We start from the raw sequence: 69671 nt of genomic DNA on the forward strand, positions 1-69671 counted from the left end.
CTGGCATGTGGGAATTAGTCTTTTGACTAATTCCCGGCCCCACGACTTCACTTTTGCGTCCCCGCTCCTCCACCTGCATCGGGAAACAAATTAGCTTAGGTTTAGGCATTAAACTGCAGCTATAAATAGAACATTGTAATTGTATTTTTAGATATCCTTGAATTTTGTAAAGAAACCCTAGCCTCCATTTTTGAAGAATCTTCTCCTTCCTTCCGATTGTCATTGATAAACAACCAACCTCTGTGTTCCCCGAAGATTGTTCAAGGCTCCATCCTTTAAGTCCTAGGAAGACGTCTGCATTGGTCGACAGGTTCCCTGAAATGGATTTCTTCTCTTTTATATTTTGTTTGTCTCTGATCCATTCTATGAATCCTAGGCTAATTGTATCATCGTGACATACACATTCTTCATCTTTAATATTAATTCAAGTTCTTATTTTGTTCAATTGGTTGCTTTATTTAATCTTTGTCTTACACTTCGCCTTTCTGGTTTAACTCATTCATAAATCCAAACAATTACTTGGCACATATTGCGAGCTGAATCTGACCTAATCAGAGCCTATAAGATTGACGGCCTTATAGAAGAATAAGCCCAAATTTTTGAGCCTTAGAGCTAGTTTCGGCCTTACAAGGGAATCACGCGTTAGGAATCATAGAAGGATAAGTAGGGTTAATCGTCTTAGGCACAAGTGACTCGGATTAGGTTAATAATTGGTTGATGAAATAGGTTTGAATTTGGTATTATCATATCACCACGATTCATCTCAGGTTATTTACATTATTTAAGGATCACATAGGAGTAGCTTTAACCTAATTAGGAGTAGTTTAACTTAACCAAACTCAATCTCAAACCCCTCATAGCCTAGATAACATTAGACATCGAGTAGTTCGGTGCTTGTGGAGTAAATCCTGTGGATTCGATACTTGGACTTGGTCAGATTATTACTTGGTAGCGACGGGGTACACTTATCCCTTAGTGAATCTCATTGGGCGTTGGCTCCGAGGCGCATCAAGTTTTTAGCGCCGTTGCCGGGGATTTATTTTCTTGCAATATCGAACCAAATGTCGAATTTGTTAGTTTAGGCATTCATTTTTGTTTATAGCTGTTCATATTTTTCTTATTTTTCTAATTTCTTTTACTTTGAAAATTCTATTACATTGTAAAATCTGTATCATTGTAAAATTCTTCACATTTTTATACGTTTTAATTTTCATTTTACAACACTATCATGGATAACAGAGCTTTTAAACCGCCCATGGCTGATTTAAACAAGAAAATGGACTTCCTTGTGGCTTCTCTTAGCCGTAATAACCCAACAAGGATACCATTTTGTGCACGATGTGGCCAAAACCACCACGATAAGGTTTGCCATATCAACCATTTTGTACCTAGAGGTGAGAATGTAAGATTTTTAGGAAACCACCAGAGGTATAATTCTAAACCCGAAACTTACAACTATTATGATGATTGGGGAAGCACTCAATATCCATCAGGGCCATACAAGGCACCCACGGATGATCTCTCTTACTTCCAGCCTAATATAAATTTTCATGACAGGCAAACAAGGTATTCTAACAAAGTGATAGCCCTCTTAGGGGACATAACAATCCGGCTTGTAGCTAATGAGGCGGCTTGCAAGGCTCTGAGCAAGCAAATCGCCACAATCAGGCAGGAGGAAAGAGAGTACAAGAGGCGATCACCTCACAAGAGGAAACGGCTCAAGCCATTGTCTTGAGAATTTGTAAGGAAGTTGACACACACATACCACCCCAATCACAAGCTCGATCGTCGCCTCAGGTAAGTAAGGAACCGGAAGTGGTAAGCAACCTTGGTCATGTGTCTGAAAACTCATCTCTTGAGATAGCTGTAGAAAAATAGGTTAGAGCTTATGTACCTAAATTGTCGTTTTCACAAAAACTGAAAAAGGCTAACCTAGACAAGAAATTTGCTAGATTCTCAGAGATCCTCAGTATACTAGAAATTAACATCCCATTAATGGAGGCACTAGAGGAAATGCCTAACTATGCAAAATTTCTTAAAGACATGTTGTCTAAGAAAAAGAAGTTTGGGAAAAATGAAATAGTGGCCCTAACAGAACAATGCTCGGCCATAATCACTCATAAATTACCCCCCCCCCAAACTTAAAGATCATGGGAGCTTCACCGTCCCTTGTAGGATAGGTACCATGCACATAGATATGACATTATGCGATTTAGGAGAAAGTATTAACCTTATGCCTCTATTTATTTTCAGAAAATTGGGACTTGGAGAGCCTAAACCAACAAACATGACATTGCAGTTAGCAGACAGGTCGATTGCTGGGCCTAGAGGCATAGTTGAAGATGTGTTGGCGAAGGTGGACAAATTGATCTTCCCAGTCGACTTTGTGGTCCTCGACATGGAAAAAGATAACTTCGTCCCTATCCTCCTCGAGAGACAATTCCTTGCAACCGGTAGGACACTCATATACGTCCATGGAGGTAAATTAGTCCTAAGGGTGCAAGACGAATAGGTAACGTTAAATGTTTATGATTCTATGAAGTATCCTCAAGAACTCATAGTTTGCTTTATGCAATATAGACATATCCACATTTCTCGACTAGATGGCCTGTGGGAATTAGTCTTTTGACTAATTCCCGACCCTATGACTTCATGTTTGCATCCCCACTCTTCCACCTGCATCGGGAAACAAATCAGATTAGGTTTAGGCATCAAACTGCAGTCATAAATAGAACATTGTAATTGTATTTTTAGATATCATTGAATTTTGTAAAGAAACCCTAGCCTCCATCATTGAAAAATCTTCTCCTTCCTTCCATCTTCCATTGAAGAACATCCAACCTCCGTGTTCCCCGAAGATTGTTCAAGGCTCTATCCTTCAAGTCCTAGGAAGACGTCCGCATTGGTCGACAGGTTCCCTAAAAGGGATTTTTTCTCTTTTATATTCTATTTTCCTCTGATCCATTCTATGAATACTAGGCTAATTGTATCATCGTGACAAACACATTTTTCATCTTTAATATTAATTCAAGTTCTTATTTTGTTCAATCGATTGCTTATTTAATCTTTGTCGTACGCTTCGCCTTTCTAGTTTAACTCATTCATAAATCCAAATAATTACTTAGCACATATTGCAAGCTGAAGCTGACTTAGTCAGAGCCTATAAGATTGACGACCTTATATAAGATTAAGCCCAAATTTCTGAGTCTTAGAGCTAGTTTCGGCGTTACAAGGGAACCACGCGCTAGGAACCATAGAATTATAAGTAGGGTTAATCGCCTTAGGTACAAGTGACTCGGATTAGGTTAACAATTGGTTGATAAAATAGGTTTGAATTTGGTATTATTGTATCACCACGCTTCATGTTGGTGCGATTTCCGCAAGTGCACGGCTTTCGCTTGTAGTAATAAAAGATATCAAACCCACATGGAACGCTTATTATAAAAAACTTATTTATTTTGATTAAATTCGTTTTCTCTAGGTTTAATTAGAAAATCGTTTATTGGTTTGAACGGAGTAAATGGTTATGATTCAGAATCCAATTCTGTCAACAGTTTGGATTACAATTACAGAAATTATGTTAAAAAACAAGTAGAATTCAAGACTTGCATACACAAAGCAAGAAAGCAACTGATAATAGGAAGGATTGAAAATAAAATTATCGGGGTCATTATAATCAATTTCGACAGCACGGGGAACAAATTTAGCAAAAGCATGGAAATTGGAGTCGGAATTTTCTTGCAGATAAGAGGCTGAATTAGCCGGTGAGGATGAGAAGGGGTTGATCGGTGCTAAGATGATCGGAAGGGAGGAAGTCAAAGTATTAAGTCATCTACTATTGGATTAACGAATTTTGCCCCAAAATAGGGCTTTAAATAAAAATTTTCCTGATTGGAGGCTCGGTTAAACATTTTTCTCACTGTGGAGCTTGTTTAACCGAGCTCGAAACCGGAAGATAAACTTCCGGTTTCAAATTGTAAAGAAACCTGAAGTTTATCTTCCGGTTTCTAACTTTTAATTTTTTTTTATTTTTTCTTAATAATTAAAAATAGAAACCGGAAGCTCCTCTTCCGGTTTCAATTTAATATATATATATATATTTTTTATAAACCTTTAAATGTCCACTGCCGCTTTTCAAAAAAATGTAATGAAAATTTTCAAAAAAGTCCCCTTTCTTTTTTAAACTTTTAATTTAACTTCAATTTTTAACTATTTATCTTTAAATTCATTAATTAAATATTTTCTTGTCAAATTAGTTAGTAGTAAATATCTAATTCGGTTAAAAATGTTTATTTTTTTTAAATGTGAGTTTGAAATTATATTTTTGACAGTTTAAATTACGGTTTTTACAGTTCTTTTATAATTCCAAATATCACCGAAAAATTACTATTCGAAGCGAAAGTTAAACAATTTCAAATTGTAATTTAAACTGTTCGATGTGACAGTTAAATTTGGCCAACATTTAACTGTCACTTCGAACAGTTTAAATTACAGTTTGAAATGGTTTAACTGTCACTTCGAACCGTAACTTTTTGGTGATGTTTGAAATTATAAAATTAACCGTAACATTATGGTTTAAAGTGACAATTTAAATTACAGTTTCTTTATAATTACAGTTTGAAATATGATTTTTGCACTTTAAACATTTAGCTGTCACTTTGAACATTTAACTGTCACTTCGAACAGTGACAGTTTAACTTACAATTTGAAATTGTTTAACTTTCACTTCGAATAGTAATTTTTCGGTGATATTTGGAATTATAAAATAACTGTAAAAACCGTAATTTAAACTGTCAAAAATATAATTTCAAACTCACATTTAAAAAAAATAAACATTTTTAACCGAATTAGATATTTACTACTAACTAATTTGACAAGAAAATATTTAATTAATGAATTTAAAAATAAATAGTTAAAGATTGAAGTTAAATTAAAAGTTTAAAAAAGAAAGGGTACTTTTTTGAAATTTTTCATTACATTTTTTTGAAAAGCGGTGGACCATTTACAGGTTTATAATATAAATTGAAACCGGAAGAGGAACTTCCGGTTTCTATTTTTAATTATTAAAAAAAATAAAAAATAAATAAAAAAGTTAAACCGGAAGATAAACTTCCGGTTTCTTTACAATTTGAAACCGGAAGTTTATCTTCCGGTTTCGAACCCGGTTAAACAAGCCCCACAGTGGGCAAAATGTTTAACCGGGCCCTTAATGAGAATAAATTCTCATTTAAAGTCCTATTTTAGGGTAAAATCTTGGATTAACCATGGTAGAACACGGTTATTAAATAAAAAAAAAAATTAATTGATTGAAAAGGAAGGATGATAGACTTTATATGTAATGAAAAAAGGGCAAAATAGCTGAGAAGGAAGATTATAATTGGAATGAGGGAGAGTGGTGGAAGATGAGATAGTGGGAGAAAAAGAGGGTGGCCAAAAAAAATTAATAAGATGAGCTGATGGATTAAAATCCAAGATTAGGTTCTAAGGAGTTGTGTTTTGGCTTAATTAATTAGGGTTATATAATATATGAATATATATTCTAGAAATCTGAATTGACACTAACTTTTGATCCTAGAGATACAAGATATAGTTTCTGCCATGGAATTTTTCCAGAAAGCCATGCAGAACAAAAAACCCCAAAAGAAGAAAGTTTCTAATGAAAACTGATAATACTATGATTTTTCATAATAGTATCTGGAAATTCTATACGTAGGAAAACCAAAAACAACAAAGATAGAAAGCGAAAAAAGAAGAAGAATCGGAAAATACGTTAAATGAAAACTTGCAAAAGAAACCTAGAAATTCGAAGAACCCATTCGATTCTGAAATTCATGTGAGTTGAATAGAAAAAAATTTGCTAAAATCTACATCACCAATATTCAAAAATCAACTTACTAACTAAAGAATGTTATGACCATGGTTAAATTGGATGAAGATCATACTTATAGAAGAAATCCAGACATTCGAATAACACTTGATTATGAAATTCATGTGAGTTGAATAAAAAAAAAGGTGTCCCAAAATCTCAATTCATTTGTTGTTATCCCGCTATAAAAATGAAGAACAACTTTATTTTTTGTTTTGATTTTCCATTCAAAGTATAAGGAGTGTATGAAAATAACTGAAAATATCGGTGGGTTTTTCTTTAATTTTAATTTATGAATAATTATTATATACTAAATAATAATTTACCCCTATTTTATAGGTCGTGTGTTTTTATGTTAAAAGTTGTGTAAAATTTTTATGTTTTTTATACCTTTTTATGGTTTTTTATTGCTCTTTGTAGTTGTCTTTGTCCCTTTGTGGATTTTGTAAGGTTTTATTTCTCATGGTTTTCTGATTGTATTTGGATTTTTTTCATCTAATGAATATAGAAGCATTTTATCAAAAAAAAAAAAAAGTAGTGTAAGATTTTTATAATTTGACAAAAGTGGAAATTTGTTAATTAGCATGGGTTGTGTAATAAAGCATTCTATCTTGCAGCAATGTTCACATGGACTTTAATTATTAAGTAAATTTGGTCATTCACCATTAGATATAAACTTATTAAATCTAAACCTTAAGATGCTTTGAATTTACACCTTATGATTCTAATAAGCTTAGATCTAACGATGAAGTCAAATTCTACATAGTCATTAAGATGCATGTGATCAAAACCGTCTATCTTGACTTTATATACCTTACCAAGTAACAAAATGAGATTACTTCATCGGATTGTGCTGTCACTGGTAGAAATACTTTGATATATAGTTTGGTGGTCCATGTCTAACATCAAAGCGCCCATGGCCTAATGGATAAGGCGCTTGACTTCTAATCAAGCGATTGTGGGTTCGAGTCCCACTGGGCGTGATCCTTTTTCATCTTCGTGCCTTTTCAATTTATTCTCAAGCAAACCCAATTTGTCTTTTCCTATTTATTTATCATTTTAAAAAAAAAATATATTGAATATAAACCCAAACCCAAATCAGGTACCATAAATTTTATTTATTATTTTCAAAGGCACTATTAACTTTAGAAATAATTCAACAGTGACTTCAAAAAAAATGTTACAAGAAAATCTGTGGGTTTTTTAATAAAAAACCTTATCCTATTTAAAAGCACATAATTTTTTTTTTTTTTTTTTGAAACAAGCACATAAAAAATTATTAAATGTGTTATGTAATGGTTACTTAATAAAAAAAACCTTATCATATTAATAACCTTTTCCAAATTGTATGTCTTACAACAAAATCAAACAGGTATTTTATATTCTAAAAATGTATTGGTATGGATTACTTAGTAAAATAATACTACTATAATTGCTTCAAAAAAGAGAGTAAAATATACTATAATTAAAATATACTTACACAATTTGTTATTTTAATCCTTTTACTTGAGTTGGGATACCTTTGACCCATATCCTTTGAATAATTGATCATTTTGACCCCTCTACTTCATTTTGGCATATTTAACATTTAGCAATATAAATAACATTTGACCATATCCTTTCACTAACATAATTTTGACCACGCACTGTGACATTGTCAAACATTGCTGATGAATAGAGCTATAATCAAGTTAAGCCAAGTTTTGGTCTGTTCAGACTCAGCTTGTCGGAAAATTGATGAGTTTGAACTCAAGCTCGATCTAAACATTCTGTTTGTGAGCTACTCACGAGTTGTTCACGAGCTTGTTGACGAGCTCACGAGCAACTTGTTAATTCAGCTCATGAACTTTGGTTGCAAAAACTCATTAATTTTGTTCATTAATTTAATTGATTTGAAATTTCTTTAACACCAAATTGTATAGTTTTGAAACCTATAAAACTAAAATTTACACAAAACTATATCGTTTTATATTTTCTCTTTTATAGAAATATTATTATTAAAAAAATAATCGAATCAAGATTGTTCGTAAGCATGTTCATGAACAGGGGCATAGATAGGGGTTCGGATCCCTCCGGCCACTAAAACCACCTTAACCCCGTCTAGTTTCGGGGGCCCTGTCGCAAAAAAAATAATAATTTGTCGGGGTGTTGATTTAGGGGCTTTCTACGTTAATATCATAATTAAATTTAAAATTACAACTAAATCAGATTATTAAACTTAATTCTAAATAATCATAGTATATAATATATAAAGTACGCTTTTACCCTTGATTTAAAAATGCTAAACTCAAATTTATAAATCCTAAACCTTGGATAATATATTATAGATCATCAATTCATAAATTCTAATTCTTAAAATAAATTAAAAACATTGATTTTATTTTTTCAAAAAAAAACATTGATTTTATTACTTTGATATAATTTAAAATTATGGCTTAATATAATTGTAAATAATTTTTTAAAAGTGAATTTTTATGTAAATTTCTCTTGAATTAGCCTTCCCAAGATGACCCATTAAATGTTAGAATTGTCTAAAATTCAAAATTTCAATATGTTGGACCTATTAGGTACTCCCTGATTCGGACTATACAAATTCTCATGACAAAGTTTGATTACATTTATATTAACCATATCTACAGGGAGAAGAATAGATGTGCCGACTTTCTTGCGTCGAATGCTTTTGATTCTCCTATTGATTGTACCACTCTCCACCTTGCTCCCCTTGAGCTGTCGAAGCTGCTGCAAGATGACGCTATGGGAGCCAGCCTCCCCCGTTTAATCGCTACCTGATGTAGCCTTTTATTTTTCCTGTCTGCTGTGTTGTGTTTTTTCAATTCCTTTGTAACAAAAAAAAAATCCAAATTTCTATTTTTTTTTTGGTCTATTAGGCATCTTTAAATCCAAATTGCTAATTTTTTTGGACCTGTTAGGTGTCTCTAAATCCAGATTTCTAATTTTTATTTTACCCTATTAAGCCCTCCTTAAATCCAAATCATTAATTTTTTTTGCCTGGTATGCCCTCTCAAATAAAAAAAATTAATTTTTTTTACCTATTCGGCCCTCCCTAAATCCAATTTTTGTTTTGCATGTTAGGACTATTAAATGAAATCTAGCTTAATTTTGAGAAATTATACATTAATACTTGAAAATTGGTTCTTGACCATTCAAATTATAACACGTATATATACAAAAAATTGGTACTTTCGAGCCGAGCTTTTCCAAGCTCAAGTTCGACTTATAAATCGAGCTAAATATGATCGAACTTTTATCGAGTCGAACACTGAGCCACTCTCATTTAGAGCCCTACTTATGCAACTTTTGAATAAAATTTAGATTTTGGGAAAAGTTATACATAGGTCAAATATGACAAAGTTGAAGTACATGGGCTAAAATAGGAAATTATATAAATTACACAAGGCAATTTTTAATTTTTGTCTGCACATAATTTCTCAGTTGCTAACAGATGCAGGCATCTCGTTTTTAAGGAGATCTGAGCATTTTACAGTTAATAAAATTTTAAATCTAGAGATAGGATTGTAAATGAGTCGAGTGGCTTTTGAGCAATTCAAAGTTCGGCTTAATTTAAAAACGAGTCAAGGTTGAATACAACTTACCTTACTTGATTGCCTTCCCCGGCTCAGAGTGAAGGTTCAGTCCAGCAAGAAGTTCAATTATTCCATAACATAATGGGTCAGGGTTGTGCGCGGTCTCGCATGGACTCTGGCCTGCGTTCCCTGTGGACACTCGTAGTGGGTCATCCTTTTCATTCATTCCTCCTTAGCCGGAGGCCACTCTTGGTAAGCTATATCTCCTTCCCGCCCAATTGACAATCGAAGGTCGAGGTCTCGGTCCCGCTGGAAGGAAGCTTGAGGAGCGCTTGACTTATTATATTAACAGATGGGAACCCCGGAGCTAAAGAGCTTCTTTTATAGAACAATGTAGCTTACCACTAACAGGACCCCAAGCCTATATATTATGGGGAATCAAAGCTCGACCTGCCCGACTTTCCTGAATGTCCATGACCATCCCTTCTCCTTACCGGGTTTGGTTTTTTCATGATGCCATTGGAAGTCCACAGTTACTACTGTTGAGTGTCAACCGGACTATAACCAAGCTATCCCACTAAGATGAATCGTGGCTAAAAGAAAGTCTTGCACGAAGAAGCAGCTTCAACCGCTACTCCAACTGCATGATGCAGTTGGAGTAGCGGTTGAAGTTGCTTCTTCGTGCGATACTTTCTTTTCCCACAAAACGAAGATCATTCGCTAAGCGAATGAAGTGAGTCAACCTCTTTTTGGCTTTGGACAAACACTTTTTTTCTCTAGTCGAGCTTTCTACAAAAAAAAAACGTCTGAATGAAAGATGTCAGATTCTCAATTTCTGACGTTAGAAAGTAGAAGGAATAAGAAGATAAAGAAAGATGAAAAGAGAGAGAAGAAGAAGAATTTAGGACGAAGGAATGTTTTCATTCATATTCAGCATACCTCATAATTCAGTGCTTATCTCTTTATAAAGAGAAAAGGACAAAAACAGTTATGGACAGTTGTGGGAACTTTACAGCTTGCATAACAAACCTGCTACTCGTAACAAATTGATTCTAGCAGTAGTACCCAGTACTAGCTTTTAGGGAACAATAAAGCAATGACAAAATAATAAAATACAAAATTAATAAAGGAACCTGGAAAATAACACTTTAGTCCTTGAGCTTATTTTTACGTTTGTATGTGACAATACCCCCTCCTTTACTGCATTATTGTCCTCAAGAATGAAAAAATTTAGGGAACTGAGCAGCGATAGTAGCCTCATTCTCCCAAGTAGCATCAATCGTAGGTAAGCCTTGCCACTGGATCAAGAGTTGTGGCACAGTGTTGTCTGCAATAACAGCATGGCGAGTGTTGACAACCTTAAATGGGTGGATGACAATTTCTCCGGAAACTGTTGGGGGTAGGGTAATTAATGGCGTAACAGATGTAGGAGGTTTCTTTTTTAGCAAGGAAATGTGGAAAACATCATGTATTCTTCATGTAGAAGGCAACTGTAGTTTGTAAGCTATTTTGTCGATGCGTTCCTTGATTTGGAAGGGACTGTTGAAACACCTTTCCACATGATTTTGATTTGACAAAATGATTTAAGTTAATCCATAATTAAGAGACAATTAAATTTAAGTGCTTTGATTTAATTGTACTAATATGTTTGTTCAATATTGAGTATAAGTATAAATGCAAACAGAAATAAAGAATAAGACAAGACGAAGTCAGCATGAGAACACAGCACAAGCTGAGTGAAGTATAACTCAGTATAATAGAAGAAGAGTCATCTTCAGAACAAACGCTTGAAGATGGAGCTAACCAAAGAAACTGAGTGGAACGCAACTCAGTATCAAAGAAGAGAAGTCTTCCTCTAAACTAATGCTTGCAGACGAAGCTAACCACGGAAGTTGAGTAAGAATATGACTCAGAAACAAAGAACAAAAGCAACGTCAATAAAGTCAAGCTGAGTGTTCGTCAGGATAGCGCGATTGATCCGTTTGCTAGAAGACAAGATCCGACAACTGTCTGCACCAATAACAGAAGCTTTGGAATTATGCACAGAGTCAATTTCGAGATGCATGGGTCAACTGTCTGTTAGCTAAAAGATGAACTGACGCTAGAAGACGAACCTGCCGGAAGAAGACAAGCCTGACGCCTGCTAAATTCAGACGATAGGATTGGCCTGCAAATCTGAAGCTGACCAGAACAATGACACAATAGATCCGTTTGAATCCAACGGATAATTCCAGATTCAAATCATTAGAGCTTCAGACTTCAACTATAAAAGGACAAGTTCATTCTTGGATCCTCAGCTAATTTGCCGAAAAATACAAAGAGAAAAAGAGTATACATACAAAGCACATTCAAACAAGAAAAAGATCTTACACCAAATTTCCATTTCTGTGTAAAAGCTAGATTGATTTTGTAATCATCTAAAGTGTTCTTCATTTAGAAAGAACAAGTTTGTATCAATTGTAAAATTGAGAGAGTGGTGCTGAGTACTTGGTTTTAGTACTCAGCGGTAGAGAAATCTGAGTGTTTGGTTATAGCGCTCAGTAGGAGTTGAATAGACGAATAGAGGAAGGTACTCTTGCATATTCAACTGCCTTGTAAACGGTTTGTGCTCTACCTTTAAAGAGCTCAGTATTGGATTGAGAAAGCCCGGAGGGACTCTGGGGACTGGACGTAGTCGGAGAGGCCGAACCAGGATAAGTCGTGCTTGATTAAATTGCTCAGGATATAAATTGTAAAAGCTGACACTGAGTAATCTTGGTGCTGAGTTGGAAGCTGACCTCAAGTGTTAATTCCCAACTCACACGTAAAACAGTTCTAGTCAGCATCTGACTAAAGCTGTCTTACATCTCTCGGCCGTGCTGACCTAAACTAAGTTAAGTAACTTAAAGAATTGATTAAGTCAACATAATTAAGCGAAAAAGTTACATTAGTTCCTAACCCCCCCCCCCCTTGGAACTAATCACACGGGACCAACAAGTGGTATCAGAGCTTAGTAGCTCACTACTCAAAGATATAACTATCTTGAGCTGATCCCGATAAATGGCTGAGAACAGCACGCGTTTCCTTCCAGGAAATCAAACAACACAGATACTCCCTGAGGGATTATCAATTAGTCGGCCTCCCTTGTTTTTCGGATCAAATTATACATTTTGGAAAAACAGGATGAAAAACTTTATTCAAGCTACAAACATGAGTGCATGGCTTGCAATAGTTCAAGGCCCATATGTGCCTTACAAAACTGTTGATAACGAAAAAGTTGTCAAGAGTGAAACTGAGTGGTCAAAAGATGACCTTAGAAAATTACAAAATAATGCTTCGGCTATCAATATGCTTCACTGTGCGCTAAATGCTGCAGGGTACAATAAGATTTCAGGCTGCGAGTCAGCACAGGAAATATGGAAGAAGCTCGAAGTAACCTATGAAGGCACGAGTAAGGTCAATGAGTCAAAGGTGAACCAACATATGAGATTATACGAGCTGTTCGAGATGAATGACAACGAAGACATCTCGGAAATGAATGCTAGATTCACCAACATCATAAATGAGCTGAAAAGACTCGGCAAGAACTTCACAGAAGAAGATCAAGTGAAGAAGATCTTGAGAAGTCTACCCAAGAGCTGGCAAGCTAAGAAAACAGTTGTGGAAGAAGCTCAGGACTTGACCACGTACAAATACGATGAGCTGATCGGATCTCTGCTGACCCATGAGATATCCATGAAAAACTTCGAAGCAAAAGAAAAGTCAGAAGATAAGAAGCAAAAATCTCTTGTCATGAAAGCTGACTCGACCGAAGCTGACTCATCTGACGATGAGGAAATGGCCATGTTCACGAGAAAAATGAAAAAGCTGTTTAGAAAGAGTGACAATGACAGCAAAAGGCCATTCAGAAAAAGCGACAAATACAGAGCTGAGTCCAGCGACAACAGATACAAAAAGGACAGCTCAAAGCCTGTCACATGCTGCGAATGCCATCAAACTAGGCACATTAAGTCAAGCTGCCCTAACTTAAAGAAAGAAAAGAGGGAAAGCAAAAAGGCAATGGTGGCCACATGGAGTGATAGTGATGAGTCAACCTCATCAGAAGCTGATGCAAATGAGACAGCAAATATATGCTTCATGACCGACGATGTTGCTGACCAAAGTCAATCTGAGCAAGCTGACCTCTCTGATGGTTCTGACCAAGAGGAACATTCCAATGAGGTAACATCTCTACTCTTGCTTAGAAATGAAATGGTTAATGCCCTGAGTGATCTATATACGCTGACCAAAAAGTGTAACAAGAAAATAAAGGCACTCAGCAGGCGATGTGATGAGATCGAGGAGATCAAACTAAGTGATCTCCGACATCTTCTCCAAGACAACACCAGGCAAGATGAAAATCTGAAAATCATGCATGGTTTTGTCTCGGAAGTCCAAACTGAGTCAAAGAAGCTTAGGAAGGACATCACAACTATACAGAACCAGCTGAGTAAATCGGCAAAGAAAGGGTTCTATCCCAATGCTGAGTATCATGGTACTGGTCAGCATAGACAATAAACTCAGCAGAACAGTCAGTGTGCCTGTTGTGGGAAAAGAGGACACACCATTGATGTGTGTTGGTATACTCGGCGGAATGTCCAATATGACTTCTGCGGAAAGAAATGTCATACCACTAAGGTATGTTGGCATGCTCAGCACAATCGTGCTGACCAGAAACAAAATCACTCTCAAAGGGTGACCTATTGTGACTTCTGTGGTATAGCTGGCCACACAATTAATATATGTCGTCACAAATTAAAACATGATGTAGCACCTGTCTATGCTAACCAACGAGGACCCAAAAGAATTGGGTACCTAAAGATGAATGATCCAAAATGCAAGTGAGCCTGAGGTGCATGGAGAAGTCAAAGCTTTGGTATATTGACAAGGCATGCTCGAGGCACATGACTGGTGATGAAACTCAATTCATCACACTTGAGCGTAAACGAGGTGGAAGTGTAAGCTTCGGAGACAATAAAAAGGGTAAGATAGTCGGTTCAGGTACTATCGGAGGTAACCCTACTATTGAGTCAGTCTCCTTAGTCAGGGGTCTCAAATATAACCTATTGAGCGTAGCTCAGCTGTGTGACAGTGGTAGAAAGGTTGTATTTGATGCCACTGAGTGTCGGATACTCGAGGGAAAGACAAACAATTTGATTTTAACTGCCCCTCGTGTTGACAATGTGTACATGTTGAGTTTAGAAAATAACTTTTCAAAAAATATATGCTTAGTGTCAAAGGAAGACAATTCCTGGCTATGGCATAGGAGACTTGGTCATGTAAGCATGGACCTCCTTGCCAAACTAGCAAGAAAGCAATTAGTTGAGGGATTGCCCAAACTTAGATTTGAGAAAGATCAATTATGTAATGCTTGTCAGCAAGGTAAACAAACTAAAAAGTCTTTTCAAAATAAAAATCTTGTCTCAACCAAGCGTCCATTGGAATTACTACATTTGGACCTTTTCGGACCTGTCTAGCCACTCAGCTTGGGCGATAAGAAATTTTCCTTAGTCATTGTAGACGATTTCTCTCGGTATACTTGGATCATCTTGCTTAGTAGCAAGGATGAAACATTTGAGATGTTCTCCACATTAGTCAAAAGGCTTGAAACTGACAAAGACCTAAAAGTAGCTCATATTAGAAGTGATAATGGCGGAGAATTAAAAAACCAACAGTTTGACGAATTCTGTGAAGTCAGTGGCATTGACCATAATTTTTCTGCTCCTAGGACTCCTCAACAAAATGGGGTCATTGAAAGGAAGAACAGAACAATATTTGAAATTGCTAGGACAATGTTGAGCGAAAATAGGCTTCCAAAGTATTTCTGGGGTGAAGTTGTCCACACAGCATGTTATATACTCAATAGGGCTTTAGTTAGACCTATACTCAAGAAAACCCCTTATGAACTTTGGAAAGGACGAAAGCCCAACATTGGCTACTTTCGTGCCTTTGGGTGTAAATGTTTTATACTCAACACAAGAGAAAACCTTGCTAAATTTGATGCTAAAGCTGACGAAGCAATTTTCTAGGGTACTCAACTAACAGTAAAGCATATAGGGTGTATAATAAATGAACTCAGGTTGTAGAAGAGTCTGTACATGTTGAGTTCGACGAAACTGACCCTGCAGGAAAGACAACTCATTCCGCCGAAGATGACCCAAGCTCAGCTTCCGCTGACCAAAATGGAGCCACTGAGCACCACAAGAGCTGATCAAAGGTAAACACGAACCCGAAATTACCTTTGCTGACCAATCTACTCCTGCAGATATTGTAGAAACACATATTCCTGACAACTCAACATTACCTAAAGAAATAAAAATTCCAATAGGACATTCGGAGAAGTCCATTCTTGATGCTGCTGAGAACAACCTGATGACAAGGAATCAACTCAGGAGATATCTTAGCAATGTTGCGTTCGTCTCAGTCTATGAACCAAAGAACTTCACCGATGTTGAGCACGATGAATTCTGGATCAATGCTATGCAAGAAGAGCTTGATCAATTCAAAAGAAATGAGGTATGAGATTTAGTACCAAAACCTAGGAATCAAAAGACCATAGGAACTAAGTGGGTCTTTAGAAACAAATTAGATGAGCAAGGCAATGTAGTCAGAAACAAAGCCCGACTTGTATCCCAAGGCTATAGTCAGTAAGAGGGCATTGACTATGGTGAGACCTTTGCTCCCGTTGCTAGGTTAGAGGCTATACGTATATTGTGTGCATATGCTAGTTTCATGAACTTCAAACTATATCAAATGGATGTCTAAAGTGTTTTTCTTAATGGATTTATAAACGAAGAGGTATATGTTAGTCAGCCTCCGGGGTTTGAAGATCCAAAATTTCCAAACCACGTTTATAAACTCAAGAAGGCCCTATACGGCCTGAAACAAGCACCACGTGCTTGGTACGAGAGGTTGACCAGTTTCCTGCTGACCAGGAACTATGTCAGAGGTAAAGCTGACACAACCTTATTCATTAAGAAAAAGGGGAAAAATACCCTGCTGGCACAAATTTACGTAGATGATATAATATTTGGTGCTACTGACGAATCTATGTGCAAAGAATTTAGTAAGCAGATGCAAACTGAGTTCAAGATGTCAATGGTGGGGGAACTCAACTTCTTCCTTGGACTACAAATAAAGCAAGGGAAGAACGACATCTTCATTAGTCAGTCTAAGTACGCCAAAGAAATGTTAAAGAAATTCGATATGGAAGAATGTAAACCCATATCTACCTCAATGGGTACTGACACTGTCCTTTGTGCTGACGAGAAAGGTAAGTCTGTAGACAGAAAGTTATATCGAGGTATGATTGGCTCTCTACTTTATCTTACCGCTAGTAGGCCTGACATTCAGTACTCAGTATGTTATTGCGCAAGATACCAAGCCGACCCCAGGGGATCTCACTTTATAGCTGTAAAAAGAATTTTCAGATATTTGCAGAGCTCAGTTAATGCAGGTTTATGGTATCCAAATACAAATGACTTTACACTCATTGGATACACTGATGCTGACTATGGACGAGATAAGCTAGAGCATAAGAGTACTTCAGGAGGGTGTCAATTCCTTGGAAGCTGTCTAGTATCTTGGTTCAGCAAGAAGCAATCGTCAGTGGCCCTGTCAACAACTCAAGCTGAGTACATTGCTGCTAGAAGTTGTGTGGCCCAGGTCCTATGGATTAATCAACAACTTGAGGATTATGGTGCAAAAACAGAGACCATTGAAGTCAAATGTGACAACAAGAGTGCCATTGACTTATCCAAAAATCCAATCCAACACAGCAGGATGAAGCATGTCAGCATAAGGCATCACTTCATAAGGGATCATGTACTCAAGGGTGAGATCAAGCTGACCTATGTTCCAACAGATGAACAGCTTGTGGATATCTTTACGAAGCCTCTGGCTCGTGAGCAATTTAACATACTAAGGGAAGCTATCGGTATGTCTAATCCTCTTCACTAAAATTCCATGCTTAAATTGAACATTGAGTGATTACCATGCTGAGTAAATTGTGCAAAATTAGTAACTATTGCATGTTGAGCTAAATATGAACTATATCACCCGATGCTGAGTAGACATACATATTGAGTGATTATCATAAACTGAGTTACTAAGTACACGAACATTCCTTCTACGTAAAACTGACTTCCTAGAATCTCAAACGATTAGGTTTCTCGAAACTGAGTAAAACTCTCATGCACAATAAATGCTAGCACGCGCATTAATAGCCACCTAGGATGATGTAAGCGCAATAATTAGAAAACACATGCGCCGATTGTGTCATAAATGCCAGAATAATTGTCGATTGATCATCTCGAGGTAAAACGGCTATTCCAACCCTTCAGATCAACTTGGCATCCTTATAAATAGTGGACGAATTCCCACTCATACCTCTTTACATTCAAAATTTCTGGCATTCAATCTCTCTCTCTCTCTCTTAAATTCCAAAACCTCTAAAAAATCTTTCAAAAGTCATGTCTGATGATTCCCAGAATATCTCCGGTGGCGATTACGACCAAAATCACTCCAATGAAAACCCTCCGTCTGCTGCTCAGCAGGAATACGTAGAGACTTCAAGTGAGTCTCAAGGTCATGGTCAGCATGACCAATCTAAGGTCAGCACCTCCGGAAAAGTCCCTCATCCTGACCAAGCAACTCCATCTAAAGAACAGAAAACGGAGAAGAGCAAGAAACCACTGGAAAGAAACTATTCTCCGGTTTACAACAGTGTAAGGGGATGCAAGATCGACCATTCCCACTGGTTCTCTAAGGGTTTTGTAGAAGCTGAAAAACCCTTTTGCGAATGGATCTCTAAAAATGGCTGGACCGAGCTATTTTCCCTCCGTGAAGCCACCTATCCTGAATTGGTAAGGGAATTCTACACCAACTTACGGGTTGCTGATGATGATAGTGACTACATGATCACCAAGGTCAAGGGAAAGAAAATCTTCATCAATCCCCCCTATCTCGCCAAACTGCTCAAACTGAAGAATGAAGGAACCGAACTCAGGTGCACAAACGACTCCGGAAAAATCAAATACCCTGTTGAGTTCTGTAAACCCTCTGGTCACAAAGGAGAAATAGCCAGCACGTGTATGGGTCAGAATCAGAAAATGGCTCATTACATCCTGACCAACTTTATATTCCTTAAGGTCAACTCCTAATCCTCCGCATCTAACTTTGAACAGTGCTTTATCTGGCACATGCTGACCTACCAGCCACTCAACATGCCCGTTTTTCTTATCGGCGCATTTCAACGTAGTACCGGAACACTCAGGTTGGGATCCCTTATCACCAAAATACTCAAAGACTACAAAGTGAGCTTGGTAGAGGAAATTAACGTCTGGGGTACGGAAATTTCTGTTGGCATACTGTTCGGTTTGGCCTATGACCAACCCATCGTACCCAAGAAAGAAAAGGGGGCCACGGTTGAAGAAGCACAGGATGTCCCGACCAAGAAGGGGAAGAAAGTGTTGGTGAAACCAACTAACCGCACTCGGCAGGACAAAAAGCGGAAAGCTGACCCGTCAGCAAAGGATGTGAACACTGCTCCGAGAAAGCTAAGAATAATATCCAGTGCGAAGAAAGTTGATGCTGAGCAAGGTCAGGAGGAACCTAAGTCAGCAGAAAAACTGAAAAGGCAAGTTGAGCCTGAGGAAGAAAGTGAGGACACTCCTGAGCAGCCTCTGAGAAAGAAGAAGAAGAAATCCTCTGGACTGAACCCAATCGATGCACTTCCTCATGACTGTGTCATCTCTAAAGACTCACACTTTGTGAGAAGTCAAGATATCGATCTTGAGAAACCTCCTGCTAACCAAGAAGAAGAATTGGGTAATGATGAAGGTCAATTTGATGTTGAAAGGACAGATGATGTTGAGCCAAGTAAGGATGTTGATGCTGAGCAAAATCAAACAGTTGATGCTGAGCAGACTGAGAAACCAACTGAGCAAAGCAAGACAGTTGATGTTGAGTCCACAGCGAAAGACAAAGTTGTGAGTGATCTTAATACTGACCTTGGGCTGAACTCCTCATCTGAGTCCCATTACTCCATTCCTGCTGATCCCTCTCCTCCAACAAAAGTCAGCACAGGCAAACGCCTCAAACGAAAGGCTCAAAAATCTTCAGTCATTGACCTTCTGGACGATTCTCCGCTAAGGGAACCAATCTCTGACCTTACTACACTCCAGTTCCAGTTCTTCAACACCGTCATTGAACCAACTTTGGACCAAATCAAGAAAAAGCAAGCTTCTGTTTCTCAAGCTGAGGAACAAGCCGATCCCAAAGCTCCTGAAGGTCCTGTTTCTGCCGAGCAAGTGCTCGAAGTTCCTGCTACTCAAGACAATGAGTTAGCAAAGGAAAATTCTGCTCAGGTCAGCACTGAACTACCTCAACCTTCTGAAACTACTCAGCTTTAGACTGACTCCGAGCAGGTCAATATCTCTGCCGATCCTCCTCTTCCAAATCCTTTATCGCAGAATGATTGCCAGTCAGTTCCTGCTGGTGATCTGAATAAAAGCTCAGCTGCTGACCAAGCTGGCACATCTAAGTCTGGACAGCACCAAACACCTCCTCCATCCGGTGTTATTCCATTTTCGGCCTCTGAACCACAACATGATGAATCTTATGCTTACCTGCATGCTACTGAGTCATGACGAAGAATCATTGACTCAGCTCAAGCCTTAATTCAAGATATTCATCAATCAAATGTCGATGTTGCTGGGTCTGTCAATGTTGAGCCATCTCAACTCTCTTCTGTCACTCAGCTTTTAACTGAAATCAAGGGTCTCAAGGACTTGCTGAGTGTCATGACATCTTTTCAATCTCAACAACCCAAGCAAGAATCTATCGTGAAGCTGGCTGAACTCCAGCTGACAATGGTCCATCATATGAATGCTATCCAGGGCCACCTCAACACTTTGTCAGCTGCGAACTCAATCTATGCAACCTCTGCTGAGGTTCATCAACTCTTTACCCAGCTAAGTTCTGAGCTAATCGGGACTCGTGAATTAGTCTCCTCCTCCTCTTAGTGTTCCATTGAGCAAATTAGTGAAGCTGTTCGCCTACTCAACTTGAGTAAAGAAGAGATGAATACTGACCAAGTAAAAACAAATGAGATTCTGCAGTATTCTCAAGCCACACTTAAGCATGTCCGGCATACCAATGCTCAACGTCAGTTCTATGATGCTGCGTTGCTCAAAATGTACCATCAATCTTATGCCAGGCTGTCAGAATCTATAACTTGGATCGGGAAATCACAGGAGTATCTCTTGAGCATGCTCAGTGCTAACATTAGGATCCCTGCTGCCACTCTAGACGATGGCATGGCTGTCTTCGACGGTCTTCGGGAGAGTACGAGTCAACTCCAAGCATATTCAGCCAAACTAACTCGTGATGTTCTTCGCGAGACATTTATTCCTCCATCTTCTGATGATGGCAAAACTGGGGAGAAAGAAAAGTAAGCTGCTGGAACTCAGCAGAAAACGGGGGAGGCATCTGGTTCCGCAACTCAGAGTCAGCAATAAAGAAACGCCAAAGGCAAAGGGCTAGCTAACCAAGCTCAAGTCAACAGGAAGAAATAGATTGGCTAGTCTTAGCTTTTGACTTGTAGTTTTTTATCTGGCGTGTTCTATTTTGTTAATGCTGACCATCTATATATATTTATGCATCTTGTATTCAAATTGACAAATCTTATGTGATGTTTACTTACTTATTTTGCTTTGTGCTGATCTGTCTTAAATGAACAAACAAATCACACGGGACCAACATGGACCATAGTACCTTGCACTTAACTTCATTGAATTGCGAACAGCAATAGAGACCTGCCTGTAGGGTTGAAGTTTGAGATAGACCTAATCACCAACTGAGAACTCTCGATCAGTGCGATGCTGATCTGCGTTCTGCTTCATTCTGTTTTGAGCAGAGGCTAAACAGGCTTGAAGGAAGGAATTCATCTGAGATCTTTCTTGAAGTAAATCTTCCACTGCTACCACATTGAAAGAATTGGGAGGTAGGATGGGTAATTGAGGAACCACACCATAAAGTGCTTGAAATGGGGGCATTTTTATTGCACTGTGGTAGGTGGATTTATACCAGAATTCTAAACATTGATTGAGCCTTTCGGATTGGCCATCTATTTGGGGGTGGTAGGCACTGCTAAAGTGCAGTTTAGTGCATAGAAGCTTGAGTAATTCCTTCCGGAAGATCCCTGTAAAAATCCTATCTCTGTCTGAGACAATAGTTTTAGGCATACCATGAAGCTTGAATATGTGGTCCAGAAAAACATGTGCCACCTTTGCTGCATTAAAAGGATGGGATAGAGCAATGAAATGTCTTCCCTTGGAAAAACGATCTACCACCACTAGTATAGTATCAAACCCATAGGACTTGGGTAGTTTCTCAATAAAGTCCATTGCAATGTCCTGCCAAGCTCTTGCAGGAATAAGGAGAGGTTGTAGGAGTCCTGGATAGGCCACATGATCCACTTTACAACGTTGATAAGTATCACAATTAGTAACCCAAGTGATGACTGCCTGAGAAAGCTTAGGCCAATAGAAGCGGTGTTGAATTCTGGTAAGGGTGCCCTTGCTGCCAGAGTGACCCCTAAAAGGAGAATTGTGGCATTCTGTAAGAATTTTACACCTGAGATCAGTAGTAGAACCAATGTAGAGCTTGAACTGATATTTGAGAAAAGCATTAGTGTATGTAAATGTTGGATGAGAGGTAGGTTCTATGGTTAGTTGGTGTATGAGATTTGTAGCTAACTCGTCTATTTCATAGGAGGATTGGATCTCTTCCATCCATGTCGGCACTACCATAGACATAGCCTTGAGTGTAGAGGGTGGGGAAGAACTTGCTCCTTCTTGTTGTCTTGAAAGTGCATCAACCACTTTGTTCTCACATCCCTTTTTATACTAGATAGTGTAATCCAAGTCTATAAGCTTAGATATACCTTTATGTTGGAGATATGTATGCAGTTTCTGCTCAAGAAGGTGCTTTATACTCTCATGGTCAGTTTTGATGGTGAAAACTGAATTTTCTAGATATGGTCGCCAGGTAGTGCAAGCCTGTAGGATTGCCAAGAGTTCCCTTTCATAGGCTGAGAGGTGCTGGTTTCTAGGGCTCACTGCCTTGGATAAATAGCACAAGGGTCTGCCTTGTTACATTAAGACTGCTCTGATGCCTGTGCCACTGGCATCACATTCCAAAACAAATGACTGTTTAAAATCTGGCAGAGCCAAAACTGGGGCCTTGGATATAATGTCCTTGAGTTGATTGAATGCTTCCTGAGCTTCAGGGGACCAATAGAAATTATCCTTCTTTAGGAGGTCAGTAAGAGGCCTACTAATGGATCCATACCCTTTAATGAACCTTCTATAGTAGCCTGTGAGACCTAAAAAACCTCGTAAGCCTTTTAGAGAATTTGGTGTAGGCAAACTCTTCATTGCAGAAATTTTGCTAGGATCTGTAGCTACTCCCTCTGCGGAGATAATATGGCCCAGATAAGATAAGCCACCTGTGAGGCTCCAAAATCACATTTGGAACCTTTAGCATAAAGTTGGTGTTGTTGGAGCAAATGGAAAACCATTTCGAGGTGTTGTAAGTGCTCTTCCTTCGATGCACTATAGATGAGAATATCATCAAAAAACACCAAAACAAATTTTCTGAGATATGAAGCAAAAATTGTATTCATAAGAGACAGAAATGTAGCAGGAGCATTGGTAGAGCCGAAATGCACTACCAAGAACTCATAAAGCCCTGTGTGAGTTCTGAAAGCAGTTTTTGGAATGTTTGCCACATGCATTCTTATTTGGTGATATCCAGCTCGCAAGTCAATCTTAGAGAACACTCGGGCCCCATTCAATTCATCTAAGAGTTCCTGAATCACAGGAATAGGAAACTTGTGCTTAACTGTAGCTTTATTCAACTCCTTGTAGTCCACACAAAACCTCCATGTGCCCTCCTCCTTCTTAACTAACAACACTGGTGAGGCATAAGGACTGTGACTAGGTTGGATTGTGCCATTTTCTAACATCTCAGCCACTAGTTTTTCTATTTCATTTTTTTGTTGGTAGGAATATCGGTCTCACATTGATAGGGTCAGTAGAAGATTTGAGGGGAATGGCATGGTCATGAGACCTTTGAGGTGGCAAGGTTTTAGGTGGAGTAAATAGAGCTTGGTATTTGTGTATCAGGGGTTGATAGGTTTCAGGAACTTCAGGTAAATGGTTTTCTACAAGGGTTGTATCCTCAATTGGAGTGACTGACATGAGAAACAATCTAGTTGTTACTCCCTTCCATCCTTTAGCCACGAGCTGGTTAACACTCTTAAGACTCATTCTCTTAAGCTTAGGTGTCGCTACCATTCAATGTAACTCAATTGGTTTTTTATCCTTATAGATAATTAACTTTTTGCATGCGAAATCAAAGGTAACGGGTGTGTGGCTTCTCATCCAATCCACGCCTAGAATTAAATCATAATCACCCAATTCCAAGACTCTAACTGGAAATTGAAACTTAGTATTATGCATAGACTATGAAAATTCATCACATTTAGAGTTTACCAGTAGTTGTCTGCCATCCGCGACTATCACTGCAGCTGGTTTGACCCTCAACAAAGCTAATTTAGCTTCATCAGCTAACTTATGGTCTACAAAGCTGTGGGTACTGCCAAAGTCGATGGGGATCATAATTGGCTTCTTGTTGAGCCTTATGTGTTGTCTGTAACTCCCTCATCCAGAGCATTCACTGATAATGAAATAGGCTCAACTTGCTCTATTAATGATTCCTCCGCATTAAGCTCCTCTATTGCTTCCTCAATCTCTCCTCCTTCCTCATCTCCTGCCTCCAAATTAATCATGTTAAGCTTCTTTAGTACACATTGGTGGCCTGGAAAATATTTTTCCCCACATTTCCAACAGGCTCCAGGTGTTTTGCGAAAATTTGAGGGAACTAAGGCAGATTTAGGGTCATGAGGTTTAGGTGTGAGGGTAGAAGTAGTGTTGGTTAGGTTATTTGGTTTGTAGGTGGCTAGAGGGGTAGGGCTCCAGGTTCTAGCAGGGGTATTGGATTTGAAAGGTGTTTTGGCTTTCACAGCTTCTATTAGTTCCTTCACGTTAGTTTCATGGAGTTTGGCTACTTTAATAGTAGTGTAGATATCAGCAGACTGGCTAGACCTAACTGCAGATCTGATTTCTGGCTTCAGTCCAGAAATGAAACTGCTCACATAGAAAGCAGAGATAATGGAAGGATAAGCCTTTTCCATTTTTAACTTCAGTGCTTCAAACTTCTCTTGATACTGCAAAACTGAAGCAGTTTGCTTCAAATTTGCCATTTCTTCTACCACATCTGCAATGTCAGTTTCCTGGAATCGCTTGCTAATCTCTTCCAAGAATTCCTCCCAATTGGATCCTGCTTTCTCCTGGATCCAATTTTTATACCATCTGTCTGCCTTCCCTTGCAGATATAGTCCTGCCAAATCCCTTCTCTTCTCCGGAGCAACATCAAATATCTGGAAATACTTCTGGCATTTACTAACCCAAATATCCACATCAGTGCCATCAAAACTAGGTAAATCATATTTAGGAAGTATCTTATTGAAATAAGGCGGTTTATTAGAGGTTTCACCACCTGAGTATTTCTATCAGAAAATGAGGGGTGAGAGTTAAGAGTAGTAGAACCTTCAGGGGAGGATTGAACTAGCATGGCCATGGATTTACTGAGTTCCAACAATGTGTTTTGGTTGCTAAGTTGCACCTCACGAGCTTGAACCTGCTCCTTATGAATGGATGCCATGCGATCCTGTTGAGCAGTTTGCATACCTATCATTTGAGCGTTCATTATTTGCAGTTGAGCTGCAGTTGATTCACGTATCTCCAGAATTTGCAATTGAATCTGAGCTTGAACATCCTTGAGTTGTTGCTCATATATTTCCATGCTTCTTTCTACGCTTTCAGTGCTGCTCTAGTTCTTTTCTCCGTGTTATTTACCATACAGATGGAAATGGCCAAGAAATGGAATCTCTGATACCAATGTCAGATTCTCAATTTCTTACGTTAGAAAGTAGAAGGAATAAGAAGATAAAGAAAGATGAAAAGAGAGAGAAGAAGAAGAATTTAGGAAGAATGAATGTTTTCATTCATATTCAACATACCTCATAATTCAGTGCTTATCTCTTTATAAAGAGAAAAGGACAAAAACAGTTATGGACAGCTGTGGGAACTTTACAACTGGCATAACAAACCTGCTACTCGTAACAAATTGATTCTAGCAGTAGTACCCAGTACTAGCTTTTAGGGAACAATAAAGCAATGACAAAATAACAAAATACAAAATTAATAAAGGAACCTGACAAATAACACTTTTAGTCCTTGAGCTTATTTTCACGTTTGTATGTGACAAAGGAGTTCCAGTATTAGACGGAATGAAAGTGCATTGATACCAGGATTTGCAGATGGACTCTTAGACTAGTTATAGTTCTATTCGTTGGAACGGGGACAAAAAAGGAATTCTTGTAAGAGAAAGTGGACTACTAAGCAAAGTCTTTTTTTTTCTTTTCCAACAACCCGAGCTTTGCCTAAGACTTAGCTCTCCCTTCGTTTGCTTAACTGAGCTAGTCAACATGAAGCTAGGCGTACAATGAAAACTCAGTTCGAAAGCTCGCAATTATAAGTTCATGAACACGTTCATAAGGAAGCTTAGTTCGATTATTTTTTAAATATAAATTCTTCTTTTACATTCGTTCATTTTCATTCTAACATCATCTCAAAAATCTAAGTCATACATCATTTTAACTCTCGTCCAAGTCAATTTTACCTATTATTCATCTATATATCAATCGTTAATGGATCATTTTGAATGACATAAAATTAACACATAATTTTTTGGGTTGATTAGGATTGACCCACTGACTCGACAATGACACGAAATGATATGAATATTTAAATTATTATCATATCCTCTCATATGTTTATATGCCAACTTAATTAATAAAAGTAATAAAATTATAATTACTAATTGCAAACATGACTCGAACTCTCCATATTTTTGCATGCAACTTGTAAGCGCATCACATAAACCAAATATAATATATTAACAGACTTTTGGATTGTCATAGTTAACATACTAATTAAAAAACTACATAAGAATTATTATTATATCCTACTATATTTTTTAAATGTCACCATTAACATGCATGCAAGTAAAATTACATGTGACTCGAAAAAATCATCAAAAATCGCTGACCATATTAAGTTGACAAAATTATGACATAACTTTTTGAATTATAGATTGATTTATTTGACATTAATCTGATAATTGATATGATACAAACACGACTAACCAATAATTAACACCAGTACAACAGCCTCTCTTCCTATCATTCACTCTCCAGTAAGAGGCCTTAACCAAATTCCGAGGAGTAGCCGGGCTTCAGCCCCGGCTAGCCCCATTGTTCCGCCCCTGCCAATTTAGCTGCACATAGTTGGTCCACAGAATGTGAACTTTAAATGTGAAGAACAAGATACCTAATTACCTATCCATGGTCATGCTCATAATAAAACTCTATATATGCCATTCCAGGCACAAACTCAGTGAAGCAAGGAACCTGAAAATTTTATCTTTTTCAAAAACATAGCATAAAAACTTCTCTGTTTACAGGCCTGACCTAGAAAGAAAAGCTAAAAGCAAAATTATCTTTGTGCTTATGAATCCTTCAGTCTAAACTCTATGGCAAATGAGTTTATAAGACCATTGTCAGACTTCACTCTTTGCTACACAAAACCTGCAAAAATCTTAGACCTTTTTGGGTTTATTACAGAGACAAAATGCAGCTTTCATGTTGAAAACGCTTGATCATTCCAACTAAATCATTGCAAAACAAGTAAAAGATAGTGGTTATAGGGATTGAACAGACTCGTGACGCATGATTTTGCCAATTTACAAAGCTACATGGCATAAATCACTAAACAAAATTATCCAAGATAACATCATCCAGCAGCAATTTGTATACAGAAGATTGCAATTGGAAATAGAACAAAAAGATTTCAGACTTCTTCTCTTCCAAATTGAAGCCCCTAAATAAATAAGATCAAAACAAAATTGATCAAAGCCAAAAGGTTTACCTTCAGATGATCTGGTGGAGATTTATCTATCAATTCCGCAAACCCCTTCTGTCCTAATAACATATTCACAAGATGAATAGGGCAAATGAGGAGCGAAGACGACATGGAGCCGCCTCTTTGTCTGCCTACTCATGAAATTAGCTTCACTATCGTTAACAATGGCGTTTTCAATTTCATCTCTCGATAAGAAAAGCCTTGAATTTATACAATTAGCCCAGGCCAATCCTAATGCCGCACAAACCCTCCTCCCAGATGTAAAAAGGCAACTCAAATTCCCAATTCTGACTCCATTTACTTCCTCACCAGAACCCACAAAATCCATCACCTGATTAGTTACCACCACCGCCAAATTAAATCTCCTCGCCAAGGCCTTCAATTTTCCAGATATCTTGAAAAACAGCGACGATCTCTTCTTTAGATCGCTTGGAGTATTCTCAAACTCAGATCTGAAAAGCGCCGCAACTGAATCAATCACAATTAGTCGAATAGGTAATTGAGCTTTGGAATTTAGAAGAAAAGATTCTATATTGGGAATTATACCGAGCAGTTGGTCTGCAGATTGTATACTTTGCACATACACATTGTCACATGGATTATAGTTATGTTTGGCTTCTTTATTGACGAAGGTATGAGAATATAAAGACTGAAAGGAATGAGAGAGCTGGTTGAGGCGGCGAAGTGGGAAGGGGAATTCAGTGTGGAGGTAGAGAGAAGAGGCGGAGAGGCCGCCGAGGGGAATTGGGAGCTGAGCGCAGAGGGAGAGTTGGAGACAGATTTGGGTCTTGCCGGAGCCGCTTTCTGCGACGATTTCGGTGATTGAATTGCAAGGGATGCCACCGTTGAGAGAGGCGTCGAGGATGGGGCAACCAAGGGTGCATTTTTGGGCGGGGATTGAATGGTTCAAGAGATTTTCAGGCGTCATGGACACAGTTTTTAGGTGTTCATGATCGGTTTTCAGAAAGAGGGGTTTAATTATGGGCGGGAATTGAAAATTAGATTTCATTTTGTTTCTTTATTTTTTAGTATTTATAAAAGATTTCATTTTAAATTCAAAGCATAAAAGCCTCCAAAATAAAATTATATACTTTAGAGTTCATATTTAATAAATCTAGTTAGATTGCAAAACCAACTATGGAGATTTAAGTGTCAAAAAAAAAAAAAATATGGAGATTTAATTTTTTAATTAAATTGCAATCATTAATTTTTTAATTAATGGTTGAGATTGCAACTTCACGTCTTATATTGAAGTCAAGAAAGAAAATCAGTTGTCCCTAGTAGAGGTGGTAATTTCCGTGTTCGTATTATGTTCGTGTCGTGTCCAATTTCGACTTAGTGTCAAAAACTCAAACACGACACGAAAAGGTTATCATGTCAAAATCTCAAATACAAACACGGTCGACACGAGCAACACGACACGACACATAATTTAAATAATAATATATAAACGTTTTTAATTTGACACAATCCGATATGTTTGACATGACATGACCCGATCTGCTGACACGATCCGACCTACTGAAGAATTCAGAAGGTAATAAAAAAAAACCAGCTACCATAATCAATACCTAAACTAAATCCAAAAACTCATATAAGAATTAATACAAAAGTCTCCAAATTTTCCATAAAGCATCCACTTCAAACCTTCTAAAAATCCATCAAATTCATCAAACTAAATTCAAAACATTCATCAAATTCAAATCTGACATTAGGAATCATATTATAAAACTAAAATAAACAGATCACATTTCTTACATTTGCATCTATGTCGCTCGTCTTCTTCAGTCATAAGTAACAACTCATAGTTTTCTCAAACTGCATATGATAACTTTCTTACATTTGGTGTTTACTTGTACTGGTTTGATATAGATTTCATTTCACGGTTGTTTAGATATCGATAGTTAACGATTAATAGGTTTTCTTTTTTATTCATTTTACAAGCATTTCGATGTCGTCCAGCGGTTAGGATATCTGGCTTTCACCCAGGGGACTCGGGTTCGATTCCCGGCATCGGAATTTTCTTTTTCCAAATGATTACAACTACCAATATTATATATTGAATATTATTTTGTTTCAGATTGAAAACCCGATAATATCGGATGTAATTGTATTTAATTTGTATCTATTGTTTTAGGGGTTGTAATATTTTTTTTCCATTTATTTTGTGTATAAATGTGCAATAGACATAAAAAAAAACATGAATTTAAAAAGCTTAAAAGAGTTACTAAAAGTGCGAGTGTATTTAGAAAGGTTTAGTATGAGGACGATTGGTTCATCGAGCGATTTTGGATGTGCTTAATATTTCTTTCCGATAGGATATTAACCTTCTCCAAACGTACCTAACTTCCCGAACCCACTTGCTTACTACAATGAATCTCAATAACATTCTCGCACCTAAAATTCGGATGACAACACTTTTTTCGAAACTGGTCCCGTCGAGCTGTCGTTTCTCAATAGGACTCCGAGTATAAACAGTATCGTAGCGTCATGATAGACCTTCTGAGGGTGAAGCCTTACCGAGGTAGGCTCCGCCTATAGTGGTGACTATGTTGGGATTTAGAGAAGTTGGTTATGAAATCAATTTCTTTTGTACATTTTGAACTATTCTTACTCTATTTTAAGCTCGCATAACATCCACATACAAAAAAAGAAAACCTTTTGGGAAATTATTACGAATGTCTCCAATATCCATTCGATACTATGAGCCCGCCTAGTGTCAATGCCCATTGTAAAAAAAGTTATGGACTATTCTAACTCCATTCGAATGGAATAGTTTGATCTTTTTGCAATGGTACCCATGTCTTGATCCAAACCTCACGTAATGGCTTTAGTCACTTCCCCTATGTTAAGTGATGCGGCCCGCGTTAATGCTCAAATGCTCACTAAGGGATAAGTATACTCCACCGTTATCAAGTAATACATTTGGAAAGTCTAAACTACCAGGTGTATTTAGAACTGCTAAGTAGGAGGGCAATGGGTTCATCAGAAGATTTTGGATGTGCTTAATATTTCTTTCCAATGGGATATTAACCTTCTCTAAGCGTACCTAACTTCCCGAACCCACTTGCTTACTGCAATAAATCTCAGTAACATTCTCGCACCTAAAATTCGGATGGCAACAATTTTTTCGACACTGGTCCCACCGAGCTGTCGTTTCTCAATAGGACTCTGAGTACAAATAGTATTGTATCGTCATGATGGACCTTCCACGGGTGATGCCATGTAAGGTAGGCTCTATTTATAGTGGCGAATCTGTTGGGGATTTAGAGAAGTTGGTTCTGAAAATAATTTATTCTATACATTTTGAACTATTCTTACTCTCTTTTAAGATCGCATCACATCCACATACAAAAATTTGGACTCTGTTGGGGATATAGGCTTCGACTATGGTGGCAATTTAGGTTTTCTTTTTTGGACTCTGTTAGGGATTTACTCATAACTTTGCCACGTAGAACCACATACACCTGAACCTACCCTCTAAAAAGTAGAATGTGTTGAAACACCTTTCCACATGATTTTGATTTGACAAAATCATTTAAGTTAATCCATGATTAAGGGACAATTACATTTAAGTGCTTTGATTTAATTGTACTAATATGTTTGTTCAATGTTGAGTATAAATATAAATACAAATAGAAATAAAAAGTAAGACAGGATGAAGTCAGCATAAGATCACAGCACAAGCTGAGTAGAGTGGAACTCAACGTGAGAGAAGATAAGTCATCTTCAGAACAGAAGCTTAAAGATCAAGAAGCTGAGTGGAACGAAAACTCAATATCAAAAGTAGAAAAGTCTTCCTAGAACTATGTCTTGCAGAACGAAGCTGACTATGGAAGCTGAGTAAAAGAGAACTCAGTATATGCATTAGCAAACAATCACAAACAACAGCTATCAAAGACAAGCTGAGTGATCTTCAGGACACCATGAATGATCTGTTTGCTAAAAGACAAGCTCCGACAACTGTCTGCACCAATAATAGAAACCTTGGAATTACGCAAAAGCCAATTTCGAGATACATGGGTCAACTGTTCTTTTGCTAAAAGACAAACTGGCACAAGAAGATGAAATCTGCGAGAAGAAGACAAATCTGACGACTGAAAATTCAGACGACAGGATTGGCCTGCAAAAACTGAAGCTGACCAGAACTTGTCTCAAAAAGGAGCCGTTTGGATCAACGGACAAATCCAAAGTTCAAACCATTTCTGCTTCAGACCTCAACTATATAAGGACATGATCATTCTTGGATCATTAGCCCATTACAACAAGAACAAAAAGAGTATACATACAAAGCACACAAAAGCCAAAAGAGATCTTACACCAAATTTCTATTCTTGTGTAAAAGCTAGATTGATTTTCTGTAATCATCTAAAGTGTTCTTCATTCGAAAAGAACAATTTGTATCAATTGTAAAATTGAGAGTGTTGTGTTGAGTACTCGGTGTTGAGTGCTTAGTGGTAGAGAAATCTAGGTGTTTGGTTATAGCACTTAGTAGGAGCTGAGTAGACGAATAGAGGAAGGTACTCTTGCATATTCAACTGCCTTGTAAACGGTTTGTGCTCTACCTTTAAAGAGCTCAGTATTGGATTTAAAAAGCTCGGAGGGACTCTGGGGACTGGACGTAGGCGGAGAGGTCGAACCAGGATAAGTCGTACTGAGTAAATAAGAGTGTTGAGTTGGAAGCTGACCACAATAGTGTCAATTCCCAACTCATACGTAAAATAGTTATAGTCAATATCTGACTAATATTTGACTATAGCGCCATTGACCTATCCAAAAATCCAATCCAACACAGCAGGATGAAGCATGTCAGCATAAGGCATCACTTCATCAGAGATTATGTACTCAAGGGTGAGATCAAGCTGACCTATGTTCCAATAGATGAACAGCTTGCAGATATCTTCATCAAGCCTTTGGCTCGTGAACAATTCAACATACTAAGGGAAGCTATCGGTATGTCTAATCCTCTTCAATAATACTATATGCTTAATTGAATGATGAGTGATTACCATACTGAGTGACTTGTGCTAATTTAGTAATTTCTACATGCTGAGCTTAAAATGTGTTATAGAAAGTCACCCTATGCTGAGTAAGACATACATGCTGAGTGATTATCTTAGGCTGAGTTACTAAAGCAGTATGAAAACCCTCTATGTAAAACTGTCCACTCAGTGCCACAAAACGTTCAGTATTCTAACAAACTGAGTAAAATTCACTTGCCCAATTACTGATAGCACACGTGCCATAAATAGCCACCTAGGGTGACGTAATCGCAATAATAAAGAAAATAAACGCGCTGAACATGTCATAAATGTCAGAATCTTTGTCGATTGATCATCTCGAGGTAAAACGACTAGTTCAAACGTTTAGGCTCAATTCGAACTTCTATAAATAGTGGAAGAATTCCCACTTATCACTCTTTACACTCAAAATCCTTGGCAAATAGATTTTCATCTCTCTCACTCTCCAAATCCCAAAACCTCTCGAAAATCTCTGAGAAGATCATGTCGGACTCTTAGAATATCTCCGATGGTGATTACGACAGAAATCACTCCGATGAAAACCCTAAGTCTCCTCCTCAGCAGGAATATAGCGAGACTCCTACCAAAGGACAAGGTCAGCATGACCAAACTTCAAACAAGAGTCCTCAAGCTGACCTCGCAACCTCTTCAAAAAAGAAGAAGAAAAAGAAGGACAAGCAGCCCAATGAAAAGATTTTCCTCAAAGTCTATAAAAGCGTTAAGAACCATGAAGTACTTCGCTGTCGGTGGTTCTCTCCGAGCTTCGTAACGGCTGAGCAACCGTTCTGTGAATGGATCTCAAAAAATGAATGGGCTGGACTCTTCTCCCTTCATGGTAAAGCCTACCCTAGGTTAGTGAGGGAATTCTACTCTAACCTCCGTGTTGACGAAGAAGATGTTGACCATCTGGTAACCTATGTCAAAAGCCAGAAAATAACGATTACCCCATCCTATCTAGTAACCCTGTTAAACCTGCCAGCCAAAGGGAAAGAATTCAGGACTACAAAGGAGAAACTTGACCACACAGTGACGTTCTATAAGCCGGCGGATCACAAAGGGGAAATAACTAGTACATGCATGGGTCAGAATCAAAAGATGGCTCACTACCTGCTGACTAATTTTATCTTCCCTAAAATCAACTTAGCATCATCAGCTTCAAACTTTGAGCAGTGCTTCATCTAGCACATGCTGACCTATCAACCACTCAACATGCCGGTGTTTCTTATCGGTGCACTTCAACGAAGCATTGGGAAACTCAGGTTGGGGTCCCTCATTACCAGAATCCTTGAAGATCATCAAATAGACTTGATTAATGAGACTGAGTCTTGCGGAACTGAAATCACAGCGGCTGTGCTGTTCGGGTTAGTATACGACCAACCCCTCAAGTCTAAAAAGGGAAAAGAGGTCATCGAGGAAAATGAGGAAGAAGTTGATGATGTATAGGATGTGCAACCCAAAAAAGCCATGGTTGAACCTGCTGACCAAGCTAAGCAAGAGAATAAGAGGAAAGCCATTCAAACCTGTTCAAAAGATGTTAATGCTGCCCCAAAGAAAATCCGGGTTGTATCAAAGGGGAAGAAAGTTGATGCTGGACAAACTCAGGACACACCTAAGTCAGCAGAGAAAAGAAAAAGGCAAGTTGAGCCTGAAGAAGAGAGTGAGGAAACTCCAGAGCAACCATTGCAGAAAAAGAAAAAGAAATCTTCGGAGTTAAGTCCCATTGATGCTGTCCCTCTTGGTTTTGTGATCTCCGATGATTCGCATTTCGCCAAAAGTCAAGAAATTGATCTTGAGAAAATCCCCGCTGACCAAGATGAAAAAGAGTTGGGTAATCTCGGATGATAGTTTGATGCTGAGGAGACAGCAAATGTTGAGCAACATGAGACAGTTAACACTGAGCTAGTTGAAGAACAAGCTGAGCCAACAGCAAAGGAACATGCTGACCTAGGGGTAAATTCACCTTCTGAATCTCTTGATTCTATTCGAGCTGACCCCTCTCCTCCAAAGGCTAAGAAATTGAGAAGACTTAAGAAAAAGGCTCAGAAGTCGCCAGTTATTGATCTTTTGGGTGATTCTCCTCTGTGGGATCCCATTACTGATCTATCGGACATGCAGTTCCAATTCTTCTCCAATCCTACTGAGCCTTCTCCAAAGGAACTTGAGAAAAAGCAAGCCTCTGTTACTCATCCTGAGGAACAAGCCAAGACTCCAGAAAATCCAATTCCTGCCGAGCAAGAGCTCGAAGTCCAAGCTGCTCAAAGTGAAAAGCATGCAAAGGAAAATCCTGCTCAACCTGAGTTGACTCCTCCTGCACCAACTCAAACCAACATTGAGGAGGCCAATATTTCTACTTATCCACCTCCTTCCACTCCAATATCGCAGAATGTTGAGAAGTCAATTCCTACAGCTGACCTAAATAAAAGCCCAGCTGTTAACCAAGCTGGCCCCTCTGGTTCCACTCGAATTCCGGCAACTGAGCACATTCCTGAAGCAACATATGCCTATCTTCATGATACTGAGTCCGGGCGTCGCATTATTGACTCCGCTCAAACTATTCTTTAGGATTTGAACACTTCTCATACCGATGCTGCTGGGTCTGCAAATATTGAGTCACCACAAATCTCGTCTGTCACTCAACCCCTAAATGAGATCAAGGGTCTTAAAGATCTAATAAGTGTCATGACAATGGTCCAAACACAACAACCCAAGCAAGAATCCATCGTCAAGCTGGCCGAACTGCAGTTAATGATGATGAATCACATGGATTCCCTTCAATGCCAAATCAATGCTCTGTCTGCAGTCAACACGGGCTATGCTACCTCTACTGAGTTGAATCAACATTTTACCAAGTTGAACTCTGAGCTGACCGACACTCACGAGCTAATCTCATCAACTTCTCAATGTTCGGTCGAACAAATTAGCGAAGCTGTCCGTCTACTCAACTTGAGTAAAGAGGAAATGGAAACTGATCAACTCAAGACAAACGAACTATTGCAATACTCCCGAGCCACCTACAAACATGTGCGACACAAACGCTCAACGTTAGTTCTATGATTCGGCTTTGCTTAAAATGTACCATCAAGCTTATGCCATGATAACTGACATTATCACATGGGTAGGAAAATCTCAAGAATACATATTGAGTATGCTCAGTGCCTCGATCCGAATTCCCCGTGATACCTTGGACGATGGTATTCCAGTTTTTGATGGTCTAAGGGAAAGCACGAAAAGGCTCAAGGCGTATTCAGTCAGATTAACTCGTGTTGCTCTCAACGACACTTTCATTCCTCCTCCGCCCGATGGTGGCAAAACGGGGGAGAAAGAACAAGCTAATAGAACTTAGCACACATGAGAAGCATCTGGTAGTCATCAGCAACAAAAGGGAAAAGGCAAAGTCAATCCTGCCCAAGTCCAAGTCAATAGGAAGAAATAGTCTGGCTAGATTTGCTAGGGTTTATTCTTGACTTGTATTTTTTATGCGTATTTTGTCTTGCTGACTATTTATAGAATTATGCATCTTTTATTCCAAATTGATTGATCTTATGTGATGCTTACTTACGTATTGTGCTTTATGCTGATCTGTCTTAATTGAACAAACAAAAGAAAAAGGGAATATACTCAGTACACATTAGACTTGATACATTTGCTCTAGGTTTCCCATAACTCTGATATCAAACTAACCATATATCAAAATTGAGTCAAAACATATCCCACATATTGACCTCTTCTGAAAACTGACCTAGGCTCATCTGAATTAAATCTTGGAAGGTCTAGAACTGAACTAAGTCAGTATAAGCATGCCTTAACTTTACTCAATTAAATCTTAGAAGGTTTAGAGTTAAGTCAAGTCAATAGATGCAACTCTTATGTGGGAGTCATTTTAGAAGCATAAAAAGAATTTCAATCATGGGGAATCTCAATGCTGAGTTCCATCAATTAAATATTTTGCCAGCATCAAAATGGGAGAGTTTGTTGAAACACCTTTCCACATGATTTTGATTTGACAAAATCATTTAAGTTAATCCATGATTAAGGGACAATTAAATTTAAGTGCTTTGATTTAATTGTACTAATATGTTTGTTCAATGTTGAGTATAAATATAAATACAAATAGAAATAAAAAGTAAGACAGGACGAAGTCAGCATAAGATCACAGCACAAGCTGAGTAGGGTGGAACTCAACGTGAGAGAAGATAAGTCATCTTCAGAATAGAAGCTTAAAGATCAAGAAGCTGAGTGGAACGAAAACTCAGTATCAAAAGTAGAAAAGTCTTCCTAGAACTATGTCTTGCAGAACGAAGCTGACCATGGAAGCTGAGTAAAAGAGAACTCAGTATATGCATTAGCAAACAATCACAAACAACGGCTATCAAAGACAAGCTGAGTGATCTTCAGGACACCATGAATGATCCGTTTGCTAAAAGATAAGCTCCGACAACTGTCTGCACCAATAATAGAAACCTTGGAATTACGCAAAAGCCAATTTCGAGATACATGGGTCAACTGTTCTTTTGCTAAAAAACAAACTGGCACAAGAAGACGAAATCTGCGAGAAGAAGACAAACCTGACGACTGGAAATTCAGACGACATGATTGGCCTGCAAAAACTGAAGCCGACCAGAACTTGTCTAAAAAAGGAGCCGTTTGGATCAACGGACAAATCCAAAGTTCAAACCATTTCTGCTTCAGACCTTAACTATATAAGGACATGATCATTCTTGGATCATTAGCCGATTACAACAAGAACAAAAAGAGTATACATACAAAGCACACAAAAGCCAAAAGAGATCTTACACCAAATTTCTATTCTTGTGTAAAAGCTAGATTAATTTTCTGTAATCATCTAAAGTGTTCTTCATTCGAACAGAACAATTTGTATCAATTGTAAAATTGAGAGTGTTGTGCTGAGTACTCGGTGTTGAGTGCTTAGTGGTAGAGAAATCTAGGTGTTTGGTTATAGCACTTAGTAGGAGTTGAGTAGACGAATAGAGGAAGGTACTCTTGCATATTCAACTGCCTTGTAAACGGTTTGTGCTCTACCTTTAAAGAGCTCAGTATTGGATTTAAAAAGCCCGGAGGGACTCTAGGGACTGGACGTAGGCGGAGAGGCCGAACCAGGATAAGTCGTACTGAGTAATCTCTAACTCTCTCTCAATATATATATATATATATATATATATATGTGTGTGTGTGTGTGTGTGTGTGTATGTATGTGTTGCTTGTCATATTTACTCAGCATATAAACTATTTAAACTGACACTGAGTAAATAAGAGTGCTGAGTTGGAAGCTGACCACAATAGTGTCAATTCCTAACTCATACGTAAAATAGTTCTAGTCAATATCTGGCTAAAGTTGTCTTACACTATAATCGGCCGTGCTGACCAAAGCTGAGTTAACTAACTCAAGAAAACATATTAAGTCAGCTTAATTAAATTCGAAAAAGTTATATTAGTTCCTAACTCCCCCTTGGAACTAATCACACGGGACCAACAGAATGTGTAGCCTCTTATCGTCTTGAATACAGTTAAACGACGGCGTATTAGAAGCTTGATTCCATAAGTCTTGCTAGACCCATTCAAGAATTTAGTCGTTGCCATAATCACTCATGATCATAGGAATCATGGGTCAAATGGCCTCGAAGGATATCATGCCATGATATATGGACTTCCTCCATCCTATCAACATGATACATGTGGCTCACCCTGTCATACAGCTCAACATCGGTATAAATAGAGTAAGCTCAGCTCGAGGTAAATAATTTTATTCGTTTTTACATTACAGTTTTAATTTACTGATTGTAATCATCTTATGATCTTCCCCATGAACTGAGGCATCAGATTGGGTTCACCGTATAAACCCCTCATTTGACATTATTTCTTTGCAGTTGTATACATGGACTTTCAAGATTCAACCACATCAAATTAGTGCGATGAGCATGACTGATACAATGATGAATCGTTTAAGCAGCTCTATCGAAACCCCTTCCACTAGTTGTAGACACTAGATTTAAAGCCCATGAAAACCTATGAAAGATGGTTGGAAATACGATCGAAAATTAATCACAGAAAATCACCCATTATAAAGATAAAGTCAACTCGTTCCCATTGAAAATCAATTTTTAGAGCACCAAATTTAATTTTGGGATATCTTAGTGAGCCGTGTCCGTTGGAGTGCCATGACGCACTTTTTTCGGAGGTATGGCGAATAAGTTGTGACTAGGTCAAAATTTTAAGATGAAATTGGACAATAACCTTAGATAGAGTCATTTTTAGCCAAGATTGTCGAAATCAAATGTTTGAAACAACATTTTTAGGAGACAAATGTAAACGAGGAAGGAAGGGAAAGGGGGCCACGTGAGGGTGCATGAATAGCACACGTCAACCACGTGCCTGCCACCAAGCAGCGTGTCAGCGCCAATGCATTCAATCACTTGATGCCCTTTCCCTTTCCCGGCATTAACCTTTTGAGTTAAAGTGAAAACTAACCCTATTTTTTTAATTTATCATTATGAATCCTAAAAATCTTAAATTGTGTCTATAAATAGACAACTTTTATATAGTTTGAGATACGACAAAAATTACACAACAAATAATCAAACCTTTGTCAAGAAAATTCGAATCAATCCTAATTTTCTGAAATTAAATTTCCCACAACCCTAATAAACATTTTTAGGGGAATATTTTGTCTACTATTTAATTATTTATACCGTAAAATATAGATTTTTCATCATTTTTCCTATTTTATTTTTGAGTTTTGATTTTTATTATCAAATAGGGTGTCACATATATTTCATGTATATATTTGATCTCTAAATTGATTTAAATTAACACTATAACAATGATTTACTAGTTAAATCATTCATTATGAGTTTTTTAATTTATTCAAATAAAAAATTTTATACTTTTTCGAGTCCGGTATTAATCATATTACAAGTTAATATTATTGATTTAATCAGTTCATTTTATTCACAACGATGATTCAGGGTAAATGAATCAATTCGAGATAGATTTTATTTCATGGCTGTGTAGATATCGATAGTTACCAATTAATTTTTCTTTTTTATTCATTTTACAATCATTCCGATGTCGTCCAGCGGTTAGGATATTTGGCTTTCACCCAGGGGACCTGGGTTCAATTCCCGGCATTGGAATTTTCTTTTTTCCAAATGATCACAACTACCAATATTATCTATCGCCACCATTGAACTAATTTTACTTCATTTTAATCTCTACTTTAAAAACTTTATTTTTATTCATTCCTGATATAATAATTTTGTTTTTATTCACTTTAATCCCTAAACTAATAACTTACTTTTTATTCATTTTAATCCTTAATTTAATACATTATTTTTATTCATTTTAGTACCTAAGTTTAAAGTTTTCAATTTATTCATTTTAGTCCCTAATTTAGAATTTTATATTTTATTCACTTTAGTATTTAATTTGAATTTTCTTTTCTTTTTTCAATTTGGTCCTCGAATAAACTTTCGAGTTTAGTTCTTTATCCATTTTTACACTATAATTTATTGTATAGCCATGTTATTTGTTCCTAACATTTTATTTTAGTTGATAGGAGTATGAGAGAAGATTATTGTGGTGCAGATTAAAGATCCGAGAATATCATATCCTTAATTTAATACATTATTTTTATTCATTTTAGTACCTAATTTTAAAGTTTCCAATTTATTCATTTTAGTCCCTAATTTAGAATTTTATATTTTATTCACTTTAGTATTTAATTTGAATTTTCTTTTTTTTTTTAATTTGGTCCTCGAATAAACTTTTGAGTTTAGTTCTTTGTCCATTTTTACACTATAATTAACTGTATAACCATGTTATTTGTTCCTAACATTTTATTTTAGTTGATAGGAGTATGAGAGAAGATTATTCTGGTGCAGATTAAAGACACGAGAATATTAGATGTAATTGTATTTAATTTGCATTTGTTGCTTATTGGGTTGTAATATTTGTTGTTCATTTATTTTGTGTATAAATGTGTAATATAACATAAAAACATGATTTTTCCGACCAAAGCAAACTTTCAAGATGAATTTAAAAGGTTTAAAAGAGTTACTATAGTGTGCGTATATTTAGAAATGCTAAGTACGCGGACGATTAGTATAGTTTACATATATTTATGTTATAATTAAATTCAATCTCCTCATGACTCGAGTCATGCATATTGGTCTCATCCACGTCCATGTGAATGCCGACATCATCAACATGCTCCTCCTCACCAGCTCTAATGTGCTGTCTCGGTTGCTTGGTAGGCCTCTGCTGCCTCAGTGCATCCTACTGTCTCAGTGCCTCTCAGTCCCTTCGAAGAGAGGCAATGACACCACGCTTGGTCGTGTCCCGCTGTTCGGAACTCCCGCATTTCTTAAAACTCAAAAAATGACAAACTAATCGAATAACGTCAGTTGTTATTTACTCTCATTGAAATCAGTTCCTAAACCCTAAGTGATTCCGTTATTATTTACTCTAATATTCTATTTCTACACACTAATTGATGTCAATTAATGAAAAATAAGTACAAATTTAATGCAAAAATAACAATCAGATGCTTCCCAACTCGATAGAGGCATTTTTTTTTTTAATTTCGGCGCCCTAAGGGGGGGGGTGGATAGAAAAAACGCCTCCCCATTTGAGAGGTGGTCAAGATTTCCGCCTGCCCCAAGTAACCGCGTGCCTTTTGGATAGACGAATTCAAGTTTTTCCTCCAATTCGGACGACGTTTTTGTGTTTTCGAATCAAAATTTTGAAAAAAATATATCTTATTAGTAATCTATCCTTTTCCTTTAGCGCGGCTCCTTTCTGACATGATTTTCGTCCCGAAATGTGATTCTGAGAGAGATTATGAAAGAGAGAATGAGAGGTTTTGAGAAATTTATATGAAAATGGTAAAATTGTCCAATAAGAAACGGTAACTAATAAAATCGGGACGGTAAATAGCAATTTTTTTTTATAAAAACCAATCTCAATATTATATAACGAAATTCAAATAAAAATTCTAAGTTTATCATTACTAGACTTTGGTAATCCAATCTAGCCAAACCAATTAGTATCTGTTTGGATATCTTAAAGTTTTGTCCTCAAATAAAAAACAGAATCAATTCAAAATTTTGGACAAACCAAACGCGGCAAATATTTGTGTTTTCTAATGCGAGTGAATTCCCCCCAAAAGCACACCCGATATACCAATCCTACATTTCCACATTTCAACCAATCAGATCACACCAATCTCAATCCAACGGCTCTAAGTCAACCAAACCCCTTCACGCGGATCTGCACACAATCCAACGGTGCCCACGCCATTTCTGCCGCTATAAAATAATCCGCAACCGCTACTTCTTTCGTAAACACAATCCAATTAGAAAGGGGGAAGAGGAGAGAAGAAGAAGAAAGAAAGAAGAAAAAATGTCAGGAAGGGGAAAAGGAGGAAAGGGCTTGGGAAAGGGCGGTGCCAAGAGGCACAGGAAGGTTCTCCGGGATAACATTCAGGGCATCACTAAGCCGGCGATTCGCCGTCTGGCCAGGCGTGGTGGAGTTAAGCGTATCAGCGGTCTCATATATGAGGAGACCAGAGGTGTTCTCAAGATCTTTCTCGAGAACGTGATTCGTGATGCTGTTACATACACCGAGCATGCTCGCCGGAAAACTGTCACCGCCATGGATGTTGTCTATGCTTTGAAGAGGCAGGGCCGAACTCTTTACGGATTCGGCGGTTAGAGGTTGAAGATCTAGGGATGAAGATTTAGGGTTTCTTTTTGTAAATTTGGGGGTTTGTTTGGTAGTGTTGTTTGAAATGCAATTTTCTGTGCGAACTGCTACTTTAATGAATCGAATGATATTTTGCCAAGATTTGTGTGTTTTGATTGCGCTGCTAATTTTCTTTCATACGTTTTGCCCAAATTAGAAGTTCAAAGGCTTCGATTATGTATTACATTTCCTTAGATTGTTCGATCATCGTCATCATCAACCAATTTGGGTGAATTGAATGCTAAATTTGGTCTTCTCTTTTCTCTTTTCTGATTAATGTATGAGAAAGCTGCAATTCACTCCAAATTAGAACATTAAATTGTAGTTTTCTGAAGCAGGAAGCAATAAAGTGACTTGTTAAATGTTGTAACTGTGCCGCAGCCTATGAACTTAAACTGCCTTGCGCATTTGTAAGAGTTGCAGGATTGGTTGAATTGCCGTTTCCGTTTTGCTGAAGAAATTCCTAGTCCAAAACAAAGCTTAAGCTGCTTCAAAATTTAAATTGAGAAAGGAGACAGAATTTTCATTCCAAACGATCTGATTCGCTGCATCTAGGTGCACCAAAGGACCTCTCCAGCGTGCAGTAAGTTCAACAGTTGAGGAAGCACAATTGTGCAGTAACCCGGAAAATATCTGGTTAGCGGATGACTCGGTTTGGTTAGATGGGATGAATTTATAAATTAATGCAATAGATAACCAAATGTATGTCGGAAATTTCATATTGTAGAATATTATAAATTTAAAATGGAAAAAGTGAATAATGAAAAATTGATGGTTTTTTCTAATCTTTGCTTGACAGGTTTGGGATTGGATTCTTTATTCCGTTAAAATTTAAGTAATTTGTAAATTTCATTATAAATTTTTATCAAAGTCAGACTTTATCCTGATCTTAACAGTGGGTTGACCTATTCTTACCTAAATTTTAATCTACTAAAAAAAATTTATGTTTTTAAATTTTTTTTAACATAATTAAACTTTCATAATGAGAAATTGTGGATAAGTTATATCTATGGCCATTGAATTTTACCTTTCAATTTTTAGCAGTATGATTATTGAATTTACACTTTTTAATACCGGTAACCACTTAACGTTTTAAAATGACCGTTTACGGTTTTAAAATAAAAAATTTGAAGAGTTAATAACATTTTAAGAAATTTTAATTTTTTAAAAATTTTCATTTTCAGATCATTTAGATGTTTGGTTAGGAGAGAGAGTGAATTTTTAGTGAGCGAAAACTCTAAAAAATGTGATTTTACAAAATAAAAAATGTAATTTCATGGTAAATTACCGTTCAGAATAACTTTAATTCTTAAATATTTAAATTTTGATGCCGTTAACGGTCATTTTGAAGAGTTAGTTAAAATTGAGTGACCACGTGTATTAAAAAGTGTAAAATCCAGTGACCATACCATTAAAAATTGAAATTCAATAAACACAATGTTAAAATGAGTAAAGTTCAATAGCCGTAGATGTAATTTACCTGAGAAATGGATGTTTTAACACCATTTGAAATTATAAAAAGTTAAAACTTCCATCAAGAAATGAGAATTTTATAATTCATTTTTTTAGGAGAAACGCTCTTTTACATATTGAAGATGTAGTTGTAGCATCACGGAATTAATAGTGTATCTATATGACATGGACGACACAAATGTCGCATAAAAAAAATTAAGTTTCTATACAGAAATGAGAATTTTCTATAAAGAATTTTATAAATAAAAATTTTACAATTCGTTTTTTAGGAGAAACACTCTTTTACATATAGAAGATGTAGTTGTAGCCATCACCGGATTAGTGATGTATCTGTATGACCTGAACGATATGCATGTCGCATAAAAAAAGCTAAGTTTCTACAAAGAAGTGAAAATTTTATAACACATATACAATTCGTTAATTAATTATTAGAAGAAACACTATTTTACAGGCAGAAGATGTAGTCGTAACATCATCGAATTTGTAATGCATTTGCATGACATGAACGATACGAATGCCGTATTGAAATGAGGACTTTTGGATCGACCTATTTTTACTTGCGCACATTATTTTTTTCCACTCTTTAATTTAGCTTTTGATTTTTTATTATTTATAGTTTAGTTAACAAATTACTAGTTAATTGAAAACGATGAGATTCTTTAATTTTCATACAATCAAAATATTAATTTTTTAGAAAATAAGCAAAAAATGGTGTTGCATCAGTTCCTCGCTAGACTGTCGTTTTCCATTTCAATTCCGATTTAATTCGGTTTTGTTGCAGATTTAACAAACTAGTTCGACTCAGATCAATAACCTGCCCGATTTTTGGTTAAACCATGAATTCATCAACATATATCATTATTCAAGAAAATAAAAAAAAAAAACTCAATAAAACAATGTAAATTATGTTTTTTTTTATCTTAAAAATAATAAATTTATACTTTGACATTTTTTTTTAAGTAGATGCAATTTAATTTTAGGATATATTAACTTGATTGGCACTGTGAACTTGCATTACTTTGATTTTTCCAATATTATATTATATAACAAAATTTAAATAAAATTTTTAAATTTATCGAATTATTGCTAAGAATAATGCTCCTAATGAGCATTATTCTATCCTAATTCTGGAGTTTAAGATAACTGCATAGATAATATTTGGATAATTAATTTATTAGTCCCTATATTTTGATAAAATACACGGTTCAGTTTCTGTATTTTAAAAAATACATGATAAGATCCCTAACGTTTTTCTTGGTGAACTGTTTAGTCCCTGTCGTTAGACTTTCATGAAGATTCTGTCAGTTAATTTGAATTTGAGTCAAAATCTATTTAAAATAAAAATGTAATGACTTAACTATGCTTTACAACAAAAATCAAATATATAAGACCATTATCTTTATTGTTTCTCATCTCTGCGTTCTTCTTTTCTTTTATTTTATTTTCCTTTCCTTTAGACTCTAATGCATCTGAAATCAACTTTTAGTGTTCTTCTTTTTTATTTTCTTTTTAATCGTTCAAATTCGTAAGCATTGGGTCTGTGTTCTTTTGCTTATTCTCCATACAAATAGCTTCTTCTTCTAAATTGGATTTCCTCTTCACAGGATTTCAGTAACAGTGCAACGAAATGGAAGGGAAATGCAGTGATGTTTAGAGCAATAAAAAAATTAGCAGAAACATCTTTCGTCATCACTGAAACAGTTGGCAGTAAACATGAGTTGAGAATATGGAAGAAATTAAACTCACCATTGAGAGTAAGAGGATTTCCACCTTCAATTCGAACATGAAGCGTAAGCGAGAGAGATTTGAGTCGATTTCTACATTCAATTCAAACATAAAGAGTGAGCATAAGTGATACGTTTATGCCTTAGGGATTCAATCCTTTTTCCATTTCTTTTGTGAGCGCGTGTTGTGAGAGAAAGACACAGAGGTGTGAATTGCTTTTGACTGATAAATTGTAAAGAGTAATTTAGTCATTTCTGAATTTATAAACGGTAAAAAATCTAACAAACAGACGGAAGGACTAAACAGTTCATTGAGAAAAAGGTTAGAGACCTTACCGCGTGTTTTTGAAAATACAGGGACTAAACAGTGTGTTTTGTCAAAATATAGAGACTAATAAATTAATTACCCTCATTTATTTTATAAATTAACTCCTTTATTATCTAATTATCACAAACAAAAAAACCCATAATAGAGTTAATTTATAAAATAAATAAATATAAAGATAAATTAACTCTTTTCTTTTTTCCTTTTTCCTTTTGACTTTTGATTTTTTTTTTTAATACAGTTAGTAAATTTGGAATGTGTTTGCTAACGGAATCAACCTAAAGACACATGTTTGCCAACTTATAAACCATTTAGTGTATATTTGAAAATGATCCAAACCACGATGTTTATTTTTGTACTTTCCCTAGTATATATTACATATTTTTTTAGTAGATTTGTCCAAATATTCACCCACTTTATATAATTTCGAAAAATAAAATAAAACTTCATAAATTTTATATGATCAACAAATTAAAATTTTATATAGACAACGTAAAATTTTATATAACAGTTTTAATCAAAATTATAAAAACTTATACTGTATACATAAATAAAAATATAACATAATAAACATATGTAATTTAAATTTTATTTAGCATAAAGTTAGTTAACATATTATTTTGTTTGATTTGGTTTCACCAAAATCCGTGTCTAGCCGCAACTTCATTTGACTTCATTATTGCTGAACCTAATCCAACCATTAGGGTTCGGTTACATGAATCGTAAAAAAGTCGGACGAATTGTCCGACTTCTTTACAATATTTAAGTTGGATGAACTTCATCTGACTTCAATATAATTAGCCCAACACTATCTTTTAGAAATATTTATGATCAAGTTGTTTTCAAGGTAAAAAGTATAATTAATCTTTTGAACTTTACTTGCTTTAAGGATAAACTAGTTTTAGACTCGTGCTTTGCACGATTTTTTGTTTCATTTCATGCGCATTATAATATTCCAGAATAAATGACTCAATATTGTTAAATATTTCAAATTGTAAATATATTTGTTATTTATTATCATTAAACATGTTAAATTGCAATAAACAAAAACAAAAAATAGAACAGTTTAAAAAAAAAAGTTGTAATTAACGAAGAAAAAGAATAGAGCAGTGGTTAAGAAAAAAAATGTACTAATAATATTAGTTAATGTTCGTAAATTTCATTCATCCATAAATTTTACTATTTATTAATTCATAAATAAATATATTTGAAATAATAAGTATATTTGAAATAAATAATGAATCAAAAGAAATATATCTTCTTCTTTTTTTTTTGTAAATGGAACGGCTAAACAACACCCCAAACAAGAACAAAGAAAAACCAAAAAAAGAAACAAAATTGAACCATGTTCTAGGCAGACGGAGTGTTCCGTTTCCACTTATATCGGCAAGTAAGATGTTATGAAGGCCTGCAGGCGGCCCATCACACTCGTGATGACCTAGAGGAAAAGTTCCTGCGAAGTTCGCCAACCAGTCGGCTGCTCGATTGCCCTCACGGAGGGTATGAACAACTCTAACCTCCCAATCTTGTTTTAATAAGCGCTGACACTCCTCAACCAACCAATAATACCTGTGATACAACTTTCCTTTACTCTGAGTCAGATTGACTAGCTGGAGAGAATCCACTTCAAATTCAACCTTTCTGGCTCCTAGTTTCCATGCCAAGCCAATACCGTAGTACAAGCCCCAACATTTTGCTAACAGCGCAGTGCTTATCCCTAGGTTGCAGACAAACCCTCCTCTCCACTCGCCCGTATCGTTCCGGATCAGACCACCACAAGTTGCAGTTCCCGGATCCCCTTTGCTACTGCCGTCGCGGTTCACTTTCATCCAGCTCTCATCGGGCCTCCGCCAGGCCACGATCTGGTCCCGTGCCTCCCTTGCACTTCCTTTTCCCGTTTCAGTTTCGCCAACCAGTCGGCTGCTCGATTGCCCTCACGGAGGGTATGAACAACTCTAACCTCCCAATCTTGCTTTAATAAGCGCTGACACTCCTCAACCAACCAATAATACATGTGATACAACTTCCCTTTACTCTGAGTCAGATTGACTAGCTGGAGAGAATCCACTTCAAATTCAACCTTTCTGGCTCCTAGTTTCCATGCCAAGCCAATACCGTAGTACAAGCCCCAACATTTTGCTAACAGCGCAGTGCTTATCCCTAGGTTGCAGACAAACCCTCCTCTCCACTCGCCCGTATCGTTCCGGATCAGACCACCACAAGTTGCAGTTCTCGGATCCCCTTTGCTACTCCCGTCGCGGTTCACTTTCATCCAGCTCTCATCGGGCCTCCGCCAGGCCACGATCTGGTCCCGTGCCTCCCTTGCACTTCCTTTTCCCGTTTCAGTTCCTGTTCCCGTGCGTGAAACCTCCTTCGCTTGGTGAAGTATGAACTCCCACTTATCCAGCGTCTCCTTGCTTATCCCGTTAAAAACAATGTCATTCCTCCATCGCCAAACCCACCAACAACCTGTTATAAAAATAATCGGCCATCTTACCCCATCCCACGACACATGCGTCTGCAGGTTCATTTGAACCCATTCTTTTATATTTCCTGAGAAAAATTCATTCCTCCATTGTGTTGTTATGAACAATTCCCAAAGGTCCCGTGCCGCCCGATGATGCGTCTCCGTAGAAGACTCACTAAGGGATAAGTGTACCCCGTCGTTATCAAGTAATAAAATCTGGACAAGTCCAGGTATCGAATCCACAGGATTTATTTACTATAAGTATCGAGCTACTCGGTCTCAGGTGTTATCTAGGTTGTGTGAGTTTTGAGTTTGTTTTGATTAAGTTAATCTACTCCTAGTTGAATTATTCTACTTCTAGCTAAGTTATACTAATTTGAACCAAGTTATTCTACTCCTAAGTGATCTTTTACCAATGTAATTTCCCGAAGGGACATGAGGTGATACGATAATAATGAGAATAGATTGTTTAGACAACGGAATTAAAACCTAATCTAAGTCACTTGTGTCTGAGTCGATTAACCCTACCTATCCTCCTAAGGTCCCTAGTTCGTGATTCCCTTGTAAGGCCGAAACTAGCTCTAAGGCTCAGCAATTTGGGCTTAATCTTCTATAGGATCGTCAATCCTATAGGCACTGACTAGGTCAGATTCAGCTCGCAATATGTGCCAACTTAATTTTGGGATTATCGAATGAGTTAAACCAATCAGACAAAGCGTAAGATAAAGAATTAAGTGATAGAACAATTGAATAAACAAAACTATAACATATATTAAAGATGAAAAGTATTGTCACGAAGATATAATGAGCCTAGGATTCATAACATGGATCAGAGGCTAGACAGAATATAAAAGAAGAAAAATCCCTTTTAGGGAACCTGTCTACCAATGCAGGCGTCTTCCTAGGACTTAAGGATGGAACTTGAGCAATCCTCGGTGAGCGGAGCTTCGAAGTTGTCTTCAATGGAGGTTGAAGGAGACGGAGGAGGTGGAGAGGATTTCTCAAGGTGGAAGCTTAGGTTTTTATAAAGATAAAAGATATTTAATTTACAATTGGAAATTCCTATTTATAGACGCGGTTCGGGCCCTCTTTTTGACCTAATTCGTGTCCTTTTGCAGGTGGGAAGACGTGGGGCCGATCATGACTTCGTGGGGCCGGGAATTAGTCTTTTGACTGATTCCCGCAGGTCAGCTCGCCGAGCTGGGTGAGCCAGCTCGGCGAGTTGGCTCTTGCAGGCCAGCTAGCCGCGAGCTGGCCTCCAGCTCAGCCGAGCAGGCCCCTGATGGCCTGCTCGACGAGCTGGCATAGCCGGCTCGCCGAGCTGGCCTACGAAAGCCAGTTCGACGAGCAGTTTTGTCCATCACGCCTTTGCACGGTCGCTGGATGTCCCAAAATGTAATTTTCGCCCGAACTCATTCCTGCACATGCACGAAACCTCCAAATAGCATTAGTCCCAGGGCTAAATTGACTCGCCAATCGCTTATTTTGGGCAAACACTCTGTTTGGTGCGACTTTTGGCGGATCAATTAGCTATAAAAGATAATGGAAATTTAACATACATGCTATTTTAGCCATATTTTCCTAAAATAACCATAAAACGAGCCTAAACAACGAAAAGTAAATAAAACATTTCCAATTTCTAACGAACTCACACAAACGCATATAAATGCGAGAATTGCTCGCTTATTCATGAAATAACGCTAAAACCCGTCCTAAAACCGTACCCAAAGATAGGGTTTTTGACCCCTATCACCCGACAATCACGAAGAAGATGTATAATTGTTTCCGGTGCTCTGCACGTGGGACACCTATCATCCTGACTGATATGTCGTCTGACTCTATTCTTATTAGTAAGAATCACATCGTGATAAACTAGCCATATAAAAAACCGCATCCTTTCGGTCCCCGACGCTTTCCAAATTTCCTTCCAATCCGATTCGCTCTCATCAGCCTCATTCCTCTCATCAGTTCGTAGCTTCTCATACGCTGATCGGACGGTGAATTGACCTGTTTCTGTCAGCCCCCACGACCAACCATCCTCTTCATCGTCATTCGGAAACAAGACCATGCCGCTAAACTCATCAGATCATCCAACCGGAGAAATTGGCTTAGTCGCACCCAATCCCAACCACCTTGATCAAGCCAGTAATCCGCTACTTTCTTCATTAATTCCTCCTCCGACGGTGGGGAGATAGCCTTTTCTCATAACCTTATGTTCCCAAGCCAGCAGTCCATCCAGAACAAAGTGTTCTTTCCATTTTTCACCAGCCTGTGCAGGCCAATTTTCAACATCCCCACACCTTTAATAATGCTCTGCCAACTATAACTCTTTTCCTTCGTGTTCCTGAACATCTCCAACCCCTGCTTTCCATTTGAATATCTGCCTTTAAGCACTTTAACCCAATTTGTATCCGGCTCGCACAGCATTCGCCACCCTAGCTTTGCGATACTCGCTAAGTTCGCCTGCCGTGCCTGACGAATACCGAGACCGCCCTGAGCTCTGGTTCGACAAGCCACATCCCATCTCACGAGGTGCATTTTCCGCCCCCTATCCAAGCTTCCCCAAAGAAAACTTCTGCTAATAGAATCTAGGCTGCGGTAGATGCTTGCAGGGAAAACTGTAGTTTGCAATAGCTAGGTATTGTTGACAGAACCGATTTAATTAAAGTTGAGCGTCCCGCTAGGGAGAGGCTTCGTTCTTTCCAACCTGATAGCCTTTCTTTTGTTCGATCTATCACATAACCATACGTGCTCTTATTAGCTTTCTCATGCATTAATCTGGCACCAAGATGCTGTTGGTCCCGTGTAACATGACAAGATTAGTTCCAAGGGGGGGGGGGATAGGAACTATTCAAAAAAATTGTCCGTTAAGGCTGACTTCTTTTCTTTAGGAAAAGGTTTACACAGCAGTGCTGAGTAGTTTAAGACACAAGCTTAGTCAACTAGTGACTAAGTCTGCTTCTTTTCTTGAGTCAGGAGATAACACTTGAGTCTATTCCTGAACTCAGCTTCTCAATGCACTTAACTCAGCGTGAGTTCGTTACTTGGTCAGTTTTATAGCAAGCAATATATAAAGGAGTTAAGGGTTAGAAATATGTTACTCAGCAGACATATCCTGGTTCGGCCTCTCCGCCTACGTCTAGTCCTCGGAACTCGTTCGAGCTTTTTGAATCCTCTACTGAGCTCTTTAAAGGTAGAGCACGAAACCTTTTACAACAGAAGCTGAGTATACAAGAGTACCTTCCTCTATTCCTCTACTCACTCCTATTGCTACCGCTGAGTACTATAACCGAGTACTCAGCTTCTCCTTTCTATACTTCTAGAAATGATAAGTGTTTGTCCTAAACAACAATTGCTAAGACATTTTAGATGAATAAAATCACTCTAGACTTTTACACAAGATTGGAATTGGTGTAAGATTTGCTTTGCTTTTCTCACAGAACTTCAAGTATTAATTTGGTCATTGTTTCGACTTAATTGAAGATCTGCATCGAATGAAGCATTTGAAATGCCTATTTATAGTGACACTTCAAGCACCGGTGATTTCGAATTTCGAAATAACCATTGGAGTCAAACGACTTCCTGTCGCTTTCTCTTAGTACGTGCTCAGCGTCTTCGGCCAATCATATTCTTGTATCTTTTGTCTTCGCTAGTGCTCAGCGGCTTTTCGTCAGATGAACTAGAATGTTCCCACATTTATGGCAAAGTCTTCCAAACAGCTTCCTGCGCCTTCTGAGCTTTACCCAAAGTAGAAATACTTTGTCTCCAAGTTTATCCTGTTCTACCGCTGACTTGTACTTCGTGTCGTTTAACTCAGCAGCTTCATCTTGAAGCAATTGGTAGAAGGCTTCTCGGTCCTTCTTGTTGCTGGGCTTATGTCTTACTCAGTACGACAACATTTTGTCTTCATGGGCTGTGAGGTCTTGATCTGTTGACTTGGGGTTGACTTTCACTTATGGGCCTTTAGGCTTTTTATCTTAATGTCTTATAAATCAAATAACTCAACATTGAACAAACACATTAGTATGAATAAATCAAAGCATTTAAATTTAATGTGTTGGAATATTTTTATCATATATAAATAATTTTGTCAAATCAAAATCATGTGGAAAGGTGTTTCAACAGATACTTCCCTATATTCATCGTGCTTTTAATCCCCAATTCCTTCACAATCTCCTCATTCTCTCGGTTTCCAGTATTAGCTGAGAAGAAGACGCAGGATTTATCAAGGCTTACTCTCTCACCCAAGCTGTCACAAAAATAGGTTAGGGTCTCTTTGATTAGCGCTACTTGTTGTTGGGTAGCCTCGGCTAACAGAACAATGTCATCTGCGAAGAAGCAGTGAGTTATTCCAGGGCCATTTCTTGATAGTACAACCGGCTTCCATGAACCTCTCTCCATAGCATCAAGGATAAGGTCACTGAGTCGTTCAAGACACAAGACAAACAGGTATGGGGATAAAGGATCCCCCTGCCTAAGCCCTCAGGATGGATTAAAACCAGCGTCCTTTTCTCCATTCCACAGGACATGCATGAAGGAGGAAGTCACACAAGACATAACTGTAGAAATCATACCTGACGGCAGGCCCAGTACTTGTAGAGTATCGTGTAAGATGCTCCAGCTAATTCGATCGTATGCTTTCTCTAGGCCGAGCTTGAGAAGCATAAATTTCTTTTTCCCTTTTTTCTGATTGAAAGCAAACACGGCTTCCTGGATTAGGATTATATTGTCCGTAATTTGCCCTCCCGGGATGAAGCTACACTGCATCGGGCTGACAATCTCAGGCAGAAGAGGTTTCAGCCGACCAATAATGCACTTCGTAATCATTTTATAGCTTACATTGCATAGACTGATAGGCCGGAACTGAGCTAGGCTTTCAGGATCTTTTATTTTGGGAATAAGGGTGATTAGAGTCGTGTTCAGATCACCCTCTAATATCCCTTCATTAAGCCCTCGTAGGACACACTCGCAAGTGATCGGCTCAACAATTTCCCAAAACTTCTGATAGAATCCCACTTGGAGTCCATCCGGACCGGGGGCTTTCCAGGGTGCCATTGATCTGACCGCATTCCTGACCTCATCTGTACAGTACTGCCTTCCCAAATCCGCATCGCAAATCGTGAGGAACTTGTGCCTGGTCTTTAGCTGAATCCGGGTCGGCATATCTTCATGATATAATTTCCCAAAATACTCAGTTGCCATGCTTCTAAGTTGATCCGTATCCCAAACCCATATCCCATCCTTATCCCGCAATCCTGCTATCTTATTCCTTCTAGTCCGGCTGATCGTTGATGTGTGAAAAAACATCATATTCCGGTCACCTTCTCGAAGCCATTGAACCCGCAACTTCTGTTGCCAGTAAAGCTCCTCCTGTGCAAGGGTCCTGGTCAGTTCCGCGGTTAGACGCCTCTCGAGACGTAACAGCCCCCTATTATAGTTTCTTGCCAAAGCCCTCTGAACTCCGCCTAACCTTGCATAAAGACGGTTTTTCCTTCCAAGAATATTCCCAAACTCTCTCTGATTCCAATCCATTAATTTCTCCGTGAGGCCTTTATTGTAATCTGTAACGATTCTGAATGTTGCCAACCCGCCTTCACCCGATCCCGGATAGAATCATCTTCAAGCCAAGCAGTCATGAATCTAAAAGGGATCTTTGGTTTCCTCCCTTCATTCATAAAATCGATCAGGATTGGAACATGGTCAGATTGGTGCCGTTGAAGGTGTTTTACTACTGCTTCCGGAAATTTAATTCTCCAATCCGTTGAGCACAAACCCCTATCTAATCTGCACGCTACCCTTGTGCGGGGAGAAGATCCCCGATACCAAGGTCCCACGAAGACCAAATCCACTAAGCTCAACTGATTAATCCAATTCGCAAAAGGCGCGCACCTGTCAAGGGTGCTAGCCGAGCCGCCCTATTTCTCCTCCATTGAGCGAATACAGTTGAAATCCCCACAGATAAGCCAAGGACTATCAACACTTTCCCCTAATTGCTTCATCTCAGCGAAAAAAGATCTCTTAAAATGCATATGTGGTCTAACTTAAACAGCAGTGAACAAAAAAGAGCTATTTCACCAGATACCACTAGTGAAGGTCACTTTGCAATGGATGAATTGAATATTCTTCAATATCACGTAGATTTTCACAAGATTCTCACCCCAAAATAACCAAACTCCTCCACTATAACCATCCGCTTCCACCAACTCTACATTCGATAAGTTAACCTGTTTTCCAATCTCCATAGCACGAGTACCTGGAATTCTAGTTTCCAAAAGACACAAGATAGTGGGACGATGAGTACGTACCATATGCCTTAGCAAGCGTTGAAATGCGGTGCCACCGGCACCGAAACAGTTCCATGTTATAATCTTCATCACCAAAATTAACAGCAGGAACTACGCACCCCTTGGGATACCAGAACACTAGGCCTGGGGTATTGATACCCCATCCTTCACACCCTTTGTAGCCTCTTTAACCAATCTTTCTCGTAGGAGCTGATTGAGTCTATCATTCCCTTTGAGTGCCGGAGTTTTTAACGCTGTTCTGTTCTCATCCATCTCACCTAAGACAAAGCGTTCATCAGGTTCAAGTTTAGTTCTCTTCCCTCTTCCTGACGCCATTCTCGAGCTTTCTGTACCCTTGGCTCCTCCCAATTCCACCTCCATATCTTCAACAATCAAGCTTGCAACCCAGTTCAGATTATTTTGTGCAAACTTGCCACCATTTTCCTTTCCTCTCGCGCCTTGGCGAGCAACTGTTTTCCCTTTCCTTGCGGCTCCCATATTCACATGATGTGTTATTTCTTTAGAAGCTTCATCAACTTGTGTTCCAAATCCACTAAAGGTCTTTGCACTAGGAGCTGATTGCTTTTGTGCCTCTGCAGCAGCGAAAGGATTTGCTGTTTCTGGTTTCCATCCCTCCTCTTTGCCATTTGCATTCAAACCCTGCCCTGTTGTGTGCGTATTAAACCTCCTTTTTGGTACAATGATCCAAGGACCATAAGTATTCAATTCCCCTTTCTGCTGTGTTTCGGTTCTAGGCTCAGCGCTTTTTTCCATCGCTTCTGTACCTCCGTCTGTCATTATCCTATTTGACTCCTCCATTGGTATGTTACTTGTATCTGGCTCTTTCTCTGGTATTGCACTTGGCCATATGCAATTAGCGCGAGTGTGCCCATATTTGCCACAATGGGTGCAAGCAATATGTAATCCCTCATACTCAATCTGTTGTTCATCCCCTTCCAGATCGAATTGAGCAACAAATGGTTTCAATAAGTCGATCTCCACACACACACACGCAAATTTGCCCCTCGTTCTCATAGCTGTATTTTCATCCACTCGAACCGGCTTCCCTATCACAGTTGCCAATCCTAATAGAACATCCTCATCATAATATAACATCGGGAGTTGGGGAAAACGTACCCAGACCATAGACTTCTCCATGCAAGCATCAATGGGGTTAAAAGAGGCGGACCAGGTGCGGACTGTTAGATAATGCCCTTGGATTAACCACGGTTCATCGTCAATCACATGATTCCTATCCATGTCATCATCGAACTGTACCAGATGAAAGCCTTCCCCTAAATCCATCATATTAAATCCTGCAATCGGTTTCCATAATTCACAGGTCCGTTTCTGAAGCGCAACATAACCCAGATTCCTTCCAAGAAGCTTGATCACGAGAGCCTTCTCCCGTGGTTTGGCAAGTTTCTTTTTCAATTCGGGATCAATGGTGATTCTTGGATGAAGCGGGTTCGATTCATTCGCCTCAATCTTGACTAATCCTGCAGCGCACAAATCAACCCGGGCTCGCGGAGGCGTACGAGCCGTCTTGTTCGCAGCAATATCTCTCCATGAGATTCTCGCAGATTTCGGCGGCGTATTCGGAAGAGGCTGGCCGTCAGGTGGGACAGTGAAGGGTGGTCAGCGGTCATGGTTGAGGGGGTCTAGGGCTTGGTTCGCGATCATCATAGCAGTCAGACACTTATTAGAATTAATTGATTTAGTTGGTAGGAGGAGTTTCCTAGTGATTTCATTTGACCAATCGTTGGTTGGCGCAGTGGTAGCATGGGGCTGCGCTTGGTAGGGCGGTCTCAGGATCGATCCCCCACAACGGCGATTGGGAGGGGTTTAAATACCGTAATCCTTGGACCCGCCCCGAATCCGGATTAGTCGGCCAATGTGGTTCGGAGTACCGGACGGTTTAACCAAAGAAATATATCTTCAATCTTTTTTTTAAAGATATTGATTCACTATTTAATTTAAATATACAAATTGATAAATTCGTAAATCTAGCAGACTTATAACTCTGTAATCCATCCTGCACGAATTGATAAATTTACAAATCTAGTAGATTTTTAATTTTGTAATGCATCATGATTCAGCACAAATGATATACAATTCTTTTAGTTGAAATAATAAATAAGTTTCAAAACGGAATAAAAATTGCCCAAAAAATATAACTAAAAAGTTGCAAGAAATTAATTAACTATTAAAAATATATAATTAAATATAATTTAGCTATTTGATAAGAAAGAACTCAAAAATTCAAATTTAATTAATAAAAATTAAAGAGAATTGGAACTAAATATAAGCTTACAAATAAAAATATCTGCAGCAGCTATTTAACAGGTATATTTAGCATTACACTAATAAATCAAATTATAACCAATTAAAACCTTAAATTAATTCTTTCAAAAAATATCTTAAATTAATTCATAAATTAACATATAAATTATATTCATAAACATGAAGTATGATGTTAGAAATATATTGAAAATGTGCCCAAAAAAATTTCCAATAAGGTCTTAAATTATCCTCAAATCCATCCAAATAAATTTGATAAACCTCTGTGTTTTTTTTTTTGCGCTTTCTCATTAACCAGCCTTTAATCAATTTTTTTTTTTTATAAACCTCTTGTTTATGAAATGATAATAAAATTAACTCTTCTTTAGCTTATTAAATTCAACAAACTTGCCAAGTTGCCATCAGAAACATAAGACGGTGATCACATAAAGACAAATAGTCCCGGTACGGGTTGAGATCGATGTTCAACATCTAATTTGCAGTAGAACCAAGCAACAATCACCAAGACTATCCAGATGCAGTCCCAATTTCACCAGCAAGATCCTACATTGGCCACTGATGTTCAATAAGCACGATGGATTATTTTCCAGAGCAGCTAGTAGTAAAGCGATCAATATTAAACATATCTAATTTCTTAAATCTATTGAGCCTCGTAACTGGATGATTAAATCCTAATTTGACTAAATAAAGTTAGAAAATCGTTCATCCGAAAAGATCATAAGTCTTGACAATTATTGCATGATTATAATACAATTTGGCAGAAACAATATCAATTTTTTACCTGGAGAATATGAGATTAGCACAAAACTAAAGTGTTGTCAATGAAATAGCAGCAGACTGAAGCTTCACACCATCACTCTCCCATTTAGATTCCGAGGCAGTAGCTCCAGCAAGAATTGTCTGTACAAAACGAAACATCAAAATGATAATAAGAACTTGGCTGATATAATTAAAGTAAGAAAACTGTGGTGCGAAGCATACTCAACATGCTCAAATACGATGCAGAATCTGCAAAATAAAAAACTAAGAACTGACTTCAATTTACAACAAATTAACCGATGTTAGACAGTAAAATGTGCTTCGTGTTCCTATGCCTTAGGCCCAGGCTCCAGGACCCCTTTGCACCTTTAACAACTATGGGTTTCAAATCTAGCATTTATATTCAACTCGACAATTGGATCATCGAATTCTTTACATTTGAAAATGTTTTAAACACCAATTTCATACATCCTCTAAGATTAAAAATAGCATTGCAATGGAAAAAGATTAAAATATTACTCCAAGGACAAATCCAAATCGCATTTGAAGTTTCAATTTGTACATACATAAATAGTTCAGGACTATCTTACACAGTGTAAGGTTACCAAGGTAATAACTAATTTGACAAAAACAGAAACTATGCAGTGCATGCAACAATGATATTAGCAAAGCATCATGATTTTTTTTAAAACTTTCAACTCCTATTTCATCTTCTAATCAAAGTGGTCAAAAGTAACATAGTTTTTATCCGCTTGTTAAAGATTCCTTATTGAAAAACATAGTTAATAATAGTCTCCTATATTTCCTGCACCTTTTCCACACTTAGATAGCATCAGATTTGGTTCATTAGCTTTTCCAATCTTTATTTTTCTTTAAGGCACAGTGGAACTCTTAGATCTCCAAGCTACTTGAATGCTTTCCATTGAAGAGCTTATAAAAATAGCTTCCCCATCTCTCCAGTATACCTTATCTTTCATTAAGACATTACCATTACCCTCCTTTATGCATCTCAATTGACTTATTTTGAAGGCTAGGATGTATTGATATGCAATAAAATTGTATGCTTTGAATTGATATTGTCATAAATTTTAATAAATCATCTTGTACTCATTAAAACAATTTCCCTATTTTTAATTTTTTTATATAGTAAAAATTCAGACGCTATTATATATATATATATATATATATATATATATATATATATATATATATATATATATATATATATAACACTCCCGATCATCCTAACTTCCCCTTTCTACCCTGCTGAAGTCTTCTCATTCTCTCTCTCCCTCTACTTTTACCTGAACTTGTTAATAATTGCAGATTCTTCTCGTGACAACATCTACTTATGGAAAATGCAGAACTTTTTTCACCTTTATAAAAGGTGTTGAGCTAGCTACATTGTGTTGTACATCTCCAAGCTACTTTAATAAGGAAATTGAAAAAAAAATCATTGCACAGCAAGGGCCTAAACATTGTGACAGTTAATAGTTTCTATATGAACGGGTGTATATTAGCATAATGGTGTCACCATTATCGAGCGATGTAATGGCTGTAAAAACACATTGAGTATTTCTGTTCACAAAGAAAAATGCACATAAATACCACAAATAAGGACACCAAACGTTTACATAATTCCACCAATCTATTTCTTTGATTCGTTTAGTTGTTTCTATCAACTTATACCACTCCTTTGTCATAAATCTTAAAATAAGCTAAATTAAACATTGTGCTAGAAAAGTAATCTATTCTAGAGTACGTTTGCAATGTGTGAAATAGGAGACTTGTTATGAAAGATGGCCAAGTCCTCTACTGAAGTGCCTCTGTATATTTATCTTTCCCCTTAACCGAGCTTGTAAGAACCTATTAGAAATTGATTTTCGTAATTTTTTTTAATTTTTACTCTTTATACATCATAGTCCATAAATTCTTATTTTTATTTGTCCAGGTCAATAAGTTGAATCTCCCTAACGACGTGTATTGTCCAAACTCGATAGAAAAGTAAAATAAGAGCTGAATTTATAACAGAATCAATGATTAAAAGCTCATATGAAAACAATTAATGAAGATTTTGATTTTTAAAACAATTAAAGTTCGGAGACTTAATTATTACTCCCTCCATTCCATTGTATAAGTCATTCTATGGTATTTTACATAAATTAAGAAATATATTGGTTAACTAAAAAGAATTCTCTCTCATGTCACTATTGGGAAATAAACATTGGAATATTAAAAAACATATGTATCAATACAAAAAGTTTAATATTTGGATCAAAAAACTAATCTAAAAGTTTTTGGAATTCTAGAATGACTTATATTTAGGGAAAAAACTAATTTACTAGAATGGCCTATACAATGGAATGGAGGAAGTATTATTTTTATCCTATTATCAATTAATAATGCTTTATTCTAAAAAAAAAAAATTCAAATTTATTATTAGTATGCTTTGGTAATCCAATCTAGTCAAACCAATTAGTATCTGTTTGGATAACAAAATTTTTGTCCTCAAATAAAAAACAGAACTAATTCAAAATTTTGGACAAACCAAACGCGGCAAAAATGTTTGTGTTTTCTATGTGAGTGAATTCCCCCCAAAAACACACCCGATATACCAATCCTACATTTCCACATTTCAACCAATCAGATCACCCCAATCTCAATCCAACGGCTCTAATCCAGCCAAACCCCTTCACACGGATCTACACATAATCCAACGGTGCCCACGCCATTTCTCCCGCTATAAAATAATCCGCAACCGCTAGTTCTTTCACAAACACAATCAAGTTAGAAAGGGGGAAGAAGAGAGAAGAAGAAGAAAGAGAGAAAAAATGTCAGGAAGGGGAAAAGGAGGAAAGGGATTGGGAAAGGGCGGTGCCAAGAGGCACAGGAAAGTTCTCCGGGATAATATTCAGGGCATCACTAAGCCGGCGATTCGCCGTCTGGCCAGGCGAGGCGGAGTCAAGCGTATCAGCGGTCTTATTTACGAGGAGACCAGAGGTGTTCTCAAGATCTTTCTCGAGAACGTGATTCGTGATGCTGTTACATATACCGAGCATGCTCGCCGGAAAACTGTCACCGCTATGGATGTTGTATATGCTTTGAAGAGGCAGGGCCGAACTCTTTACGGATTCGGCGGTTAGAGGTTTCAGGATCTAGGCATGAAGATTTAGGGTTTCTTTTTGTAATTTTGGGGGTTTGTTTAGTAGTGTGATTTGAAATGCAATTATCTGTGCAAAGTGTTAATGTAATGAATCGAATGATATTTTGCTAAGATTTCTGTGTTTTGATTGTGCTTCTGATTTTCTGGAATGCGATTCGTCCAAATTAGTGAATCTCAAAGGGCTTAAAATTCACAACATTACCATTCATTCTTTTATATATATATATATATATATATATATATATATATATATATATATATATTTTAAAATTCTACTAAATATTAAGAGTTTGATAAAAATTTAGTATATGAGCCCTAAAAAGTTTAAGACGGCCATGTCTATGGAATACGGGTCTGGTCGGGACGGACGGGTATTCGGGCTCGTGAATATGTCTTATAAGTGAGTGAGGATGAAAGTAAAATATATGAATGAGTAAGAGTGTAACAATATAAAAAGTGATTTATTCAGTTCTAATTTAATAAAATAAAGATTGTTTATTGGAAAAATTACAAAACTGGATCAAATAGGAGACCCATTTACATATTTAACCCATTTACTAATCCTACTACATATCTAAACTGATTTTGTGTGACTTTTCCATAATACCTTTAACCTTCCCACTTCCACCACTCGTGAATTGCCGCTCCTCCTATCTTCTTGGTTATGCGAAAAGTTGCTCCTGCATTAATGATTTCAAGACTTTTGATCTTCCTTTCTTCCTTTAAATTGCACGAAATCTGCACCATTTAGTCAAAATCACAATGAATTTCTCTTTTTCCTCTCTTTCTCTCTTGATTCTGCAACTTCCCAACCCTAGAAAACGAAGCCATGGTTTTTCATCTTCCTGTTCGTTGTTTGGTTTCTTTCTTCTTGTTACCATCAAAGAAATGGTTTTTCTACGTTATTTCCTTCGTTCTTCCCATGTTATCATATTGTTATTGTCGCTTTTGGTGGTGAAATGGGCGAAAAATGTAAGTATCTGTTTTTTTTCTGCGTTTTTTTCATGATTTCACTTCGCAATCGATAGTTTCGCTAAGCTTTGCGAAGAGAACGAGCCTGGAAAGTGACGATCTACTTCGTTAATCGATGATTTCGCGAAAATATGCGAAGAGAAAGCGTCTAAAACTTATGGATCTACCTCGCGAAGTCTGCGAATAGATCCTCACATTTCAGACCTCGCAGACTTCGCGAAAGCATCAGTATGCGAAGTAAAACCCTGCACATTTACATTCGCATGCTTCGCTAATCTTTATTTCGCGAAGCCAAAATCGTCTTTTTCCCTGCCTAACACGATTAATTTTTTCTGTAGATGGTTGAATACGTAATATCCCTTTCTGGAAGGCAACATACTGGGTTGCAGGGGAGATGATTTTCCTTCCTATATAGGGATGAACTTCCCCAAGACTGACACATTCACTCCTAAAGTGGTTGGTTAGGAGAGGTTTTGTCAATCTTGGGGTGCACCATGGGACACGTCCATCCCATGGTGCCAATCTTCAAAGTGGACCTAATTTAATCCGGTACCAATCTTGAATCCGATGAGTAATCTTGGTGTGCACCGTGGGACACGTCCATCCCAAAAGGTCTAGAAGTCCAGACCTTTTGGGATGAATGTGTCTCATGGTGCCCACCAAGATTACTCATCCGTTTTAAGATTGGTACCGGATTAGTTAGGTTCACTTTGAAATGATTCGTTAGTAGAGTTCATTGTGGCAATCTTGTTGTAAATTTTGATAATGTTATGATTTGAATGTTGTTATTGTGGCAATCTTCTTGTAAATTTTGACAATGTTATGATTTTAATGTTAGAATCCGTTGTTGTTTGTCATTTTTGGTTATATACCACTTCACGAATTAGCTTCAAGTCATATCCAGCATTCGCATATGCGAACTAAATTCATCAAGCAAAACAAACTTCAGCTCCGCAAGCTTCGCATATGCGAACTAAATTCATTAAGTAAATCCAAACATTAGCTTCGCAGGCTTCGCATATGGTCGAATATGCGAAGTCAGACGGGATAGGGCGAGCCGCGCGTAAATATACAAGGTATTATGAGAAAGTCATATAAAATCAGTCTAGATATGTAGTAGGATTAGTAAATGGGTTAAATATGTAAATGAGCCTCCCATTTGACCCAGTTTTGTAATTTTCCCTTGTTTATTTAAGTACTCTATATTTAACATACAATTACTCAAATAAACCCAAGATTGAGTCGTGATATTTTGGTACACAAAATTGGTCTCTATCACTTTTTGTGGGTGAATTATTTGTTAATGTCATTAATGGTGGGTGAATCAATAACTGGTCATGTAATGGTAAGAAACCGCACCTTTTGAAAGAGGCTTTTGGCGTAAGAAACCGAGTTTTTGAAAGAGGATTTGTAAAAATGTCTATTGTATAAGAAACTGCACCTATGTAGTTTTTTTCAAGCAAATTTTATTCCGAACAAAGTGGAAATTGATTTTCAAATGCCTGGAGCGATAATAAAAGATGAGATAGGTTACTCCCTAGTTATCACATTACAAAATTGGTGATTTGAAAGGTGGATTCTCAATTTCATGTAATAGCATTTTGATCCAAATGACTTCAGAAGCAAGGTTTCGATATTCAGCTTCCATTGACGAACGCGAAACAATATGTTGTTTGCGTGATCTCCATGAGACCAAGTTTGGACCAATATAAATCGTAAAACCAGACATGAATTTTCGATCGTTAAGAGCATCTCTAATGGAAGTAACAAACATTTTGTTACTTATTAGTGCCACTTAGGTAAAAGTAACAACCATAAATAACATCATACCATAATGCTTTCTTACTTCCATATTTTGTAGGATCCACTTGTTATAAAACACTACACTTTCACTTAATTAATATACCCAACAAAATAATTAATTCAATACTTAATAATTTTCACTTCCATACTAACTTTCATATACACACAAGGTTCATCAAGATTCTACACGAATCCCTATTCTGTGTAACTGGCACAACCTCCTCTATTTCTTGTGGATCTGGTTTGGTTCTCGTAACATCCTCAACTTCAGCTACAGGAGTTTGTGTGCTTTGAACTTCAGCGAGTTCAAAATTGCTCCCACTATCTTCCTTGGAAAGGAATTCCTTATCCAAGAAAACATCCCCACTAGTTGTGCAATTTTTTATTCTCATCCGGGTTGTAAAAGTAATAACCATTAGTTTCCTTAGGGTAGCCCAAAAAGTGGCATTTGACAGATCTGGACTCTAGCTTGCCACCCATCAAATTCTTGACGTGTGCCTCGTAGCCCCAAATCTTCATGAAGGATGGGATATATTGGGCTTTCGTCTAGTCCACAATTCATATGGTGTACCTTCAACTACCTTGCTTGGTGTATTATTAGTAATGAAAGTAGCGGTTTGTAAAGCATATCCCCAAAAGGATATTGGGAGAGAAGCTTGACTCATCATTGAGCGAACCATGTCAATCAGGGTTCTATTTCTCCTTTCGAATACTCCATTCCATTTGGAGAGTTCCGAGAGGAGTAAGTTGGGATACTATCCCACACTCTCTCAACTTGGATGAGATATTCACCCCCTCTATTTGACAGAGTGTCTTTATTTTATTGCCAAGTTGGTTCTCAACTTCGTTTTTAAAGTCCTTAAACCTTTGGAGGGTCTCATACTTGTGCTTCATTAGATAAACATAACCATACCGACTTTAGTCATCCGTGAAGGTAACAAAATAAAGAAAACACATTCTTGCACTTGAGCTCATTGGTCCACATACGTCCGAATGTGTTAGCTCCAATAGCTCAGTGGCCTTTTCACTAGTCTTGCTGAAAGGTGCCTTTGTCATCTTGCCACGTAAACAAGATTCGCATGTGTCATACGACTTTAAGTCGAATGATCCTAGCACTCAACTAGAGTGGAGCCTAGCTATGTGTTTCTCGTTTATGTGCCCAAGACGACAGTGCCAAACGAAAGTAAGATTCAAATCATTTTGTTTGATCCTTTTATCATTTATGTTATAAATTTGTGTTTCTCGCTTTAGATCGAGGATATAAAGCCCGTTCTCAAGAACGCCATTCTCATACACGATATTGCCACATTTATAGAAATAACTCCATATCAAATATCAAAAGAAAATCCTCAATTATCCAAAGTTGAAATCGAAATAATATTCCTATGCATGACATGTACAAAATAAATAGTTTTTAAGCTCTAAAATGAGCATAGTGGGCATCTCCAATGTGTAGTCCCCGATCTCCAATGCCTCTAAATTAGCGTCATTTCCAACTCGAAGATCTACCTTGCCAGATCCCAGTAACCTCCTATTTCTGAGCCCCTGCACATTTGAACAAATGTGAGATCCACATCGAGTGTCTAAAACCCAAGATGTCTAAAACCTTGCCTTTATGTTTCTCCCTTCGCTTTCAGCACACACTTTTCCAAAGCCCTTTCTCCATGCACTCGTGGCAGAGATCGTTGGGGTGTGGCTTGAAAGCCTTCTTAGCCTTAGGCTTCGACTTTTGGGCCTTAGCCTTAAACTTAGAGTTGGCCTTCCTGCCTCCTTTTGCCCCACTGCCCTTAATGACCAGCAGCACCTTCAGGGTCTTTTTCATGGACTGCTCAGCTTGCTTCAGCAAGTCATGCAACTTTATAATAGGCTTATTCTGACCCTACATATTCTAGTTCAGAATGAAGTTGTTGTAGGACTCCAGGAGTGAGCCCAAAATGATGTCCACTCGCGTCTCTATAGTGACCGGTGCGCCTAACCTCGATAAGATATCGATGTATCCATTCATCTTTAGCACATGAGTGCTAACACAAGTACCAACATGCATTATCGTGGTGATCAATGCTTTGGTTGTCAGGTAGCGTTACTGATGTGCCTGATCCTGGAACATCTTCTTCAAAGAGTCCATCATATTATAAGCATGCTGATCTATGAACTATTTTTGCAGATTAGGGATCATGGTACTAAGACACCTCTCTATCGTCCTTTATATGACGTTCGTACTGCGCTAGAACTTCCTCTATAGCGCCTCGACTCGTCAGACATGCTCTTGGAAATGAAGCATTCAGTACATACTCCTTTGCCTCGTGCCTAACAACAATAAGCATGTTCCTAGACTAATCAAAGAAGTTTGTCCTTGATAGCTTCTCTTTCTCTATGAGTGGTCAGAGTGAATTACTAGTTATTGCCATTAAGTTGTTTAGTGAAAAACTTTGTATTTTATTCTACAAATGGAAAAATAGAGAGTTAGAATATTAAAGTCTTGATTAGCCAAATGCTCAAATTATTAATCTATTACTAATTCATTTTGGTGATGTAATTTGGTTATTTATACCAAAATCCACAACCAGTCAATGTCCAACCGAACTAGGGCTCGCTAACCAACCATTGAAAGATTTGGTAGGATAAACTACCCAATTATCCTGCCTAGAGAACTCTTGGTTTGATGAGCGCATTGGCACTTAACTCACATGTGCTTAATGGCCTGCTCTAAGCTAAATGACTACCCCATGTTGAATTACACCTCCATTCATATGTTAACCACACCAAAGTGCCTTAACACTCGACGACCCACTAATTACTACAATGTACTCAGCTAAGGCATGACGCACACTACATCATTACTTGGAAGGAAGAGTTGTGAATTAGGATAACACTTTTAATCGACTCAATATTTTAATTCCAGATTAAATTAGGTGATCGACTTAACATACAAAGACGTGAGATGATCTGATGATCATATTGCATAACTACTTATAATGGGTATCTTACAGAAAGTAAATAAAAGCAATAGAAATCCTATGGGCCAACTAATACAACCTAAAATGATCTAAAAACCATCTTGGGCTTGTCTGGTTGCTTATCGGCTTCCACCATGGGTCTTGGATCATCTGGGCTTTGATTACAATTAAATGAAATAAAGCCTAATCTAATTACAAAAACAATATTGCCACACATGCCATATTTATCAAAATTGAAAATAAATTACAACCATACTTCAAAATTGGTTCCCTAGAATTCTATAAATTCAAATACATTGTTGCAGGGTTAGGCAAAATAAATAAAATGCATGACCATTACAAATCCATACACACTTAAGCCTTTTAAGTTAAATTGAATTACTTATGGTGAAACCGCTTTGATTTTATCAATTTATGATTGAGACCGATTCTGCTTCCACTGAAAAACAAGATTGTCATTAATTCTAAAATTAAGCCCGTTCAAAGTCCGGTGCCATGGTCCATTGAACTAATTCACAATTGACATTATTTTATTTACTATAGCATAAATTAAAACTATATAATATAACTGTAATAAATAAAATGCATGTGAATTCAAAATTCATTTTATTTAAAAATCATTTAAACAAAATAATTTTTAAATCTATGAATTTGATTAAAAGTCAAAAACATTTTTCAGTCTAAAAACTTTTAAGTTAGTGCAAATTTAACCCCAGGTTAAAAATTGAACCTTTTAAAACTTTAAAACTGGCCCAAAACTACACGGTTAGACCCGAAGGCGGCTATCTACAACAGTCGCTGCTACCACAGGGGGCAGTGGCAGTTGCTGTGATTGCCACATGGGCTGTTAACAGCAGCCTCTGCGACAACAGGGGCTATTCGAACATCCCTAGAAAATTGCCAGGGGCTGTTCGAGCAATGCCTTACAATGTCGGTGCCTGACCGGCACCCCGACCTAATCACACAGATTTAAAATCATACCCCGACCCCGACAATCATTATTTCAATTATGAAATTAAATCCAAATCAGAAAACATATGTTTTGTTTTAATTACAACTTTTCAAAACAGAAAAATAATACAATAAAAACACAAATATATATTAATTAAATTAAAGTTTCAAAACTTAAATAAAGGCCAATCAATCCAGTCTAACGAGTCGTAGCTCTAATACCACTGTTGGGGATTCATCCTTGAAATCAAACAAAGCGTAGCAGAAAAAGCTATAGTTTAAAATATCTAGAACCCGTAGACCGTGTTAGACTGCCACGACTCAAACCTTAAAACCATTTTTAATCAACAATCTGAAACTTACGGGTTATGCCTCTTCCAAATACAGATGAAGAACACGTCGTAAAATTCTCCAAAGAGCTCGTGCACCAACCGTAATGGAATAAAATCGGAGTTAGCGAAAATTAAGAACAAAGAACGAACACCGAGATTAGAAGCAAGGGGGGCTGTCCGAAATCTCTATATTGTGGGATAGGGTTAGTGTGTTCTTTTTAATGGTACCTTGAATACATTTCCTAACTAGGTTTAGGTTAATTATGGATTATTTGAAATCAACCCCTTACTGATCCCATATCATAAATACTAGATGGACACCCTCGCTATGCTTCGGGATAAAAATTAAGCTAAAACTTGAGCCCAATAATCAGTCAATGAATTATAGAAGGAAAGCTTACGTTATAAAGTTTATAAGGATAATAAATTAGTTATGCTAAATATAGACGGGAGAGCTAACATTATAAAGTTCATAAAGGTTTACATCACTAAAAGTCAACATTAAAAAAAACGAAAAAAAACAACAAATTTAAGACATAGAAATCATCATATTATCTATAAATATTTATTTTATGATATATTGTAAACTACAATCAAAAGTAAATATTTGTTGAATTGAGGTGTAATTTTGTCTGTAACTTTTTGTATCAACAAAATGTCTTATGGCTAGACTTTCTTTAGTCGAGAGGAAATGATAAAGAAAAATAAAAGCAACTAATAGTCTCTAACAGTTATCCATATTTTTAACTTGTATCATGTACCGTGCTATCACTTCCAACCACAAATGCCTATGAAAATTACGATGAAAATATATATTTCCCAAAGGAGATTTATAAATATACACTTTTTTAGTATATTTGAAGAGCCCTTCTAAATATTAATACCAAACTTTTCACTGGTATTATTTGATAACAAAATTCTATCCTCCCCCATAGCAGATGTTCATATCTCTAATAGAAGTTAGAACTGCAATCCGATCCTTAATTCTACAAAAAAAGCATTCTATGTTAATAAGAGATTAGGAACAATATCATTAAATTGAAATTGATTTTGACGCAAGAAAAAAACCCATAAATTCAAAGTATTTACCAATCTAATTTATATAAAACCCATAAAATTCAAATGCTATCAACAAAGCATATGGGAGTTTGAGAGAAGACGTGAAATGCAGAACCATTGATAGAGTGAAGGTTGGATGCTTGGATTCCAATAAAAAAATGATACCCAAAACCATTTGTTAGCAGAAAAAAAATTGAATTATAAGGAAAGATAAAAAAAAGGAATAGGATGAAGACTTCTAGGTGGAGCTGACAGATTTGAACAACTTCTTTCCATTTTCCCATGCTATGGCTATCTCATTGATCATTTTTGGCATTTCAGAAAATATAATTTTCATGTGAACATCCATTACTAACTATAGTTTCCCATATACAAAATTGTCAAAGAGGTAAGCACAACAATATAGGCAGGATAATAATAATACTAACCAATCGCAGATCCACACTATCGGACACAAATTGATCCATCTAATTCTCTACCACCAATTAATTTCTTTAATAACATTCCTCAATTTCTTATTAGATTTTTCATTGTCGCATCTTTTTCTCCATCCTTACACAATAATGAAGAACATTGAGGACAACTACCTGCAAACAATTGATGAAGCCGAATATTTATAAGAGAACATGTATGATCCACTATCCATCTAATTCGGAACAAAATCTTATCAAGTAGATTGTAAAACGTTGAAGAAAAAAAGATAATAAAGAGAAACGATTTACTATGAATAAAAGAGAAAAATACCGAAAAGGGGAAAACAAAGGATAAAGAGGATAAAACAC

General features: G+C 37.3%; 3 protein-coding genes and 3 non-coding genes across 6 annotated transcripts; 5 read left to right on the forward strand and 1 right to left on the reverse strand.

Annotated features, from left to right (window-relative positions):
• Window positions 1–6776: 6776 nt before the first annotated feature.
• On the forward strand, window positions 6777–6849 carry TRNAR-UCU (transfer RNA arginine (anticodon UCU)). Its single transcript has one exon. It is a non-coding gene; the product is annotated as a tRNA-Arg (tRNA).
• Window positions 6850–27073: 20224 nt separating this feature from the next.
• On the reverse strand, window positions 27074–28555 carry LOC136203322 (DNA repair protein XRCC3 homolog). Its single transcript, XM_065994444.1, has one exon. The coding sequence runs from the start codon at window positions 28546–28548 to the stop codon at window positions 27568–27570; it is 981 nt and encodes a 326-aa protein (XP_065850516.1). The 5' UTR covers window positions 28549–28555; the 3' UTR covers window positions 27074–27567.
• Window positions 28556–29486: 931 nt separating this feature from the next.
• TRNAE-UUC (transfer RNA glutamic acid (anticodon UUC)) lies at window positions 29487–29558 on the forward strand. Its single transcript has one exon. It is a non-coding gene; the product is annotated as a tRNA-Glu (tRNA).
• A 10081-nt stretch (window positions 29559–39639) lies between these two features.
• On the forward strand, window positions 39640–39711 carry TRNAE-UUC (transfer RNA glutamic acid (anticodon UUC)). The gene has a single exon. It is a non-coding gene; the product is annotated as a tRNA-Glu (tRNA).
• A 2200-nt stretch (window positions 39712–41911) lies between these two features.
• Window positions 41912–42419, forward strand: LOC136201972 (histone H4). Its single transcript, XM_065992372.1, has one exon. It carries the CDS (start codon window positions 41978–41980, stop codon window positions 42287–42289), a length of 312 nt encoding a protein of 103 aa, XP_065848444.1. The 5' UTR covers window positions 41912–41977; the 3' UTR covers window positions 42290–42419.
• Window positions 42420–60416: 17997 nt separating this feature from the next.
• On the forward strand, window positions 60417–60926 carry LOC136201971 (histone H4). The gene has a single exon (XM_065992370.1). The coding sequence runs from the start codon at window positions 60484–60486 to the stop codon at window positions 60793–60795; it is 312 nt and encodes a 103-aa protein (XP_065848442.1). The 5' UTR covers window positions 60417–60483; the 3' UTR covers window positions 60796–60926.
• Window positions 60927–69671: the final 8745 nt, after the last annotated feature.

The sequence above is a fragment of the Euphorbia lathyris genome, chromosome 8 (assembly GCF_963576675.1).
Source record: "Euphorbia lathyris chromosome 8, ddEupLath1.1, whole genome shotgun sequence".
In the NCBI taxonomy this organism is placed as follows: domain Eukaryota; kingdom Viridiplantae; phylum Streptophyta; class Magnoliopsida; order Malpighiales; family Euphorbiaceae; genus Euphorbia; species Euphorbia lathyris.

Coding starts and splice junctions, on each gene's coding strand:
- LOC136203322 (XM_065994444.1), bottom strand. CDS start 28,548: ATGAAATCTAATTTTCAATTCCCGCCCATAATTAAACCCCTCTTTCTG.
- LOC136201972 (XM_065992372.1), top strand. CDS start 41,978: ATGTCAGGAAGGGGAAAAGGAGGAAAGGGCTTGGGAAAGGGCGGTGCC.
- LOC136201971 (XM_065992370.1), top strand. CDS start 60,484: ATGTCAGGAAGGGGAAAAGGAGGAAAGGGATTGGGAAAGGGCGGTGCC.